Here is a 72,089-nt window from a genome sequence, read left to right as displayed (position 1 = left end):
AGAATAAATATTGTTAAAATGTCAATACTACCCAAAGCTATCTACACATTCAATGCAATCCCAATCAAAATTGCACCAGCATTCTTCTCAAAGCAAGAACAAGCAATCCTAAAATTTGTATGGAACCACAGAAGACCATGAATAGCGAAAGTAATATTGAAGAAGACCAAAGCAGGAGGCATCACAATCCCAGGCCTTAGCCTCTACTACAAAGCTGTAATCATGAAGACAGCATGGTATTGGCACAAAAACAGACACATAAACCATGGAATAGAATAGAAACCCCAGAATCCGACCCACAAAAGTATGGCCAACTAATCTTTGACCAAGCAGGAAAGAATATCCAATGGAAAAAAGACAGTCTCTTTAACAAATGGTGCTGGGAGAACAGGACAGCAACCTGCAGAAGGATGAAACTAGACCACTTTCTTACACCATTCACAAAAACAAACTCAAAATGGATAAAGGACCTGAATGTGAGATAGGAAACCATCAAAACCCTAGAGGAGAAAGCAGGGAAAAACTTCTCTGACCTCAGCCGCAGCAATTTCTTACTTGACACATCCCCAAAGGCAAGGGAATTAAAAGCAAAAAGAACTATTGGGATCTCATGAAGACAAAAAGCTTCTGCACAGCAAAGGAAACAATCAACAAAACTAAGAGGCAACCGATGGAATGGGAAAAGATATTTGCAAATGACATATCGGATAAAGGGCTAGTATCCAAAATCTATAAAGAACTCACCAAACTCCACACCTGAAAACAAATAATCCAGTGAAGAAATGGGCAGAAGACATGAATAGATGTTGTTTTAAAGAAGACATCCAGATGGCCAACAGGCACATGAAAAGATGTTGAACGTCACTCCTCATCAGGGAAATACAAATCAAAACCACACTGAGATACTACCTCACACTGGTCAGAGTGGCTAAAAAGAACAAATCAGGAGACTATAGATGCTGCAGAGGATGCGGAGAAATGGGAACCCTCTTGCACTGTTGGTGGGAATGCAAACTGGGGCAGCCTGTGCAGCCTCTCTGGAAACAGTGTGGAGGTTCCTCAAAAAATTAAAAATAGATCTACCCTATGACCCAGCAATAGCACTGCTAGGAATTTATCCACAGGATACAGGAGTGCTGATGCGTGGGGCACTTGTACCCCAATGTTTATAGCAGCACTTTCAACAATAGCCAAATTATGGAAAGAGCCTAAATGTCCATCAACTGATGAATGGATAAAGAAATTGTGGTTTATATATACAATGGAATACTATTTGGCAATGAGAAAGAATGAAATATGGCCTTTTGTAGCAACGTGGATGGAACTGGAGAGTGTTATGCTAAGTGAAATAAGTCATACAGAGAAAGACAGATACCATATGTTTTCACTCTTATGTGGATCCTGAGAAACTTAACAGCAGACCATGAGGGAGGGAAAAGGAAAACAAAAAGTTAGAGAGGGATGGAGCCAAACCATAAGAGACTCTAAAAACTGAGAATAAACTGAGGGTTGATGGGGGGTGGGAGGGAAGGGAAAGTGGGCATTGAGGAGGGCACCTGTTGGGATGAGCACTGGGTAATGTATGCAAACCAATTTGACAATAAATTTCATATTAAAAAAAATCAGTGCCTGCTTCATAAATATTTGTTGAAGGAATATTTAAAAGAATGTCTTAGGTGATATGAAGACTTTTTATAAATATATCTAGATCATAACTAGGAAAAGTTCTTACGTGATCCAAAAAATCTTTCTAGTTACCTTCTGACTCCATGTTTTTTACACAGTGAAATTAAGAATTCCAAATTGCTCCTTCTGGCATTTATCCTTATTTTGTCATAGACTAGCATTTGTGTTGTGCTCCCTAGAAATTTTAAACAGCACATAACAAATAAAAATCATGGAAACAGTATGTATGGAGATATCTGTTGCATAACAACCAATATTCCTCCTCATTACAGATCTTTCATACATGCTGGGAAGCCAAATGTCAGTATCTGACAAATTGTTGAATGTAGCAATGTGCATCTTTCCTAAGGTTTGGAAGTCAGCCTCCATACCCATGATGAAGCTTTAATTGTGGAGGTATTAGTATTCATAGGTACGTCAAGAAAAGACCGCTTTGTCATTGTGCCTATCTATTAAATTTTATATTGCTTCAATTCATCGAAACATATTTTTAAAAGCTTTTGAATTAAATAGACTTTGATCTGATATCGAAATCTCAAAATTTTGATCGTCTAGTTTTATAAGTTTAAAAATATGGAATACAAGTCAGGTACCATCCATTTACTTATTTCTTTAGATCTAAGCATGGCAGATAAACGAAATATATAACAAAATTGTTTTGAAGACCACTGGGATGTTCAGGAATTTTTTTCTAAAAATTCTATATATGTAATTATAGTATATAATATATATATATGTAGTATATACATAGTATATATGTAATTTAGTTCTAAAAAACCTATACATAGTTATATTTAAGGCAATTAATTTTATTTAAAAATATAGCCATGGTCAACTAAGAATTGTGAAGTTTTCTATAGCATGTTTCTTATCTTGTAAAAACTTAAATTAATGAACAAGATGTCTAGTTAATGTCTAGTTAATCTTGCATGTCAAAATTTATTGACAAGAGAATGTTTTAGATGCATATCTAATACTTCAGGAGGCTTTATAGTCAAGGATTTTTTTTTACTGTATACACAAACAAATACCATTTATTGCCCTACAATACGCTAACATTTACTTTCTTGTAAAATAAATCATGCACAACACATTTTTAAATATGATCCCTAATAACAAAGTTTGACAGGGTGTTTGTTTTTAATCTTTCATGGGAGGTTTAACTCCAATCTGAAATGCTATTTACATTCAGCAGTACAATCAATTCTATCACATTCTATTTTACTGGAAACAGTTTCATTGAAATGTGCTAGTGTAAATGGGTTTCAAGATGTTTATTAAATATCTCATAAGCCTCTCGGCAGTACTAGACTGTAATATAGTTTTAAAACATTTCAAAGCTGTGGGTCTACATAACATAAAGTAAAATATTTGTAATTATGGTGAAATCTCACAGAGTTAGACACTTCATTCAAAATTCCTAATAATTTAAACCCATTGCTATGATGTCTGATTTCTTCTGGCTTCTGAGTAATTTAATGAGGAAAAACAAGCAAACAAACAAAAAACTTTTAAGGCAGAAGCAATTTACACATTTAGAATCCCTGACATTGTATTTTGAATACAAATTCCTCACTATAGAATTGTTAATACAGTTGTTTATCATTGGAAGGGCTAATTGACATCACTATTACTAAAGAAGTTGAGTTAGAGGCTGTCATATATAAAGCTAACATCTAACTGAGTGATTAAGTATTTTAACAGAACAGTTCTTAACATTCCAAGAGATCTAAAACTCATAGCTCATACCCAAATATAAAGGCATTTGCTTTCAATACTTAAAATTATATTTACAGCTTATGAAATAATTAATACTGGATTTGTTTTAGTATTCAATAAATTTATATTATACAGTTAAAATAAAACTCACGTGTTGCATTGTATCAGTGCCCCACTGTTGCTATAAGAAATTATTAGAAACTTAGTGGCTTATCACAACACAAAGTTATTCTCGCTCTTACAGTTCTGGATGTCAGAAGTCCAAAATGAGTCTTTTAGAGCTTCCATCAAGGTGTTAGCAGGCTGATTCCTTCTGGAGGCATTAGGGGAGAATCCATTCCTTATTCTTTCAGCTTCTTTGGTTCCTGGCCTCTTTCACCTTCAAAGCCAGCCATTTCATCATCTGGCCTCTGTTTTCAAAACTCTCACTTTCCTGCCTCCCTCTTTCCCTTGGAAGGACTCTTGTGATTACATTGGGCCCACTTAAATCATCCAAAATAATTTCCTTATCTCAAAACACTTAATCACATCTGCAAAGTGCTTTTACCTGTAAAGTACCATATTCCCAAATTTTACCGACCGGGTCATGGAGCCATTATTCTGCTTGCCACATAAACAAAAGTGAGTTTTCTTTTAATTTTTACCAGCACATCAAAGTTTTTTTTAAAAAAAGGCTTAGCCCTTTTAATTATAGCATTGAACATATTGTTGTATTTTAGGTTAATATCTGCCCTATTTTGATACTGGTTTGTTTTTTTTTTTTTTTTTTTTCACAAACAGTTCTATTTCCTTCTGGTCATTTCAGTTAATATAAGTGAATATCATCATCCAATTGAAATAGTTATTTTGAACGGATACATGACTTTTAAAATGTTCTTCACTGTTTGTGTGCACCATTTTCATTGTTTTTGTAAGTGTGTAACATTTTTTTGTGAATCATAACCTTTCTCAAGAGAATACGCCTTAATAGTTCAACTGAGACTTCCTTCTCTTTTGAAGCCAATTCACACACTTAGCCCCCACTTCAGTTACCTCTCTCTTGTCATGTGAGGCACGTTTTTAATGGCATAAAAGAAGTCAGGTGTTATTGTTAATTTTAAAGACCTCATGAAAAATTCAGCAATTCTGTACCTTGGGTAGTGATTATTATAAACTTCACCAAAAAATTAAGTGTAGGATCTAGAGATGTTTTTTCAACACAGATATATGACAGCATAATGAACATTTTCCCACTAGAACTGCAAAGAAAAAAAATTTAAAGAAAACAGTTTATTATTGAAGGAGGGGAAAGAAAATGAAGTGGTTTATCACTAAGCACAGTCTTTGTAGACATGCTATTTAAAAAACAGTGGGAATTTTATTGCTGTCCTTGTAAGGAATGGAATGTACCTACTCTCTTCCTCCCTTGACTCTAGTTCAAGCATTATACATGGAAGAATACACAAAGGACAGCCTATAAAATTAGGATGTTTTATTGCTTCCCATGGGTCACTGATTGGAAGGCAGTAGAAGATCCTGTGCCTATGTACCATTGCCTCTATTAGAGAGAAGGAAGACTAGATAAGAAGTAGTGATTCTATTTATTGTTTATGCAAAGAATATTTGGGGTAATTTAGATTTCTATAATTCACATTGCTGAGACCAAACTTGGGCCCATGGAGAAAAAAAAAGGAAGAGAAAAATTTATTCAGAATAAAATTGGGAATCTGCACAAATCCTTCCCACAACTATACTTTTCTACCATTCAAACCATTGTCTGTGAGGAAAAAACTATTCCTAGCTTTTAAATAAGTAGTTCATATGAAAGAAAACTTTATTTTTCAGCCGGCAACATGTTCAAAATCCATTATCCCTGAGATGATACTGCCAAAAATTTTAAGAATGTAGACTTGGTTTATTAACAGAAACATGATAGATGCGGATTATAAATAATGTAAAATGTAAATAAATAATTTAACAAATCAATAATACTCTGTATTGGTCATGCCATATCTGGAATATTGTACTTAGTACTGGACAGCTTTTCAAATCAGTAGGTATAAAGAAGAGGATGAAACCTTTATAGTAAACCTTTGATGGCTCCAGAGTTCTTAACCCTTCAAAAGAAGTAATAAAGTTTCACCTTGGCCCCTGAGGGAAAGTTTCTGTTCAGAAAAACATTTGAACAGTTAGTTATTTGAGTGGGTTATGTTGTAAATAAGCAAATTAATTAATTAAAAATCTATCTTAAATTAGTATAGTTCTTAAGCTGCAATGTGTTTTAACATCAACTGTTTTCTTTCACTTCTACAACTTCCCTAAGAGAGAGACAAAGCAGCAGTTGTTCCCCTATTCTAGATAAGGAAATCAAGCTAAGAGGGATTGAGTAGTTTGTATAAAATCACACAGTAAGTGGTAGTCCATGTCTCAAATATTGACATTCTCTTTATAATTTTGTATTCTATACATGAGACACAGTAGTCTCTTGTGTGATATTATTGTGTGATTTAAATGATACACTATATATATATATATATATATATATATATATATATATATAGACACATAGCATGATATGAGACAGTATAGTGGATTCAAACAGAGACACTGGGGCACCTGGGCGGCTCAATCGGTTAAGCATCCGACTCTTGATTTCAACTCAGGTCATGATCTCATGGTTCGTGGGTTCAAGAACCACATTGGGCTCTGTGCTAACAGCATGAAGCCTGCTTGGGATTCTCTCCCTCTCTCCCCCTCTCTCTGTGCCTCCCCTGCTCAGTCTCTCTCTCTCTCTCTCTCTCTCTCTCTCTCTCTCCTTCCCTCTCTCTCAAATATAAATTCAAAAACTTTAAAATAGAAACAGAGACATTAGACACAAATTGCCTCAATTTACATCACTGTTATACCAACTTCTAGCTGTTTCACCATTTGTGAAATGTGTTAATAATACCACCCATCCTACAGGGTATTTGGAGGAATAGATAAGTTAGTACGTTGTAAAGTGATTTGCTGTAAGATCTTTATCAGTGTTAATGACCATAAAAATTTATTATTGTCTGACACATGAAAGGCACTCAATAAATGTTAACTACATTAGCTCTCCAATATCAGAGTGTTAATCCAGATGATGAATTAATATGTTTGTCATGTTGTAGAAGACATTCTAGAAATGCAGGGATTGGGGGAGAATAGGATTTTTAATAAGCAATCTCCTGAGTTCATTTGTAAATTTCTGTAAATCACTGTGATGTAGGGAATCATATGGAAGTTCTCTCCCAAATCAAATACATTCTTTTCCATAAAGTTATATTCCATATATATCTAATCTATGCCCAAGGTGTAACTGAGTGACTAAATTTGCAAACTGTCCTAGGCTTTGGTAAATAAAAAGATAGTCATAGTTACAATTATATATGCATAATTTCCTGTATCAATTTCAATACCCACCAATTTATAGGAATTTTTATCAAAAGTCTTAATTGCTGGTGAATGGACAATGTAACCTCACTGAAAAGATTTTCCTTATTCAGTTTTTATTTAATATCATTTTTAAGTTTGCAGATTATGTATTCTATACTGGTGAAAGTCAATTCTCCGTATTTGCTTTGATGCTCACAGAGAATAAAATTCACAGAAGAACTAAGTTTACGTATTTCACTACTAAAATCTAAACCAAGGTGAATTAGATGCATTTTTTTCCTCTAGGCACTGGAGCAAAAGCAGACAGTAATTTAGTCACAGTACATCTCCAGAGGAAATTACGATTTGTAAATATGTCATGATCTGAGAAAAGGTGGATCCACTATACATATTTCACAAGTATAACACTGTCTTATGTGTGTACAAATTTATAAACTAGAAACACTGTGTTCTCTGCTGGATTCATTGTCTTATCTATGGTACAAATTTATTCTTTTCAATATTAACTAGAAAATGATTACACTAGGCCAAGGGAGTATAACCATATATTATGAAATAATTCTAATAGTTCATTACCATGTTGGTGTCTTGAATGGTAAGTAAGAAATTTTTCAAATTGGTTTATAATTTTGTCAGAAAAAGGAAATTAATATTTAAGCTAATGTAAAAGAAAAAGATGCCTATAAATTATTGACAATGCAAGATCTCTGTATAAGTTTTACAAATCTATATGATGTATGAAGAAAATGTTTTCCATTTCCAAATTGTTGTTTTGTTTGCTTTGTTCTTTTTTTAAGTGTTTATTTATTTTTGAGATACGGAGTGTGTGCACAAGGAAGAGAGGAGCAGAGAGAGGAAGACAGAGGATCTGAAGTGGGCTCTACGCTGACAGCAGAAAGCCCAAAGCGGGGCTCAAACTCAGAAGCCAGGAGATGGTGACCTGAGCCAGAGTCGGCTGCTTAACTGACTGAGCCACCCAGATTCCCTTCTTTGTTCTGTTCTCTATGGCTAATCCCTTTTTCCTTTTTCTGTTTTTTTTTCCCTCACATTATTCTTCTCAATTTTCTACTGCTTATTTGTTGATTTCTTACACACATGTACATCTAGATTGATTTCCATTTTGTAGAACTTTATGTGAAGTTTATACTATATAACCTCTTTTTACCTGATGTCTTCTGATTTACGTGATTTTAAGATCCATTCATGTTATTATGTATATCAGCAGTTGGTTGCATTTTATGACTGAGTAGTACTTTGTTATAAGGATTTACCATATCTTTATATATGTACCAGTTGTAAATATTTGGGTTGCTCCCAGTTTGGAATATTATAAATAAAGCTGCTATAAATATTGGTGTATAAATGCTTAGGCAGATACATATTTTGTTTTGTTTTGATAAATGCTTTGAAGTAGAATGAAGTGAGTTATATTGTAGGTATATGTTGAATTTGACTAGACACTACTAAACTGTTCTTCAAAATAGTTGTACCATTTACAACCCAATCAACAATGTATGAGAATTTCAGGTTTCTACATTCTTACCATCTCTGAGTATTATCAATCTTCTTAGTTTTGGCCATCTAATGGGTATGTATCTAATTGTGGTTTATTTTGAATTTCCACAATGATTAATGATTTGAGTACAATGGCCATTCATAAATCTTCTTGAAGTCTTTTCTCAAATCCTTTCTCATTTTTAATTGGTTTATTATTTTCTTACTGTTGAGTTGAGAACATTCTTTATATATTGTGGATAAAAGTTCTTTCTCTAAGAGAAGTGTTGTGAATATCTTTATCCAGCCTGTGGCTCACTTTATTTTTTAATCATTTCTTTCAAAGAAAAATTGTTTTAATTTGCATGAAGTCCAGTTTATGTATATTTTTTTCTTTCATAGATTATCTTTTCGTATTCTAGCTAAGGAATCTTTGCCTATCCCAAGGTCACACAGGTATTCTCTCATGTTTTCTTCTAGAAGTTTTGTATCTTTGCCTTTTACATTTAAACATGTGATCCATTTTAAGTTAATTATTTTATGGCAGTGTGAAGTAAGATTGATCTTTATTATTTCCATAGTGATATCCTATTGTTCCAGTACTATTTCCCAAAGAGTAGTGTTCTCACTGAACAGTCTTATTTGTTATAAATCAATGACAATATATATAATAGGAGTCTAATCTAATTCTGGACTTTTTCATACTTGTAAATGTTATTTATAAATATTTGCATTCTAAATATTTAGAAATATTTATATATTTAGAAGTTATATATTTTGAAACATGTATATTTAATATGTGTATATATATACATATATATATATTCTTCTGCCAATACCAACAAAATCTAGCAAGCAATAACATAAGGTTCACAATCTCCATCAACAATAAAAAATTACTGGGCATGCAAATAAAGGAAATATGAAAAATTAATCAATACAAACAAAGCCATAAATACATAGATAATTAAATTTGAAGATAAGGATGTTAAATACGTAATATAAATACTCTCATTCTGATAAAGGAAGTAAGGAAAACAAGATCATGATGAAGTGATAAATGATACAAAAAATAGTACTTCTAGAGATAAAAATACAATGTAGTAAGTTAAATGGGATTAGCAGCAGATCAAACGGTGCAGAAGAAAATATGTTTGAACTTGAAGATATAATAATCAAAAATATCCAAATTGGAGCACTAAAATAAAAACAATTTTTTTAATGAACAGAGCATTTGGAAAATAACTACTGATCTAATAGCTACTGGAATAATTTTATTAGAGTCTCAGAAGAGAGGAGTGGGAAGGATGAAAAAAAATGCTAAGACTTTATAGCTGAAATTTTTTCTAATTTGATCAAAAATATAATTAATAAGCTCAACAAACACCAATCAGGATAATAATAAAAATGCCAAGGCATATTATAATCAAATTGTTAAAGACAAATAAAAATGGATGCATTAAGTGCAAAAGAACGAATACAAACACAACAGCCTTATTGTCAGAAACAATGCAAGCCTGACAATAATGGAGAGACATCTTCAAAGCAATTGAAGAAAAAGATTTGTCAACCTATAACTTTCTTTAGTGAAAATATATTTCAATAATGAAGGAAAAAGAATTTCTCAAGTAAAAAAATTTACACATTTTATCTCTATCAGAACTAAAATACAAGAAAATCTAAAAGTGACCAGAAGGAAATTGATACCAGATGGAAATTGGGAGCTACACATAGGAATGAAGAGCACCAGGAATGATAAACATGTATATTTTCCAACAACAATGGTGCAAAGCTAATGATCAATAATAAAACAAAGCTGGAAAATCTACAATGTAAATATTAAATATTTAATATGTAAATATTAAACAACACACTTCTGCATAAGCAATGGACCAAATAAGAAATCAAATGGGAAATCAAAATATGTCTCAAAACAAAAGAAAAAGAAAATACAAAATTCCAAAACCTATGAGATGCAGCAAAGCAGACATCAGAATGAAATTCATGCTATAAATGCTTGTATTAAGAAACAAAAGTTCAAATAAACAACATTATAACAGAAGGGACTAGAAAAAGAAGAAACTTAGCTTAAATTTAGTAGAAGAAAGAACTAACAAAGAAAAATCAGAAATAAAATAGAGACCAGAATAAACAATAATATAACATTGAAAGTAATGAACAGTTTTTTTAAAAAAAATGGCAATGCTCTAACTATATTAACTAGGAAAAAAAGAGAGAGGATTCAAAATGGAATGAGAAATGGAGGAGAAAACAATAAAACAGATAACCACAGAAATACACCGTGTGATAGCAGATTACTATAAACAATTATATAATAACAAGTCAGACAATCTAGAAAAAAAAAAAACAACAGATAACTCCTAAACACACACACACAAGTTACCAAGATTTAATGCTAAAATCTTATATCCAAGAAGTAAGAAATCTTCTTAAATCAATAACAAGAATAGCTGAATTGGGAATTAAAAATATCCCAGCAGAGAAAAGCCCAAGACCACACAGCTTCATTGGTGAATTCTACCAAACATTAAAAAAATAATAATAATTCATAACAATCTTTATCAAAATCTTACAAATAATGGAATAGTGGGAACACATTCAAAATTATTCAATGAGGCTAGTACTACCCTGATACCAAAGCAGGATAAAAACAATACAAGACAAAAAAGTCCAATATAAGTATTGTTACTCCAACATTCTTTTGACACCCATTGGCTTGATAATGTTTCTCCACCACCTCACTTTCAATCTGCAGGTATATTTAGGTGTAAAATGAGTCTCTTGTAGGCAGCATATAGATGGGTCATATTGTTTTGTCCATCTTGACACCTTATGTCTTTTGATTGGAGTATTTAGTCCATTTATATTCAAAGTAACTATTAATAGATACGTATTTATTGCCATTTTATTACTTATTTTGTCATTTGTTTCTGGAAATTTTCTCTGATCCTTTCTTGTCTTTGTCACTTTTGGTCTCTCCTTTACAGTTCCTTTTAATATTCTTGCAGGGCTTGATTAGTGGTCATGAACTCCTTTAGTTTATATTTGTCTAAGAAATGTTTTATCTCTCCTTCTATTCTGAATGATAGTCTTGCTGGACAGAGTATTCCTGGCTGCAGATTTTTGCCATTTAGCACTTTGATTATATCATGCCAGTCTCTTCTGTTTTGCCAAGCTTCTGTTGAGAAATCTTCAACTAGCCTTATGGGCTTTCCCTTGTAAGTTAATGACTTTTTTAAAATTAATTTATTTATTTTGAAAGAGAGAGAGAGCATGAGCAGGGGAAGGGGAAGGGCAGAGAGAGAGGGAGAGAGAATCCCAAGTAGGCTCCATACTATTAGCACAAACCCCAATGCAGGGCTCAAATTCAAACTGCAAGATCAAGACCTGAACTGAAACCAAGAGTTGGACGCTTAACTGACTGAGCCACCTAGGTGCCCCAGTTAATGATTTCTTTTGTCTTTCTGCTTTTAAGATATTTTTTCTTTATCACAATATTTTTCAAATTTAATTACAATATATCTAGGTGTTGGCCTGCTTTTGTTGATTTTGATGCCAGTTCTCTGTGTCTCTTCGATCTGGATGTCTGTTTCCTTCCCCGGATTAGGGTAGTTTTCAGCTATTATTTCTTTAAATAAATTCTCTTCTTTCTCTCCGTTGTTCAGCTTCACTATTTTCCATTATTTTGTCTTCTAAGTCACTAATTTGTTCCTCTGCTTCTTCCAGCCTGCTCCTTATATCAAGTCTATTTCTAATCTCATTTATGGTACTCTTCATCTCTGATCCTTTTTTAACTCTTTTATCTCTGTGGTAAGGGTCTCACTGATGTCCTCTATTCTTTTGTCAAACCCAGTGAGTATCCTTATGACTGTTGCTTTAAATTCTCCATCAGGCATATTACTTATATCTGTTTCACTTAGATCTCTGGTTATGACCTTATCTTCCTCTTTCATTTGGGATAAATTACTCCATTTTGGCATTTTGTCTAACTCTCTGCCTTCTTCTGTGTTTAAGAACAGCCAGTTAAGTCTCCAGCTGCTAAAAGTAATGGCCTTATGAAGAAGAGGTCACAAAGTGCCCAGGGCCTGGTACTTCAGGGAGTGTCTCCAGTGTGTGCTATGTGCGCTATGCTATTGTGTTCTGGCTGCTTTGTCCTTCAGGCAGTCATCTACCGAGGCCCTCCTTGACTGCTGTGGGCAGTGTTTGGTCCCTGGCCTGAACGTGGCAAGAGTTTTAATTAGTGTGCTCTGGTCTGCTTATGAAATGAGACCTGGCACCAGTCTTCTTAAATTTGTAATATTTGTTATGCCCCTTATTATGTCAGTTAACCAAGGGGATTCTTCTGTGTGTTCTTGAAGAAAAAGTGCATTCCATTTTTCTTAAATGGAATGTTTTATATATATCTTTTAGAACTATGTACTGTGAAGTGTGCTTCAAGTAAAAAAAAAAATGTTCTTGTTGAAAATAAAATAAATTTAACTGAAGGGCACCTGGGTGGCTCAGTAGGTTAAACCTCTGACCTCAGCTCAGGTCATGATCTCACAGTTTGTGAGTTCAAGTCCTGCATCAGGCTCTGTGCTGACACCTCAGAGCCTGGAGCCTTCTTCTGGTTCTGTGTCTCCCTCTCTCTGCCCCTCCCCTGCTCACACTCTGTCTTTCTCTCCCTCTCTCAAAAATGAATAAAAACATTTTAAAAAATTAAAAAAAAAACTTTAACTGAGGGTACTCATTTATTTTTTTGTATTGATTTATTTTTGTGAGAGAGCATGAGTGGGGGGAGGGGCAGAGAGAGAGTGGGGCAGCAGATTCAAAGTGGGATCTGAGCTGACAGCAGCAAGCCTGATGTGGGGCTCAAACTCAAGAATAGTAAGAACATGACCTGAGCCGAAATCGAACACTCAACCATCTGAGCTATCCAGGGGCCCTGAGGGTACCCATTTAAAATAAAACATATCAGAGGGAAGGTGGGGAGGATGGATGAAATAAGTGAAGGGGATTAAGAATATACTTTTCACCAGGAGCACTGAGTAATGATGTATCGGATTGCTGAATCACTGTATTGTACACCGGAAAGTAATATAACACTATTCGTTAGCTATACTGGAATTGAAATTAAAAACTTAATTTAAAAAATGATAAACATGTTGGTAAATATAAATCAAAGTTTTTCTTTTTTTTTAATCTCTTTAAAGAGAACTGACCATCAAGTCATTTTAGTAGTTGGCAGGAGGTCCTAGTATCTTTCCACATGGATCTGTCTGGGAGATTGCTTGACTGTCCTCACAACATGACAGCCAGTTTCCCTCAGAGTGAGTGATCCAAGAGGTAATGAGAAGAGGGAGCTGTAATGCCTCTTATGACCTCCAAAAGTCATGTATACCTTCACTTTTAGCACATTCTAGTCATTGGATGTGAGTCACAAAGTCCACACTCCAGATGAAGAGAAGGTTTTAAAGGAGGAGTGTCAAAGAATTTGGGGACAAGTTTAAAGACCATAGGTATGTCGTATGTTAAGCAAGCGAAAATAATAAATATTATTTTTATCACACAGAATTCAAGGTATCCATTTTTGTCAAAAGAAAACTACTTTGCCTTTAAGAAATTATCTTTCACTCATCAGCTAAATACGGTGGGAGTGTCAGCCCCCCAACCAGCCCTCCAGTCCCTCCCTAACCCAGAGCACAAGCATGTGATCCAGAGGCCCGTGAACAATATCAAAACAACACCCTTGTTTTTGTGCATTCAGTATCTGTTTTTCCTGGTGAAGTATTCCTCCATCTCAAGACATACAAAGATCAGTTTGAGAGCAGGGACAAAAATACTGCTGGGTAATCACAGACTTCTGTGCATCTTGTTAGACACGGGTCTACTAGAGTGAAGTAGTAAAGAAAATGGATTCTGACTGAGATCCCTTTGGGTTGGGAACCTGGCCCTGCCACCACAGAGTTATGTGACCTTCTGAAAGTTACTTAAACTTCTCTGTGTTACATTTTCCTCACATCCAAAATTGAGATTAAAAAAATAGTATCTACCCTTCATGGGTTATTATGAATATCAAATGAATTAAGACATATCATAAGCTATGTTATACATTTATATTTACCTTTATATGTATAATTATACTTATTTACATGTAGTCACCGGGAGAATCTGAATCTGTGGCTGCAAACATCCATTTTCCTAGCCATGTAAAAGGAGATCTGTAGAATGAAACCAAAACAAAGATAGAATAAAAATTAAAAGGTGGTGCCAATATCATTGTTTGAGCCCCTGAATCCAGCCGTGCCTGAATCCATAGATGCACTCTGCTGCTTAGAAGGCCAATAAGTTCCCTTCATTTTTGCCTAAGTTAAATTTGCATTTGAAAGAGTCTTGAGAAATAGATTATGTAAAGCTAATAGCACTGTGTTTACCACATATTAAGTTGCCAGGAATGCTGACCTACACTGTCCCTGTAGTACATGTAATTTAAATGGGGAAAAACACTGAATATTGTAATAAGTTTTGAGTGTTGAGTAAGTGGTCATTGTAGTGTCTAGGTAAATGAGCTAAAAGGGAGTTAATTAATTATTAAATTCTGATTTATTGGGTCATAGACTGAGAAGACTTTATCTCTGCCCTGAAACAGCAAGAGCAGTTCCAGATGAAGTGAGGCCTGGGTCAATTGCCAAAAAAAAAAAAAGAAATTAAAAATAATAACTTTTAAAACATATATAAAAAAGGGTACAGACAGTAATAAGTGGATGCTGGTATAGGGAAATTACAAAAATTTTTACCTTCTTTAAAATTTTCCCTAGAAGTAGTATGGCACTTGTGTCTTACCATTTCAAAACTCTAATGAATTATGTGAACCAACTCCCTATCTACCAGCTCCCCAACAATCATATGTCAGCTTTATACCAAAATATTCCTAACATTATTTTGCTGCACAAAAGAAATTTAATTGAATATCTAATAGCTTACATTTAAAGTGCCATTTGTTTTATTATTTATGATGATATGAATTATAACTTTCTATCAAATATGTAGTTATTTGCCCTTTGAAATCGTGTCTGAATATGTATATTGTATATGAGAGTATATAAGCAGATACATACACTCATATAGATAGTCTCTAAGCAAATAATTTTTTTATGTTATATATTCCTTGCTAAAGCATGTTTAAAAAGTGATACAACAGTCAGTCTTTTGATAATTTATTATAAAGAGAAAAAGCTAGCAAAGCAATTTAATAATTACCTTCAATTCAAAACAATAAAAGCATTATTCCCTTTCTGGTGCTCAAAAGGAAATGCAAATGTTCTTTTTAATTCAAATAATGGACATTAAATAACAAGAAAAATAATATGTATGCTATATTTTCTAGACCTAGACAAAAATCACTTATCATAATATTAGTATCAAAATGTTCTTAGTTAAATTTCTAACCAGAAACTGAGAAGTGGTCACAAACATTAACAATGAGGGACATAAAATTTAATTAGACAGGATTTGCAGTGACAATAAGAAATGCCTATGAGTCCATTGCATCTTATTCAAATAAGTCATATGTCATATGACCATAAACGTTGAAATACAAAGTGTTCAACATATCTAAAAAATAAGGGATATTTCAAAATATTGATGTTTGAAATTTGGCAAATAATTGATTTAATTTTTTATTATTTACTGAATTATTCACATTGGCAATGCCCATGCCACAATTGCATCAACATTACCTGTCAAAACTACACACACAATCACATAATATATTGATAGCAGGTTGATTTTGAAATGTAAAATTAGAATTTGCAGATGTAGCCTGGTGCTGGAGTGTCACATTCCCCAGAACTTCATGGAAAATTGAAAACATTTTAACAATTTTTGTGAATTGAGATTACTTGCCGATTTTCACCACATATGCTAATTATTCTTTAAACATTCATGCCAGGGGACATGTTCTACAATTCTAAGCCACATAAGTTAGCAGGTTTATCTTGGCCATAACTGTAAAATTTGGAATTTGGAAAGTATAATGAGCAACAGGGATTTAAAGGGGAGAGAAAGAGAATGACCCCTTTCTTCTGAGCTTGAAGAAGGCATATCATGCAGAAGAGAACGGGAGATGACCACAGTGAGAACTGACTTGTATTCATACCACATGCTAATATTTTAGATTTCACTGCTATTTTCTCTCAGTGCAAATAGTTCACACTCTTGGCTTCATGTCGAGCAACGCACCTGGTAGTAGGAAGAAGATCTTGAGGCAGATGATCTGCTACACTGCTCATAGCACCTGCTCTGTGGGGAAGCTGTGCTCATTTTGAACTCTGCTGTGGATGAGAAGACAGACCAATAACCTGTGGTAAGTTGAAACACACACGAAATTAACCTTGATAGGCCAATAATGGAGAAACCAATCAAAAGACAACATATTAGCCAGTACACTAACTCTGATTGATTTGCCATGCTTTTCTCTAACAAGGCATTTATGGTTCGAGTTAAAGTAACTGGCTTGCTCTCTTTCTTCTAAAATTCACATGGTTATAAAGCTAGTCTCTTTTCAAAAGTATTTTGTATTTTTTCCAAATGTCACTTTGATAGTCTTCTATGAAAATAGAAAAAAATCCTTATGTTTCTTCCTAGTTCTTCATAATCATTTAATCTTTGAATGTCACTATAATCATTATTATTAAAAATAATCATCATATTAATGGTAATAGCCTCCTGATATTGCTGGGGTTTTTTATATTAACATTGTTATTATTTTCTCCCAACATATCCTGGAATAATTATCTTATTCTTTAATAGGCTAACAAATGGGGAATCAGAGTATGATAATAAGATAATAAAGGAATGGCAGTGACCATTTTTCTGTTTTTAATGATACATTAATTGAATTTTTATTTTTTCATGTTTAATTTACTTATTTGGAAGAGCAAGAGAGCATGCAAATGGAAAACCTCATAAGCAATATCTACAGCAAAGCAAGGCAGCAAGGTATCCCTATAAATTTCAAAATATAACTGATTGAGAACCAACACTCAATGACCGTAAGACCCATATTATATCAGCATCTGTACATGAGGAAGCAGAAGAAAGCAATACTTTGACTGATGGAACTAAGAAAAGAAAAACCTCCAAATATGCAACATAACCAAACCACACTGCCATTTGAAAGCAGTAGCTGAAACTGATTGTGTTCTTGCCAAAACCTTTATGAGATGAGTTGAGGGGTCCACAGTAAAATAATCTAAAAAGGCCAGAGCAGTTTGGCCCCTGGGAAATCTCAAAAGTGACCAGTTAGGTCTCCTAAGCTAAGGAGAAACTGCCTGGAGTGAAATAAAAATTGAGCAGAACAATTATAATAGAGATGAAAGAAATAAAAACTTTCAGAGAAAGATGAAGCAGGAAACAAAACCAGGAAGTCTTAGAAAACAAGCTTCTATACTTTTAGTGTTGGATGAAAATAAAAAAAGAAGGAACTGAAAGAAGTTTAGGAACTCTTCCAGAACCAACCATCCTACTAAAGTTCAGAAAAAAATTGGGGCACCGGAGTGGCTCAGTCAATTAAACATCAGACTCTTGATGTGGGTTCAGGTCATGATCTCACAATTCATGAGAGTGAGCCGCGTCAGGATCTGTGCTAACAGCATGAAGCCTGCTTGAGATTCTTTTTCTCCCTCTCTCTCTGCCCCTCACCTGCTCACATTCTCTGTCTCTCAAAATAAACAAACAAATAAATAAATAAATAAATAAACAAACAAACATTTTAAAAAATAAATAAAGTTCAGAAAAAAATAATTTCACATCAAATTAAGAAGCAAGAAGTATCGGGATGCCTGGGTGGCTCAGTTGGTTAAGCCTCCAACTTCAGCTCAGGTCATGATCTCACTGTTGGTGAATTCAAGCCCCGCATTGGACTCTGTGCTGACAGCTCAGATCCTGGAGGCTGCTTCGGATTCTGTGTCTCCCTCTCGATCTGCCCCTCCCATGATGATGCTTTCCAAAAAGTGATACTTAATAAAAGGATATCTAAGTCTGTCCCCTAACTTTCTATAACATGGAAATAAGGACAGTATTATATCTAGTGTTTGATCTTTAATGTGAAGATTACATAGAGGGCAATTTTATATTTAGGTCTTTTTTAACCAATAATAAAAAACACTAAAATTTGCCCCAAAACTTAGGTTTTCACTGTGAGATTACTAGTTTATACTTTCTTTTCATAAAAGCAGGATTTCCTTTACATTTTTTTCCTCTGAAAATAAGATTTTTCTATTTAAATAAAATTAAAATTATCTATGTTCCAAGTTTAGAAATTACTTATCAGAATAAATGGAGTCCAGAATTTGGTCGTAAGCAATTACCTTATGTATTAGGTATATGTACCAAGTCAAGATGTAGAAATAAAGGGCAAAACTTCAAATGGGAAATCTGAATTTCTACCAGAAAGATGAGACAAGAGTACCTTTCTTTGCCTTAGTTTCTTCGCCAGAAAATGTTTTTCTTAAACTATGGGGTTAACATATCCTATAGGCTTACATTAAACAAAAATGTATATCAAGCATAAAAGAGTGACAGATGTATTTAAACAAAAGGAATAATTTAAAATTTCACACCATTTTTTCATTTCCTTTTTAATATTTGAAATAAAAATGAAAAGAGGGAAGACTTTATAATTATTCTTTTGTTCAATACCTTTCTTAGCATATGTTAATTATTCTTTTCACAAAAATCTACTTATATTCTGATTAAAATTCCATTATTGTCATGTATGTCAGAACAGGCCATAATAATAAACCTTGTTCTTTTCTAGTATATACATATTAAATTAGCTAACCAGATTTAACTGTCTTTTTGCAAATAAATAGGGAATGCTGAAATTGAAGGGGAAAGCCCTCTAAACAATTGAGATGTTTTCCCTTACTTTAAGTTTGTAAGTACCAAAGGTCTGTTTCTTCTTTCACTACCTGATATGTCTCCAAAACTCCATTCTTTATTTTGAGTAATCACACCAAAATGGCAATTCAATGGTGTTGCATTTGGAAAGTTTAAGGGACATTGGTTTAAAAAATGTTCCCTGTCTTTGTTACTAATGTCAGTGTGTCTGGATTGCCAAAAGAGTTTTTTAAAAAGCTGACAATCTAACAACGTAATTATTTTCATTGTCATTTCAATAAAGAATTCATCCAGTCATCTGACTTTGAGCAATTCATGTGGCTTTAGCTGTAAGATAGGGACCTTCTCTTTTAAGAAATAAATTGAGGGGCTCATCCATCAAATCTCTAATCACTTCTTTTCTTTTAGAGCACTTTAAACACTATATGGGCTGTGATGCTGGGAAGCTAGAAGCCGAGCATCTCTTTTTATTTCATTATTTCCAGTGAGCCCTCAGAAAATCAATAGTATTTATTTTAAGATAAAGCTTTGGCTTTTTGTACCTTAGCTCTGCATTATTTTAAAATAGGCTATTTGTTAATATACAGGATGTAATATAATTGGCACATTCACGTCAAAAAAGGAAATGTGTCCTGTTCCTAATGTAAATGATTCTGATACATTTGAAAAAGAATGTTAATTTTCTTTGTAGGATATTTGGGTTTTGTTTTGTTTTGTTTTGTTTTGCTATGATCTTTACCTTAAGGTAATAGTAAGCCCGTGGGTTGGGCATGTAAATAAGTGTGATTTTTTTTAAAAAAGAAACATCTTGGCAAGATATTGGAGCTACAACAGAGACATTGACAGTTACAACTGCCAATGTCTTTCCCTGACATTGAACAAGAATAAAACAGATGCTTCAATGTACCATGTAGCATTGTTCTGCTTCTTTAAAATTGCAGTCTAATAGCTATCTAATTATTCATTCATTTTTCTGTTCATAAAATAATATCAATATTTTTCTCCCCCTACATACTAATTTTTTTAATATAGAAAGAACCCAAGATTAAAATGGACAATAAAAGTATTTTACATATTTCTCCTAATATAAGCAGTTTATTTTACAAGAGGAATGATATGGCAGGCCGATATTTTATTTCAGCATAAATATTAACCAGTATTCCTTTGTTAAAATGTGTTTTTCGAACTGGGAAATAAAACGTATGGGAAATGGCAAAGGAACTGAGTTTAGCCAACCTGCAAATTAGACATTTGAAACATATAATTTAATAATTTTCAAATATACAAACTGTCTAAACACAGGGAATACTAGACAACCACACCCATCTCTACCGGAGGACAAGACCAAATGAAGTGGGCTCAAAATGTAGCACGAACATTTTAAGTTGGAAATGCAACTATTGAAGGGATTGGGCTGGCCTTTGCAGAGGGTTCTTTTTATGAGTTACAACTGGATCCCTCATCTCAATTATTTCTTTCTTTTGACTGTGACTTCTAGATAATATTGAGAATCTACTCACCAAGAGATGACATTTACTGTGCAGTCATATGTGGAAACAGTCATTCAAGGACCTGTTTCTTTTTATTGGCAACTTACCCTTATCACCTGATACAGACTATTATACACAGTAATGCACAGTTAACTATTGGCTACTGAATAAATAAGTGAGGAAATGAATCCAAGTATGGTGTTCTATAAAATATAGGGCTAAAGGAGGGCAGGGTATCACAGTAGTTAAGAGCATGGCATCTGGAGCTGCAGTTAGGAATAAAATCCTGGCCCCTCCATTTACCAAGTGTATGACCTTGGGCAAGTAATTTTATCTCCCTATGCCTCAATTTCCTCACCTGTAAAATGGGATATCAATAATTAGGTAAAAAGTTAAATATTTAGGTTCAGACACTGAAAGGAAGCATTAAAAAAACAAATAGAAATGAGTTAGTCACAGTGAACTTGTGAGAAGTACATGTTAAGATAATAACATTAAAATATATGGCACAGTGGCATAAGATTCTAGCCAGCTTCAACATAATTAGTTCACCTATAACCAATTTCTCATTTGATCCTCAGTTGTCATTTGACATTTTATAGCCTTAATTTCCCATCTATGTGAAAGAATCTACTAATAGGGGCCCCTGGGTGGCTCAGTTGGTTGAGTGTATGACTCCTGACTTCGGTTCAGGTCATAATCTCATGGTTTGTGGGTTTGAGCCCCATGTTGGGCTCCACACTGACAGCACAGAGTCTGCTTGAGATTTTCTCTCTCCCTTTCTGTCTGCCTCTCTCTCTGTCTTTTTCCCTCTTTGAAAATAAATAAACTTAATTTATTAAAAAAAAATCTACTAATAGGTAACCCTACTATACTTCTATAGTATCTCTTATGTATCAATTATTTAAGCACATTTTCATCTATTTTTCAGGGTTTTTTTTTAAAGAAAACTTGCAACATTTAAACTGAGGAGCAAAAGCAACACTTGGAAACAAGCTATCCACCAGAACCAAATCCTCACAGATTGGTCAGAGGTCAGGACAGTGATTTTTCTTCAGTGACAGCAAGACCACGGGCTAAGCCATTGCATGTCTCTGGAAGGCAGTGTCTGGCAGGAACCTGACAGAGGATCTGTCGAGAAGAGCAGATGGGCAAGAAAATGCTTCACAAGGAGGACTCCTCTGTGCTTTCCACACATATCCACACTACCTCAGCGCACCCTCCCTACTACCATCAGACCAACATGGTGCTAGCAGCACAGTCATACCTGACACGCGGTTTCAGAAAAAAAAAAAAAAAGCTTCAGTAGTCAAGTCATTAAAAGGACCCGTGAAATATCTCTCATTCTCGGGAATATAGAAAATTACAGTTGTGTGTCTTTCCTTCTTTTCCTATTAAAAAAAAAGGTGAACCAGGTGCATGGCTATGAAAATTCCAAAATAATAGTTTGAAAGATACAGGAATCCTGAAGTAATTTATCTGCATGTTTTGAAACATTCTCCTAGAGCCAAAATATTGCAATGCACACAGAGACACAGCAGGAAACTGATCATTACTGACTGTATCAGCAACATTTTCAAATTAGGAACTTTAAGAACTTTGTATGATTTTAATAGCAGTTAATAAAAATCCAACCAAGATATATACTAGCCTACTGACTTTTCTTTGGTAACAATTTGTCATTTAAGTGACTATTAATAAATTTAAACGATGTCAAATTTTTTCATGAATATCTTAGGATGGCAGATATATATCAAGGTCAACCTATTTGCCCTGCTTCCAGGTAGATTCGAATATAACTTTTTATTGACTTCTCATCATGGTGACTTTCTACTAACTTATTTTTTAATCGTTTTTTCATTGAAAAATAAAATGAAATTAAAATCCCAGAGTAAACATTACTTCCCATTTTGAGATTTATGTTTCAGATAACAAAATTTCTAATTTCCATCAAGAAAATGTTGGTTAAGTATACTTTCAGAAACTTATGGGCACTATCTTCCTATCTTTTCCTTTGTAAAAATAAACTCTACCATAATTTGAGTAAAAATCTGCATCAGTTTATTGCTTCAGAACTTATTCTATTTCTACTATCAAGATCAACTAGACTGACTTTGGACAATTGAGTTCAACATTCTCTGCTGAGCATAATTCAACTATGGATAAGGAGAATTCAACTATGGTCTTAGAAAAAAAAAAAGCCAAGTAAAGGATTTTGATTTCTTATGATAAAAATGTGCTTTAAAAAAAATGATGTTGGGGCGCCTGGGTGGCGCAGTCGGTTAAGCGTCCGACTTCAGCCAGGTCACGATCTCGTGGTCCGTGAGTTCGAGCCCCGCGTCGGGCTCTGGGCTGATGGCTCAGAGCCTGGAGCCTGTTTCCGATTCTGTGTCTCCCTCTCTCTCTGCCCCTCGCCCGTTCATGTTCTGTCTCTCTCTGTCCCAAAAATAAATAAACGTTGAAAAAAAAATTTTAAAATAAATAAATAAATAAATAAATAAATAAATGATGTTTTAGTTTCCTTCTTTTATAGTTAACCCAGGCTCTACTTAAATCTATTACAGTCCTCTGCCTGATCATTATACTAAGAATTTTTTCCCTTCAAATATTTCCTGCAAAGCTATTTCTGAATCCATTTCAACCACAGAGAAGGAATCACACTAAAGTTGCTGCTGAGTAAAAGAAAAGGGAAATGCAAGCATAGAGTAACCACTTACTGAGCTTTTAATACGGGCCACTCAGCTGAGTGTTTCTTTGTAAACCACATAGAAAAACTCAATCTGTTTTAGAAAACGTGGAGGTAAATTACATGAAATTAGGAGATAAAATAATGGGAAATAATCAATTATTATTCTTTTTAAGTAAACAACAAAGAAAGCCATCAAGGTCGCCTCTTTATTTAAGGTTATGTATTATCTATTATTGAATTTATTTGAACTCTTTTGATTATAAACTGATTTTGCTTTCAGAGATGCACAATCACTGGAGAAGATGTTCATCTCTGAAAACAAATAATAAAAAGATGGTAACACTGAAAATTGTCCTTCAGGATACCGTTACATCTCAGAAGGGCACAATCAAATTGCACTATTGGCTGCAGTCTCTGTCCATGTATACGTTGCTACTCTTCTTCCTGAGGGGGAAATATTTGTTAAATGCTACATCTGAATCAAAGAGATCTTTTTCAGATTCGGAAAGAATAACTTGGTATATTTGCATATATTCTTTGCAATATATTTGTTATTGATAATTAACAGCTCCTGATATCCTACTGGGACCTGACAGAACACTTAATCATGGGCAGCTCTAACGCGGCATATGAAGTGTGCAGTATGGGCTGGGATCTGACAGACCCACCAACTCAGAAACTTGGGCATGTCCAGGAATAAGTCATTATAAATTGGAAATGGTACATCTATTACTGAGCACAAGAAAGACAACAGAATAGAAATAGACTACATTGTTTCATGGTCCATTTATTCTATCACTGTTTTACCAGCACTGCTCCCTCGGGGCACATTTATAGCCTCACAAATTGTGGTTCTTTATGATCAGCTGACAAATGTAGAAAAATCTGAATTTGATTTGTGAATAAGTCAGCTTAGGATGTGTGTACATGAGTTCAAGCCTACCAATGTCCCGAAAAATATTAAGAGAAATCTTTTCAGTGTGCGCTGTATCTGCTCATTGACTTTGTGTGGAAAGGGAAGAATGCCAACGTTAGGATATATAAAGGCATATGGGTAATGGGAAATGGCTTGGCTGGTTGGACAAAGGCCTAGAAGCATTTGAAGAATGAGGTTAAGAAAGTCTGGGCAAAAGGCTTAAGGATGAATATATGGGACTGGACATCAATGAGATCTTTGAATTACATGTTGACATCCTCCAGGAAAGTTTGCACCCAGAAAAGGCCTGATTCAACAATCAAGTAGAGAGAATAACTTGCTAATTGACTTTAGTCAGCCACTACCATCAGACTTCAGAGTACTGGCAAATGGATACATCAAATGAGTAGACATAGGTCTGTCACTATGGTGTCTCATTCACCAAGGCTGATCTAGCTACTATTAACACCGAATGTTCAAGGTGCCAGCAAGAAATATTAAAGCTGAGCCTCCAGGGGTGCCAGGGTAGCTCAGTCGGTTAAGTGTTCCACTCTTAATTTTGGCTCAGGTCATGATCCCACAGTTCATGAGTCAAAGCTCTACGTCAAGCTCCACACTGATGGTGCAGAGTCTGCTTGGGATTCTTTCTCCTTCTCTCTCTGCCCCTCCTCTGCTCACTCTCTCATTCTCTCTCTCTCTCTCTCTCTCTCTCTCGCTCTCTCTCAAAATAAATAAATAAACTTAAAACAAAACAAAACAAAAAGCTCCAATATGACACACCAAACCTTGCAAATTCCTGAGAGGTGCTCTGTGGAAAATTGACTACATTGGACCCCTTCAAACTTGGAAGGAGCAACAATTCATATTCACTGGAATTGACATATATTTTTGCCTTTCTTATTCGTAGCATCTCATCCAGCAGAGTTCGTGTTTGACCCAACACTATATCACTAATTGGTATAATGCAAGAGTCTGGGAACCAAGAGGAGACAGTAGGAGTGGTCTTATTTAATATTGCTCTAAATTACCCATTTCTGTGAATTTGTACTTCCTCTGGTTGTGACTCATGATTCTGAAGATTTAGAAGTCTTGGATCACAGAAAGGAGAGAATACTTCTACTAGATGATATGTTAATATATTATTCAATTTTAAACTAGAACTGCCACCCAGTTGCCTACCATAAGAGGGGTAATTGATTCTTCACTCAAGTCTTTTTCTCAGAGCTTGCTTTGCTGGGAAACTGGCCTGCTACAATCCCCTTCTCAGTGAGGCTTTCCTGACTACTATATTTAAAGCTATACCTCCAATACTTTCCATTCCTCTCCTCTACTTGGTTTTGTCCTTAATACCATCTAACCAAGCTATTTATTATAGATAGGTGTTTTGTTTATTAAAACATGTGGGTAGAGTGTTACCCATTTTTTCATTCCTGTATCCCCAAATCTCTGATTCAGCTAACAGTTGCCACAAAAACTAACTCAAAACTCAATGATTTCAAATAATAATGTTATCCACTTGCAATTATGTAGTCAGTGCCATGACTACATACTACATGCCAGCATCCACTAGGGCAGTCATTAGATATGTCATCATTCAGTCTTTTGATTTGCTATTGTCTAGTAAAATTCTTTGGATCTATTTCATCTGTAATTTTTTATCTATTCTTTAATACATACTTTATAGAAAAAATACTATGTTCATAATTCACTAAATTATGCCTCTAATTTTAACCTTTGACCAAAAATGTGCTACCTTTGATGATACCTAAAGCATAGAATATGAAATCTCATTTCCCAGAAGTTTCTTCTTTATCTACTAGTCACCAAACAAACTGCATGGACTTTGAAAAAGGATCACAAGACTTCACTGTTAACTATTTAATACCCATAGTCCCTATATTGTGATTTTAGGAAACTACTTCTGAAAGAAACTTTTAAGAATGCTTTTTCATTTTATCTCAATGCGCAAAGATTTTATTTATGAACATTTTCATATATTTATATACAAATAGTATTTCTTTGATGTTTCATTTTTGAAGGCAAAGAAGACATGTTTGCCTCAGGCATTTCATTCCCATTATGAGCTTTATGGAAACAGACATTCTATTGTAGTACTTTTAAAAAATTCTGGTAAAGAAGCACATGGTAAGCCTGCTCCTGTTTATAGAATTCTGATGTAGAAAAGCATTAGAAAATGCATTAGAAAATTAACATGAAAGATTTATGGACCAATAGATTTTTTAATGAGATACGTTAAAATTTTGAGATATATTGATTATTAAACCAAGAATAATATGTGAAATATTTATAAAAGTAGTCTGCTAAAAAAAAAAGCTGATTTGTATCTTTAAGGAAATATAATTTAGGACAATTAAAACATTTATATCCACAAACATATGCCATACATGTATGTATCCACCTACATACATCAGTACACATATATGTACAAAGGCTATATGGGTTACACTTTTCAGATAAAAAATGTCTTGGTTTTCAAAGTTAATTTATTATCATCATGAACTTGATATTCATTATCCACAAGTTTGCATATAATAATGATGTGTCATTTTTTTATTAAATAAACATTACTTACATTTTAATTAAATATAATATAACTTGCATACATTGTTCCTTAATAAAATGTCACTTTTTCACTTTAATTGAAATTATATAACTATCCTTATTCAATCTATAGAAAGCTTAATATTATAGAAATATAAATATATAACAAACATAAGTTTTTCCAAAAGGTTAGAACATACACAGGAGAAAAATAGTAATAAACAATGGATATTAAAAAGATAGAAGCAGTAATGGAAATGAATGGAAAAATAAAATCTGTGGGATTAGAATTGAACATGTTATGCACACACACAAAATGTTTGATCCTATGATATCAAAGATATTTAGGGAAGTATCAACAAAGAAAATATATTCAAGAAGAATGAGAAAAAGAAAGGAAGGCAGTGAGGAAAACTACCCTGTGAAATGATAACTTTTTATTTTCATAAAGCATTTAGCACGGACACTGAAGCTGAGAAACAGGTATCTTAAAGGCATGTATATGATATGAGAGAGAGAGACAGACTGACAGAGAAAGAAAGAGGGAAACGCCCTCTAACTTCAGAAATTACTCTTAGCCTCACTAATGAATGACATGGGTGCCTCTCCATAGATATGCTAGTAAAACCCCACACTAATTTTCTAGTGTGTAAAAGTAACTCATTGTCTAAAAAATCTTTGATATGGCAGAACGACATCAGAATTGTTGTGATAAAAAAGAGAGACTTTCCCCCAAATCCAAGACTTTAACAGTCCTAAAGTCAATGCAAGTTAATATCTCAAAAAAATTTGCTATCTATGTAATTATTTATAAAATACATACTTTGTATATACATACAAGCCAAAATCACAAATTTTCATTTACAGCACTATACATTTTTCATAAGAGGATATAGAAAACTCAAATTCTCCTATGGTTATTAGCTTAAAATTTGTTTCAAAAAAAAATATTAAACTTCAACATTCTAACCTAGTTAAAATTTATTATGGTATTAAAATGTTTCTATTTTGTAAATATCTACTTATTTGATTGCCTTAGATTTTAAAGCTACATGCATGTTCATAGCTATAATTTTTTGCCATAATACTAAAAACATTGTTATATGAAATTGATTTTTTTATTTTGCAAAGACATTGATGAAAAAATGAACATAACTCAAGCAAGTATCTTGGTATTTAGATATAATTCATTTTCCTGATTATTTGACTTTACATAAATACAAATATCAATATTTACATATACATATAAGTCTATAGTATGTTTTGTGTATTCATGTAAGGCATCATTAAAATAACAGATCTTTTTAAGTATGGTAAATAATGTCACAAAAGATGAGAATAAAATTTCATTATGTATGTCTTTAAAATCCCAAAGTATTTGAAAAAATGTTATATTTTTAGCTAGTGATAGAAAAATTTCCAGATGGTAAAAATGTGAATGATAAAAATAGGCAAATTGAAATTAGAACTGTGATGGATTAATTTCCTTTTGGTTGTCCTTATGTTGTTTATATCCATGCCAAGTACATGAGCCAATAGTTTCAAACAACACAGTCAGTAAAGAAAAGGAAAGGAAAAATTTTTAAGTAGTTTTCAATAACATTTGCAATTTGAAAATCAAAATAACTATCCACACACACACAAAATCTTAGTTTCTTTACAATGTTTGGTTTCAAAATGTTTGCCTTCAACTTTAAAAACCCTCCCACATACTTTTGGATGTAAGAGCATATTAGATGATTACTAGAAATACTGTGGCCAAAGGTAGAAATTTAGCTTGCCTGTGAAAACAAAACTTTCCTAAATTGTCATATGAACAAGACAATCAAAACATTCCCAATTGTAATAGGCTATTTTTTCTTGAAAATAAAAATGAATTGACCAAACACTCAGGAAACAAAGTAGAAAGGAATCAAGAAAAGCATAATTTGACCGAAGAAAGGTTAATTTTTCAATTGTCTCCTCTTAATATCTAACATTATTTATTATCAATAAATGATAAGATTTCACAATAGCCCAAGAACGGTACTAGCAATGTTCAGTAGCAATGTTTTTGGTTTGAAAAAACAACAGTGAAAGCTGATTTTTTTAATCCCCCCCCAAACTCCCACAAGAAATGTCTTGCAGGCAGTTATTTAGCTAAAGGCCACCTGTGGAAAAGCGCTGGCATGTGCTGGATCCTTTTTCTCCTAAAGGAAAATGGCATGAGATATCACATTGACTATGCTTGCAGTAAAACATAGATTAATGGAAATGCTCTCAAATGGAATTTTGGAAGTCTTATGCAATCTGGCTGCAGAAAATCTCTTCCTGGTGTTCAATTTTTGTTATCGATAACCATTTTATTCTAATATTTACCAAATGTTTCAAAATGCCTACATATATACCAAGACTAAGGGTTCTGTGATTAAATACCTGTGACAAATGCTGAAATAAACACACTAAACCCATGTGTTTGGCATAGGGATCCTCAGACATACTAATATGCTAATGAGCAACACGGATCTCCAGGGGGACATTACTGCCTGTGGCTGTTCCAATATAGAAGCTAACTCATACATCTGCTAGAATCTTCTTGTCCTTCAATTCCTAGGTGACATTGCCATAAAATTTGAACTCTCATTCTTTGGATTTTGAAAGTATTTTGCCTACCACTGAATTTTTGCAAACTCCCTGAAGGATTTGAGACAGGTTGAAGAAAGGAAAAGTTTTAGTCCTGAAGTTTATTTAATTTTGTAAGCAATTTCTAAGAAAAAATAGTATAAAAGTACAAATACATAAGGCATAAAAATTAATATTAATATTCACTTGAGAGCAAAGAAGAAATCACAATCAACGGTGCATACTTCTAAAGCTGAAAAATTCCACAAACACCGCAATGTCCAGAAAAAATATTTTTATTAATTGAAACAATTTTATTATACTTTTATAATTATACTTTTTATAATTTTACTTTTATAATTATACTTTTATAATTTTATTATACTTTTAGCTTTTATCATAATTTTAGCTATACAATTTTTTACTTTCTTTATGACAACAGTTTTGTAATAACTTTTCTGTAGGGAAAACAAATCCCTCTCCTATCACAAGAGATTAAAATTTGGTTTTTATTTTTTAAAATTTAGAAAAATTACTTTCTTGCTTTTTTAAGTTTATTTAATTGAGAGAAAGAGAATGCCTGTGAAAACAGGCTGTCAGCACGGAGCCCGGCGCAGGCATCTGATACAGGGTTCGGGTAAATCATGACCCGAGCTAAAATCAAGAGTCAAAGGCTTAACCGACTGAGCCACCCAGGTGCCCCGAAAATTACTTTCAATTTAACAAATTGTTCTTGATGATGCCATGTAAGAATTTACTACAGTTGCCCAATTTGGGGAATTTTCTACCAAATTTCTTTTTCTTATTTAATATTTTTAATGTTTATTTATTTTTGAGACAGAGCATGAGCAGGGGAGGAGTGGAGAGAGAGGAAGACACAAATCTGAAGCAGGCTCCAGGCTCTAGGCTGTTGCAAAGAGCCCACTGCAGGGCTCAAACTCACAAACCATGAGATCATAAGCTGAGCCCAAGTCAGATGCTAAACCAACTGAGCCACCCAGATGCTCCCAAATTTCTTTTCTATATGGACTGTAATATTGTAGTGTGTATTCAATTTGTCTTGTGTATTGACCAATATTAACTATTCTTTGAATTGATGGTGCTCATTCACCACTTTCTCTCCAATGTCTGTTGAAGTCACATATTACAGTTATGGATATCATCATTAATGATCTCTATTTACTGTACTATATATTTTAGTATTTAGTTTTACTTAGGCTCTCAATTTTGCCATCTAGTATTTAACAAATGGATTGTTTTGTATTTGAATTTACAAATGCAAGTACCCTTTACTAACAACTTTTAGAAAAAGAACTTCAGATAATTCAGAAGGGAAAAAATGCTTTCTTGCTGTTGCAGAAAGAATGCCAGTTGGGATTATAACATGAGACAAGAGAATCTGTATTGATAAGATACCAAATTAAGAATAGTGACAAGAATATCAATGTATTCCTTTCTGATACTAAACATAGAATAAAAATGTTTACATTTTTAAACTTTAGCCATTCTTGTCTATTTTCTGTTATCATAACAAATGTATTTGTAATTTATTTCCAAAATAAATAAATTTTCCCATGACCCTGACATTTTAATGCTGATTGTTAGAGCTTATAGAACATAATCTTTAATATCAAATGGCCTTGTTGTCAACTGGTTATTTTGTGTAATAATATTCAAATTGGAATCTCTGGTTGATGAAGACATAAATATTGAATGCTTTTTTTTCTCAGTGAATCTTAAAAATTTCATTTGCCTAGTTCCCTTTTGTGAATAAAGGGGAATATAAATGGCTCTGCTGGATTTCTCATATTAATGAAATATATGTAAGAGTGTTTCCCATTTTCATTCATAGGTTTTAGTTTGTTATATCATCCTATAATTTTTAGTTATTTTATTTAGAATGTTTTCATTGATACTACTGACAACACAAATGAGACTAGCCTGTATTTTTCTTTTTGATGTTTTAATTGTTAGGTTTGGTATCCGTGTATAAAATTTTCCATAAAAGTAACTTGCAAATTTTATTTTTGAAACATGATGAAAAGCTTAAATAGCATTGGAATTATCTACACATTATGGCATAAATAGAACTTGCAGCCTCACTCTTGCTTTTGCTTGGTTGGGAAGAGGAGGTGATGCTAAATCTTTAATGAGTCTGATTCTTCTAAATTGCTGTATTGAGTTCATCTCTCCTAAAATTAATTTGATTAAATTATTTTTTTTTTGAAAATGATTTCTTTCACCCAGTTTTCAAGTTTCAATAGAGAGGAGTAAATTATTCATGGTAGTTCCTGGTCAGGAAAACAGAAGCCACTCTAGGTATTCAAATAGAGGACATTTAATGCAGGGAATTGGTTGTATAAGTGATGGAAAAGCTGAATGGCTAAACAGAAAACAGTAAGGAACCCTAAAGGAAGCAATAGTAAGAAGGTGCTACCCTAGATGGACAGAGGAAACAGGTAATGTAACCACAGCTCAGAAACCAGGCTGTCAAGTGAGAACAAGAACCCAGCAGGAGAGGCCTGAGGGAAGCTGGGACCATGACAGGGAGGGACTGTCCAGTGAAAGCTAGAATCCCAGACAAAATGTAGATGGCTTCTAAGGCATTATCTAATGTGGGAGTCAAAAAATACCCTGGATTTTCCCTGGTGCTTTCCCTAACCTATTCGCAGAAGACAGAGAGCCAGGGAGGTGGGAAAATATAGTTCCCACTGATATGGAGCAGAACAAGGAAATCCAGGGAATGGATCTGAGAGTAATCATGACAGGAAGTTTTAATTTTCTTTGATATTTCTCCATAGTCTTTTCTTAATTTACATGTAAATATACATAGATTATATTTCATATCATTTTTAAGATAGGCTAACTGATGATCAATTTCATTACTTTTTTCAAAGATGCAGACATTGCCCCTTTCTAGCCGTAGGGTATACCAGATGCTGGAAAAGCTACTGTTTCAGAAATTTTGGATGCAACATGTGATCACATTATGTGCATAGCTGCCAGCACAGTCAGCCAGCACCACTCTCCAAATGCATACAGTATTTGGTAACTATTGACCCTAGATGGAAAATTCTACATAATATTGCATGGGAACAAGGCACTCACTTTAGAGCAAAGGAGTCCTAACGGTGGGCACATTCCCATTAGACTCACTGCCCTTATCACATGCTGCACCACTCAGAAACTGCTAGCCTGATAGAACAGTCAAAAGGCCTTTTGAAGGTACAACTGAGGCACCAGTTTGGAAACAATACCCTGAGAGGTTGGGGCCCATCCTCAATGATCCCTATATCACACTACATCAGCAACTTATATGTCGCTGTGTCCCCAGCAGGTATAATACATGAAACAGGGAACCATAGGATAGATATTGACATTCCATTCTTACTATAAACTCACATTATCCTCTTTGGAAAATTTGTTCTTCTTGTCCCCTCAACTTTAGGACATACGTGGTATATGCTATATAAGTATTCACTGTTATTTTTATGTTATGTTAATAGTAAATTATTATTTGATATTGTATGAAGACAAATTCAGAGGAATTGTCTTTCCTCATAGCCAAGAAGGTACTCTTGAATAAAAGGTCCATATCAAAACCCCATAATATAATAAAATGTACCTATATAAAACATATATACTCACATGTAATAATCAAAACATAATAATATATGAGTTATATTTTAGATTTACTGACCAACTGTTCACAATTGTCCATTTTTTACCCTCTGCATCGTTTTGACTGAGTGTTTGTGTCTGTATAATATGAATTTTTATCCCTAATGTCTTAAAAATCACCTGAAATTTTCTTTGACTTTAATTATTTTGATTTTTCTTACAAATCCAGTTGACAGATTGATACTCTTACTATCTAAAACACATTCTGCTTGTGAATTATAATTTATCACAAGATTAGTAATGATCATTTGACAAGCAATTGTTGTAATGAAGACACAAGTACACTTAGTAGCCATAACAGTATCATCAGGAGTTAAGGACAATGCACACATTGGAAGATATGTCATAGGTCAAATAGCTACTGTCATCTGCTCTAACCTGGAAATAGGAGAATCTCTAGTATATAACCTGAATAAGAAGATGCATTTTCAAGAACATGACATGCTAAAAAATAGAATCTCAAAAACCCACCCAGAGTGGAAATGAACAAATAAATTGCCATGAGAATTATCTTTATCAATGCTCATTATTACAGTGAAGGCTTTGTTCAAAAATAGAAAGTATGTGGGAGGTTATAAAGGAAAATGTTTCACTAAATCTTAAGACTGTGTAAAGTTTATAAAAATTACAGCAATTGCCTAATATAAAGAAGGTGGAGGAGGAAGCGAGGAAGATGAAAAGAACAGGAAGAGGAAGAAGCGAAGCAGAAGAACGGCAGCATCAGCAGCAAGAGCAGCAACTTTGTCCTTCAAAGGACCATTGGAAAGTATCAATGCCAATTTAAAAATATTCCCCATTGTTTACACCTTGACACAAGCCTTGACACACACCTTGACCCACTGTTTACACCTTGACATAAAACAGGTCCGTATTTTATTTTATTTTTTAGATATATTCATTGTCAAGTTAGCTAACATACAGTGTATATAGTGTGCTCTTAGCTTCGGGAGTAGATTCCCATAATTCATCACTTACATACAACACCCAGTGCTCATCCCAACAAGTGCCCTCCTCAATGTCCATCACCTGTTTTCCCCTCTCCCCCCACCACCTCCACAACCCTCTATCTGTTCTCTGTATTCAAGAGTCTCTAATGGGCTTGCCTCCCTCTCTCTTTGAAACTATTTTTCCCCTTCCTTTCCCCCATGGTCTTCTGTTAAGTTTCTCAAATTCAGATCCATATTTTAAATAAAAATATAATCCCAATTCTGGTGTGCCACTGATTGACATGAAAAGAGTCCATAGACTCTTAAGAAATGAAAATTTTTAAAAATGTAATTGGCCTTCTAGTAAGCTTATAATTATACTTGGACTTTTATCTAAATGACTTCTTTAACATGTTCTGTACCAAATATTTTACCTACCAGAAACTCATAACCCTAGCAGCATCTGGATAGCTCAGTCAGTTGAACATATGACTCTAGATTTTAGGCTCAGGTCATGGTCTCTGGGTTGTGGGATCAAGCCCCACATTGGGTTCCACACTGAGCATTGAGCCTGCTTGGGATTCCCTCTCTTCCTCTCTCTCTCTGTCCCTACCCCACTTATTCTCTCTCACTTATCTCTAAAACAAATCCATAACCCCAGATTAACCATGAGAAAATATAAAATACAAATTCTCAAAATATACCTGACCAGTACTCTTCAAAATTGTCAAGGTCATGAGAAACAAAAAGGCTGAGAAACTGTAAAGATTGGAAGAGATAAGGAGGAGACATTGTGATTAAATGCAATGTAATATCCTGGATTAGGTCTTGGAACAGAAAAATATCATAACTGAAAAAGCACAAATAAAGCCTATACTTTAATTAACAGCACTGTACCAATGTTAATTTTCTAGTTTTGACAAATGATTATATAAAATACTACCGTTCAGGAAAACTAGGTGAAGGGTATATGAGAACACTCTACTCTCCTTGCAACTTTCTGTAGATCTGAAATTATTCCAAAATAAAAATTTGTTAAATACATATAACCCAATTACACATTAAGTGGCTACCTTTGTGACACATTTCTAAGTACCCTTTATCTTACACACATATCACATCCACTGGATAGTAAAAATAAATAACATTTGTGCACAGGAATAGTTTTGATTATCTAAAACCCATCTTAAATTTAACTGAAACTGGTATGCCCATGTTAATATTATAAACAAGATAAACATTTCTTGAGTTTATGATTTTTAAATTGTATAATAATAATAATTAACCAGTAACCCTGCATATCTGGCATTATTCTAAGCACTTTATCCACTGATGTATTTAACAAATATTTGACAAATTCCTACAATTTGCCTAATATTGTTCTAAACAATACATACACTAATAAAGCAAAAAAAAAAAATGCCCTCTGTTACATAACTCACTAACAAGGAGAGAAGCAGGAAATCAATTACACAACAAATATATAATATCATGCAATGGTAAATAGAATCAGGAAAAGTAAATTGGGGGAGGGGAGAATAGCTAGTTTAGACAAACAGCTGCTCAATGGAGGTGACACATGAGGAGATCTGAGTGAAGTGAAGCAAACACAGAATGTTTTAGAGAAAAATTCCAAGAGAAATGAACAAGTTAAAAAAAAAAAACAAGATAGGAGCATGCTGGAAAAAATCATAAAAACAACAATACCTGTAATAATCTATAGTTAAATAAACAAATCACTAATTAAACATAATAATTAGAGCTATAAAAGTTAGCACTAAAATAATTAATTATGGAAAATGCTTGCAGATACCTCCAGGGAGTCAGGTTTTTACTAAGGAAGGGAGGGATGAGAGGTTTCTTGTTTCACAATAAGACTTCCCGAAATATTTGATGCTTTACCATGTGCGTATACTTTATTACTTTGCTAAAGGTTAAAATAATTATATCTAACTCTAAGACTTCAGTCAGTACTCCCGTACTTCTGCATTATAATTATCAGTTTTATACCCAGTAGGGATAGGGCTATGCTTGTGTAAAATACGAACTAAGAATTGAAAAGCCCTGCTATTAAATTTGCAAAGTAGGATATAAATGTTTTCCTTTCTGTTCTGTCTTCTCTACGAGCAACTTCTCAATCATGAATATGCTCAGCACCTACATCTGCTTTCTGTTCTTCAAATTCACTTAACCTCATTTTCTAAAATCTGAAATAATTTGTAAATTTCTGTCTAAAATTCTCAGTCCTCATCAGAACAAACACTTAAGGTAACTTCAATTCTCAAGCATACTGCCTGGTTGAGAGTTTAAGACAAGTTTCTGAACGTATTGTGAATGTATCCAAATGCATGTTTTCTTTCCTCTGTGTCAGCATTTTACAGAGGTCTCTTAAAGAGTTCTAGGGGATATCAGTTTGTAATCACCCATGGAAAATAAGAATAGGAAATATAATAATAAGTTCCAAAAGCATTTAGCATAAGTTCCTTTGTATTATTTCCTATATAATACATGAGTTGCACATGTATTATTTCCTATGCAAATCTTTTGCAAATAGTACTTTGGAGAAATTTGTCATAGGAATTGAAGATACTGGGTGAGGTTGCCATAAATACTAAAATCTATAGAGCATGCGTTTATTGTTTTTGTTCTCTGTCAAGGGATGGCATCATCAAACTGTAGCATAATGTTTAAATACTACCTTTCTTAATAAATGAGAACACATCTTTCTTAGATACGCTCAGATATTAATAGTAATATACTTAAATCTTTGATTTTTTTCAATAGTATATATGAATAAGTTGAACTATTTAAGTAAGCACAAGAGTAAATTAAGTAAGATAACTTTACATTAAATCAAGGATCAAAGGATTGAAGACAGCTTCTGTTTTTCTAAATATTCCTTTACCCTTTAAAATATTTTTTTTCATAATCACTCCCTTTTTTCTCTTTCCTAAAGCACATAACAAAAATTGTATATTATGCTTCCAGATGTTCATGATCAAACTGAATGTCTTCAATTTAGAAATCCACATTAGCTTCTGTTAATTGTTAAAGTAAAACAATCAAATAGCTGAGGAAGAAATTGATAATAACTGGCAAATCTTAGCAAATCTAGTGTTTTCATTCAGTCATACCAAAAAGAAAACTTCATTCACAACCATTTGGTACATAATAAAGGATTGTATTTCTTTTGTTTTAACACTGGTATTTGTAAAAGTATGTTCACCTAATGTAAAAATTACTGAAATTTAGTATTTATACTACATATTATTCTTTAACAAGGTGAAACTTAAATATAAATGGATATAGCACATAACTGGCGATGAAGCAATGTCACTTCTAGGAAATTCACAAAGTAATGTGAAATTATTTAAAGAATTGCCTAAAATATGAAAATGTTATTTAATGAAGATATTCATTTATTCATGAAGGATATACTACATATGTCAACTATGTGCCCAAGCACTATATGATGCACCAGTGAGTCAAAGTTAATGGAGCAAACCTCAGTGCTCACAATCTATAGCTGGAAATAATAAGAATGCCTTCCCAGAGGAGAGATGGTCTAAAGTGAGCTTTTGAGAAGTAAGTGCTTCAAGGCAAAGGATGCACCAAAACATGACTCCCGAGGCAAAATCTCACGGCTGTTTCAGAGATGTCATGAAGAAGGACTTGGGTAAGCTTTAGAAGAAAACTCTGGAAACCATGAATGGAAAACTGACCAAGAGCCTTACATGCTCTGCAAAATTGTTTGAAAATTATAGATAGAAACTGGAATTGAATTGAATTTTTTTAGAAAGAATTTTATATTCTGGAGATTTCTAGGCTTGAGGAAACTCTTACCTATGTACACAAGTAAGTTATCAATTTAAGGTATTTCTTTTTATAAGCAAATCAATTATTCCTCTTTAAAAAAAACTGCTAATTCTGCCTCTTCCTGTGTTTCTCAATTATTACATCTGCAATGTAAACTGACATGTAAATGTATGCACTTATCTTTAAAATTAGAATAGTTAGCACTCCGAAAGTCATTCCCACTTCACCTGCCCCTTCCTAAACATAATGACCAGAAATTTAAATTGCATCAAAGGAAAATAGAGGGGGGTGCCTGGGTGACTCAGTCAGTTGAGCATCCAACTTCTGTTCAGGTCATGATCTCACAGTTCATGAGTTTAAGCCCCATGTGGGGCTCTGTGCTGACAGTTCAGAACCTGGAGCCTGCTTGGGATTCATTCTCTCTCTCTCTCTCTCTCTCTCTCTCTCTCTCTCTCTCTCCTCTCAAAAATAAACAAATATTAATAAAAGGAAAATACAGAACTTTGTAATTTTCTAGCTACCTTCCCTTTCTTTAAAGATCTGGTGGGATGCCTGGGTGGCTCAGTTGGTTAGGAATCCAAATCTTGATCTCATGGTAATGATCTCATGGTTCTTGAGATTGAGCCTCGCCTCTGTGCTGACCACTTGCTTGGGATTCCTCTCTGTCTCTCCTTCTCTTCTCTCTGCCCCTCCCCTGCCCTGGCGTGCTCACTCACTCTCTCCCTCTTTCAAAATAAATAAATAAAATTAAAAAAAAAATAAAGATCCGGAAACTGAGACCAAAAGAAGACAACTTTCCCAAGTCTTATAGCTTTGCCCTAGAATGCAATCCTTCTTAAAAAGGCAGAATTTTACGGTGTGTAAATTATTCCTCAATAAACTTGACTTCCAAAAAAAATAAGCACTGTGTTATGGGCAATCATACAACTGGGGGGAAATATTACAGAAAAAAAATGTGCACAGAAATGATGAATAGACTAAGTACTTTAATTTGTGTAACATTCTGACATTACCTTTTGTTATTTCTTTTCTTTTTTTTTACTATGTGTAGTTCTTACAGAAACCCATGCAAGTAGGAAGAGAATATTATCTCATATTTACATGTAGTGATAATTGAAACTCAGAAGAATTAAAAATCTCGCCTTATGTAACGTAGCCAGGAGCAGAACATGATCTAAACCCTGGTCTTTTAAATCTAGTTCACAGCATTTTCAAACATATCTTCTGTCCTCTACCCCACTCACCATCTTTCCCATACAAACTGACAAAATACAGTAAAAAATTCCCTTTCTAAAACTTCACAAACCACACAAACTCAGTGAAATAGACCAGATACATCCTACATATCCTCTACTTTTTTTTAATTTATACAAATAAGGATAACAATATCCCCCTCATGAGGATTTGTATGATGAGGGATAATGAGATTATTATGCACATGCTAGTCCCAGACAATGACTGTCATATAATAGACACGCAATAGACATTAGGTCCATTCTGCCCTTGTTATAGCCTAGTATTAGTCTACTTCTCAAACTGGGTTATCTCTACAGGTAGGAAGTGGTACACTAGATGATGTAGAGTTGACAATGATGCTCTGGGTGCTTCGATTTTACTCACAATTTAGGTGGATATTACATAATTTAAGTGATCAATAAGTGTACCTTGGTTAAACTCAGACAAGAGAGAAAATAAAAAATAAAGCTGACGTAAATTTTTAGGATTTCAAAGGAATTCTATTCTTCTGGATTACTTTGGGCAATGCCTATATTTGTTCTACCATGCCATGACTGGCATTTTACTGGAAAGGTATGAGAAGCAAGCAAGAGAAAATTTTAAGACAAACTATATATACCCACTTTCAAAACTCTTTAGCAGGATTTTATAAATCTAAGCATATGCCTATCCTCAACCCAGCTATTCCACTCTTGGGTATATGCCTAGCAGAAATATATATATATATATATATATATATATATATATATATATATATATATATGAAACTACACAATCAAATGTTTATAGCAATACTCTTTGCTAGATCTCTAAACTTGAAACTACTTAAAATGCCTGAAAGAGTAGAACTGATAAATTATGGTTATTCACAGCAATACACAACAGTGAGAATCAATGATCCAAAATCATATGCAGCACAGAATGAATTTCACAGACATAACATTAAATGACAGTGACTAGAAATAAGAGTACACACAGTATAACTCAACTTCCATAAAGATCAAAAACAAGCAAAACTATGTCAACAGATTTCAGGAGAACAGTTACTGTTGGGGAGATGAAGTAATCAAAAATGGATCAAGGGGTTATTGGATATTTATAATATTCTATTTCTTATTCTGTTGCTAGTGACACAGGTTATTCAGTTTGAGAAAATTCCTCGGACAGCACACTTACAATAAATGCTCTTTCCAATGTGCATATTATAGTTTAATAAAAGGTTTTTTTAATTACAGAGATATAAAAAGGATCTATCAAAGTTTCACAGATATCTTTCCTTATGTTTAGAGATGGTGACTGAAGATAGTCCTATTTTTTCATAGAAATGGGATAAACAACTTTATTGTATTGGGAATTTCCAATACTAAAAACATGTATTTTTTTAATGTTTATTTATTTTTGAGAGAGAGAGAGTGCACAGCTGGGAAGGGGCAGAGAAAGAGGGGAGACACAGAATTCAAAGCAGACTCAAGGCTCTGAGCTGTCAGCAAAGAGCTAGATGCGGGGCTCGAACTCACAAACTGTGAGACCATGACTTGGGCTGAAGTCAAATGTTTAACCAACTGAGCCACCCAGGAGCCCCAAAACATGGATCTTTATTCCATATTGGATTCTAAAGTTTTACTCTAAAAATGTAAATGTACTTGAAATGAGTTTGAAATATCTATAGAAAAACTAAAACTTTTTATGGCATTTTAATGGTATTTTTATGTATATTTTAAAGAACTACATTATATGCTATTTCAGTGAAAAATAATTTTACAGAAACAGACATATTTAATAATCTACAAAGCTATATTTCAAGAACTCTACTTTTGTCCATTTGTATGAACACACTAGAAAGTGCTTAAAGGCAGGAGCTTTGCCTCACTTATTTTGCCCTTTCTACTACCTAGTACAGATTGTGATACATGGTAGGTGCCAGATGCATGTTTCTAAATCAAGGATTAACATGGTAATAGAGGAGTTAAGATGCAGGGAAGATAGTTTCTCTCTCTCTCTCTCTCTCTCTCTCTCTCTTCTTTTTCTTCTAATCACACTGTAGTCCATCTTCCCCAGGTGACACACCATGAGGATGTTCAAGTAGCCCTCTAAAGAATGTTTCATGGTGAGTGTTATGCTAAGTGAAATAAGCCATACAGGGAAAGGCAGATACCATATGGTTTCACTCTTATGTGGATCCTGAGAAACTTAACAGAAACCCATGGGGGAGGGAAAGGAAAAAAAAAGGTTAGAGTGGAAGAGAGCCAAAGCATAAGAGACTCCTAAAAACTGAGAACAAACTGAGAGTTGATGGGGGGTGGGAGGGAGGGGAAGGTGGGTGATGGGTATTGAGGAGGGCACCTTTTGGAATGAGTACTGGGTGTTGTATGGAAACCAAATTGAAAATAAACTTCATATATTGAAAAAAAAAAAAAGAATGTCTCATGGTAAACAACTGAGGCCTTTTGCCAACAGTCAATATCAGTGAAACAGTTATGTGAGAAAACCACAGTGGAGGTATGCCCACCATCCTCAATTAAGTGACTACATCCTGACCAATATCCTAGTTGAAACCACACTTAAGATCCTAAACTAGAATGGCTTGGGCAAGCTACTCCTGAATTCCTGATCAACAAAAAAGTGAGATGGTTAACATTTTTTGTTCTAAATCAGATGTTTAAGGTAATTGATAATAGATAATTCACTAAATTTTGCTGATTATGAATAATGCTATAATTCACTAGACAATTAACTAAATTTTGTAGATTATGAATAACACTATAAAACATAGTCTTTGTGTGGACATTTTATTCATTTCTCTAGTCTAGGAGTGAGATCTCTGGATTGTATGGTTTATATATATGGTTGTATAATGCTGCATTTTCACAGGCAGCATGAAAGATCCAATGGTCCTGTGACTTTTCAGCAATTGGTATTCTCAGTTGTTGTTGTTTGGGTTTTCTGTTATTGCTCGCTTGTTTTAGCTATTCTAATGGGTAGGGAGTGGTATCTCATTGGAGTTTAATGTGTACTTCCTTACGGAGCATCTTTTCCCATGCTTATTTGCCAGTCATTTTTCTTCTATGGGTTTAATGTCTGTACAAGTCCTTTAGCACTCTGTAATGGATTGCTTTCTAATTTTTGAATTTGGGGAGTTCTTGTTATATACCAAAGTAAAATCCTTAACAGGAATATATTTACAATTATTTTATTCCAGCCTCTAGGTAGTCGTTTCATTTGTTAAATGTCTTTTGAAGAGAGCTTTTTAATCCTGATGCAGCAAAATTCATTGTTTTATGATTCATTCTTTTTGTGTCCTAAGATAACTTTGTCTAACTCAAGGAATTCCTTCTGTTTTCTTCTGGAAATTTAGAGTTCTACATTTTAGTTTTAGGTCTATGATCATTTCCATACCTATGGCCCAGAGATCATCTTCTGCTGAAGTTGAAGAACATCACTCTGACATCTCACATTAGAAGTGCTACTCATCAAGCCAGATGACAGATGACAGAAAATTTGTTTGAAAGCATCCTGGATTCTCTCAGTGTCCTTCCCTTTCCTAAAGAAGTGCACCTAAATGATGTTATATGGGCTGAGAATCTGGTGGCATGAAACACAGCAGGTTAAGGGGGTGGGGGGGAGTCTTCTAAGTAAATAATAAAATAAAATAAAATATAAAATCAGATGATCATTCCCAACAAAAAGTCTGCTGGGATTTTGACTAGGGTTGCTGTAATTCTACAGATAAATTTGCAAAAACAAGTTAATGTTATTGCTTCTTCTGGTCCATAAACATGGTATATTTCTTCCTTTATTTAGCTCTTAAGTTTATCTTCCTTATTTAGTTTATCTTCCTTATTTAGCTCTTAAGTTTATCTTTTTACAGTTTTAGATATCTAAGACCGGCATATCTGTTGCCAAAGTATTTCACACTTTTGATGCTGTTGTAAGTTTTGTTCTTTCAATTTCCACTTACTCTAGAATTTAGAATTAGATTGTTTTATATATTGATGCTAGCACTGAGATGAGCTAAACAATGTCATCATTTCAACTAGGTTTTTTTTCTTGCCTTATTATAATGCCTAGCTACACTAGTGCAATCGAAATCGTGAGGGTAGTTATTGCTTAGTTACCAAAGTTAGGAAACTATTAAATATAATGCTTCCTGGTTTTCAAAAATGGTTGAAGAAGTTCTACACACATAAATTTGACAACTTAAATGTATTGAAGAAATTCCTTGAAAATCATCATCTGTCCAGTCTCAGCAAGATGAAATACATAACCTGAACAGCACTAAAACTAGTAAGGAATCATTAAAAACCTCCCCCCCGACCGACCTTGGCAAAAAGATACCTTCAGGCTATGATACTTCAATGGAAAATTTCACCAAACATGAAAGAGGAACTATGACCAACTCTAAACTATCTCTTCCTAAAAAGAAAAGACAGAGGAACACTTTACAATTTATTTTATGAGAGGAATATTTCCCTGGTGCCTAAATAGACAAAAGACAGTACATAAAGAAGAAAAAAAGCAAAGCAAAAAAAAAAAAAGAAAGAAAAAAAACACTACACAACAATATTCCTCATGAACGTAGACATTAATTCAAAAATATAAAACCAGGTAAAATCTACCAATAAAGTGGGTTTTCTCCTGGGAAGTCAAGACTGATGATATACTAAAAAAATCAACTCATATAGTCTACTATATTCTCAACATAAATAAGATCAATCCCATGATCATATTAAATGATGAAAAACATTTTATAAAATTCACACCCATTTCATGATAACTCTCAGCAAACTAAAAATACAAGAGAAATTTCTCAATCTGATAAAAGGCATCAGCAAAACCTGTATGTCACATTTGTTTAAAAAATGGACTTATAACTCATCTTATGACCAAAATAAATTCCAAATGAATCAGAGATGAGATGAAAAAAGAAATATCTATACAAACATTAACAACAAAGCATAGATAAATAATTTGTGGTGTCAAATTCAAAAGCAATAAGAAACAAGATAAATGTGATGATATTTTTAAAAGTTACAGCAAGAAACATCAAAAGTAAAGTCAAAATACAAATGACAAACTAGAAGACAATATTTATAATTTATATCTAAGACAAATGGTTCTTAAAATTCAGATAAAAATAGCAAAAACACATGAGTAGCCAACCCTCAGGGGAAAAAATATGTACACAATCCTTAAACATATGAAATACACAATGCTTCACTCATAACAAGAGAAATGTGAATGAAAATCGCTGGCAGCATCATTGATTGCCTATCAGAATGGCAACTCATGTTGGCAAGGCAGTCTCCTCACACACTCAGAGGAATTTGACAATACTCAATAAATGACATTTGCATTTGAACCACATATCCAAATTCCAGGATCCTTCTAGGAACCTTCTAGGAACCTAAAAATTCCCCTAAAGTGTGTATGTGTCTTCTAAAATACAATACTTCGAGTGTATAAATTTACTGATAGCAAAATTTATAAACAAGAAAACTGCCCAACCACAGAAGATGAATAAATTATAGTATATCTATATGAAAGAGTACTCTGCAGCAGAAAAAGGATGAAAAATATTTCTATAAACTGATATGTAGTTGTCACCTAGATAGTTTAATTGAACAAAATCAATGACCTTTAAAATACCTTAACAGGGGTGCCTGGGTGGCTCAGTTGGTTAAGCGTCTGACTTCCAGCTCAGGTTGTGATTTCATGGTTTGTGAGTTCGATCCCCACACTGTTAGTGCAGAGCCTGCTTGGGATTCTCTCTTTCCTCCTCTCTTTCTGCCCCTCCCCTGCTCATGCTCTCTCTCTCTCTCAAAATAAATAAATAAACTTTACTTTAAAAAATTAATGAATCAGATAAAATACCTTAAAAAAAAATAAGGAAACAATAACAATTAGATAAAGCAACAATGGCAAAATCTGGATTATTTTAAAATCTCTATGTCCATACTATTCTTGTTTCATTAAATATTTTTAACATTAGTCATGCCAAAATTTTTTAAAACGTGGAAGTTAAAAAAATCATATACAACAGTTTTGTTCACTCTGGAATTTTCCTTGAATTTATGTAAGATCAGATCTGCAGTTTCAAGCAGAAGAATCATGATGGGTTATCCATTGTTTCTTCCTTAACATTTCAAATGGAAAAGAAAGTACTGGAAGATGAATACTTTGATACCTAACCAGATTTTAACTGTTTTCATTGTAGGGTGACAGAGAATCACTCAACTGGAAAGCAGGTTTTACAATTTTTTCACTCAGGGGAATCTCTAGAGACCACCAGGTATTACTCCCTCAAGAACATGAGACTGAGCATATCCACCCTTAAGAATGACAGCATTTGCTGACCCTGATAATGTGCTTTCTATTAGCCTGCTGTTGCCCAAGCATTAAAAACATTCTGTTGTGCAGTTCTCTTTTTAAAAAATTCACTAACCTTACTTCTTTGTAAAAGGCATCTGATTTTAAAAGCACAGGTAGATGGACTTACTGAGTTTTATTCTCTTGATGGAAACTCAACACCAAACATTGGGCAAAGTCATCTGTCAAAAAGAAAAAAAAATAGACCTTCACCCCCAATTTAAGCAAAACCTGTAGCTTTGGTTTAATTTTGTAAATATAAAGAATTTAAACACTGAGAAAATGGAAACATATCTTGAAATTTACTATCTGAAAGAGAAAATCCTCTAAAATTTTCAGAATTGGAGTTTATTTTCCTTTCAGTTCCATGACCCAAGAAAGGGATGTTCAAATGTTTTGTCTGTACTGACATCATGCTATATGAATACCCTCAGATTTCCTTCATTTTCTCTCAATCCTTAAATATGTTCTTTAATATTTAAGCTTTCACCTGTCTTGCTTCATCTGACACAAATTGTGATTCTACTGGATTGAAGAGAAAATTCCTTTGTAGCTTACACCATCATATATTTTATGACTTTGCATGCATTTCTCAAGTGGAAAGTGTCACTAACTTAAGTCCTTCCAGCATAAGTCTATCTTCCCCACCCTGTCTCCATCATGGCCTCACATGATTTCATCACTCTCTGGCCTTCTTTTAGTTGGCTGTCTGTAGTGTTAGATTGTGAATTGCATGAAGACAAGTAATCTCTTTTTTTTTCATTATCTACACCATCCACAAGGTACTTAATATTTTAAATACATAAGTAAATGAATGGCTGAAGTAGATACCTTAATTAAATGACTCATAGAAACATCTACAGGGTGAGGTGTTTGCTACAGCCCACAGAACACAGCCTACAGAACACAGCATGCCTGGGACCCATCCTTGACCCCTGTTCCTCTCTTATTTTGCCATTCAGGGCAGGTCTGTGTCAGCAGGACTCATATAAAAAAGGTGGAAACAGAAAGGGGGGCACATTTGCTTCTGAAATCTCCCTTTTAGTCTATGCTGGGTGCGGCTGGTCTTCTGTCATTGTCAGTTTCCTTTCATGACATTCCTTACCTCCTACTCTTTTCCACCTAACTTGAAAAGGAAAGTTGTTTACTTCGAAATGAAGTTGAATACTACTGCCTATCAATAAAACTGTTTGTGAAGCAAACAGAACTTGAGGCATCATTCAAAAGGTAATAAACATCCTGAAGTGCTATAAACTCCATGAGAGAGCAATTTGAGAGCTAGCCATAATAGTAATAATTAACATTTATTGAGCACTTAATATGTGCCAGATATTTTGCTAGGCAGTTTACACTTAACCCGCTAGCAGTTTTTTGAGATAAGCATTATTACCTTTTACAGATGAGGAAGCAGTCACATAGCATTCAAAATAGGTCTATCTGACATCAAAATACATTCACTTAAGCATGCAGCTGGAGGCACAAAAAGTAATCACGGAAAAGAGGCACTGCTTTGACCAAATAACATAGCACTGTGGCATCCTTTTGATCCTAAGACATTCAAACTGATGGAGGGACATGGATTTATAGTTAAATATTTCTACACCACTGGAGTTGTTCTAAAGTTGGGGCTGGGTGGCGCTATAGGCCTTGGAACCCAGCACTGTGATTATGTCCCTTAAAAGAAAAAAAAAAAAAAAATCCATGCAAACAACTGAAGGAAGTCCAATGCTGTTCTCTACAGTATTCAGTTACCTCTCAGATTTATTGCCAATAATACCATCCATTTATTTTTTTTCAATTTTTTTTAATGTTTATTTATTTTTGAGACAGAGAGAGACAGAGCATGAATGGGGGAGGGGCAGAGAGAGAGGGAGACACAGAATCGGAAGCAGGCTCCGGGCTCCGAGCCATCAGCCCAGAGCCTGATGCGGGGCTCGAACTTACCAACCGTGAGATGGTGACCTGAGCTGAAGTCGGACACTCAACCGACTGAGCCACCCAGGCACCCCAACCATCCATTTATTAATTAATACCTTTTGTGTTATCAGTTATAATTATTTATTGATCATTAAGGTTAGCACTAAGTTCAAAAATTCTTTCACTTAACACACTTGAACAACTAAAATACTTAACTAGAAATATCTGGTATCTTCCAGTAGTTTATTAGTCCTGGTACCATATGATTATAATCTTAACATGGAATAGTCTGTTCTTTAAAGCAAATCTTAAATCCTAAAAAAGAAACAAAACAACAAAAGCCAAAAGAACTATATCATCTGTCTTTTCATATTTTTAGCTGATTTAAATTAATATGGCTATCAGGCTTATTGACGTCTATAATGCTTTTCTTCTAAGATTCTCTAAAATGTTCTGAATCAATTTTAAAAACGCTAAGCCTGTCATCCTCCACCTAAGCTCTTCATTACTTTTCAAGTCAATATCTTCTCTTTAAATTCCTTTTGACTCTCCTCTCCTTCGGCATCTTTTCTGACCATTCTCTAAGCTCTTTTAAAACCTCCTTTATACCAGCATAGCAAGTCACATTCCCCCTCCCTCATCTTCCACTGTGTTGTCTTAGGGTGATAAAAGAGAATGAAAAACAAAGGCTTTCTTAACGTTGTTATGATTTACGTTTCTTAATTAAGTGATATATCCCAGTGGCAGTGAGAACAGGGTATTTGGAGAGGGCAGGGAGACACATTTGGATCTGAAAGTACCAAGCTGAAATAAACATAATGATGGCAATTGAACTACAGTGCTGACTTGGGAGGGATTACAAGAGCCGAAACATTCACAGAATAGAGTCTGGCACATAGTGCCATTAAAAAGTATTTCACACTCATCATACACATAGCAATGACAAAGCATTCAGTGGAGTTACTACAAATATTCAACAAGAGATATTTGTCTTCATTCCTCACTAATAATTATCAAAATATATTCTTAGGGGCCCAACTGATCCAACAGAAACACAAATATGTATTCATTCATTTTGCAATTGGATAAAGGAACTAAAGGACGTTAGATTAAAGTAAGCACGCAACCTACCCACATACATCCTAACTATGGATGTAGAAATTAATTCTATTGATCACTAAGTTTATCTGAGTATATAAAAGTAAAACAAAATGAGACTTAAGTAAATTATAATTAATGAATATATAAAGAGGTATTAAGTTAATTTATCATTTTATTCACATGATACACTGGGTGACATATCGAGCGCATTTCCAGAACTTATATGTATTTCTGATATTAGGTTCACTTAAAGGCAGAACATTCACTACTAGGTGAATAGACCTTTAATGTATATGAAAGTGAAACTTCAAATTTCTTTAGCTATATAAGTTGTAGAACTGAAATGCACCAACTTCTTTAAAACAAAGAACTCTGTCATAAAATATTAGTGACAAAAATGTAATTTAAAAAACCAAATACAATCAGGAAACATGTGCTTATGGGCAATGCATAATCTTAAAAAGAATTTAAAATAACTCTAAAGTTATTGATTTTTGTCCCTTCATTTCATAAAAACTACAAATTCAATTTCATGATATACAAAAGAAAAATGTTTCAAAATAGTACAACCTAAAGGAGTTTTTGTGTTTGTGGATTTCAATAATAGAATAAATCTCTCTTTTTAAGATGTCACTTTAGAAGTTTTTTCTTAAACTTCCAAATGTGTATATTTTCAATTACTTTAATAATAACTCTTCGTTGGCCTTCTAGGAATTCTTACCACTGCATTTTGATGTATTGTATTAATAATGTTCTGATGTATGTTTTGGTTTAAATAGGTATTGTTAAAGGTGACCTTTTGGTTTGATTGTTTAGCTGACTTTAGTGCTAATAAGATAAAGAATGAGGTGCCTAATGAACCTCGCGTATGGAAATAATGATAGATGGCTTATTTGGAATTCTACAGACGTGACACTGCCAAGCCCGCTGAGGAGTCTCTGGAACCTAACTAATTTTAGAGAGAGGTTTTATTGATTACACAGAGACAGGGCACATTGTAATCATTTTTACAGCAAGGTATTGCCTGAGGTACCAAAATCCATTAAGCAAGGATTATAAACTTTGTTTTAAACTGGATCCTAAATTGTTTCTTGATGTATAGTCAACAACAGCTCGGTAAGATCAATCACAGTTACTAAGGCATATTAAAATCAACTTGTTTAATTTTAATTGCTCATATGCCTGACCCTCTGAGGTGCAGCTGTTCATGAAGCTCGATTACGTTTTTTCCCAGATAGGAGTTTCATTTCAGTTTACATTATAATCATTTCTTTCCGAAGGCCACCACATAATCTACTTTTTACCATTCTACTTTTAATTTACTTTTCCTATCCTTAAAAAGGTACAGGAAATGATGCCTCGCTATGACATTTTGGGTCATTCTGTACATCGTTTCATCCTTATAGGAAATAAGATGTTTCAATATAATTATTTGAGTTGAATGTTAAAATATGTTGTATATAACTGTACACAGACACATTTGCAAAAGTTTCATGTGGATATATTCTTACAGAATCTTAATAGTTTAACTAGACTAGCTTCTACCTGGGAGTCAAAATATTTAGTTTGTTTAATGGCATGTAAGTTGTCTTGTTTTAAATGGGTACTTTATATATTTGATGTATTGCATAGCTAGAGTATGAATACAAGTACATCTTAAATATTTATTAAAATGTAAAAGATTGTAAATCAACATCCTTATTCTACGGCATATGAGAAAAAAAGGAAAAGAAGGTAAACATGTGAGCATGGCTTACCTGGGAATAAAGTGACTTTAACAATCAGAAGGCCTGACATCAAGATCTAGAGTCCCATTAAATAATTATATAACCAACAACCTAGTTAATTTCTTTGGGCCTCCATTTCTACATCTGTAAAATAAAAATAAAATAGAAATAAAATAAAGATATGGAAATTTGAATCTCACTATGCAATACATCTGACAATGTTTTAGAAATTTAAATGTTCAGTATTATTGTACATGTGTACATATATACATAGACTGATACATATATATGATCTATTCAATTTGTCAAAGGTCAAGAAATATACAAGTAACTGTAATCAGGGAAGAGGTGACAGAAAAGAGTCCAGTGCAGTGGGGAATTAATCTAATTTTGAAATTATGCGTTTTATGTTAAATGAGTTCATGCATTTTTAAAGTTATAAGTTCAAAATAACTAGACAAACACTTAAAATTTCAGGCTTGTTAGGTTATAGTGAGCTAAACACTAAGATTGCATTAGTTAAAATGCATCCATTGCATGTGTATATAGTCGATCTTCTAGTAATTTAACTTTTCTTTAACTCTCTAGCTTCAACTCAATAAAAATATTTAAAAATTAACTTCAATGTTTTGAATTTCAGATGAAGTTGAATATCACGGTGACATATCCTTAAACACAAATTGAGTGAGAAAATTACTAGCGTTATCGTATTTAGTAATATGTGTATCACTTCATTTCTTAAATACCAAAATGTGTTTACTAATGCATCAATTATAATTGAGTCACTGATTATTCTAATCAAATTGTTTAAGGTACAGGAATGAAATGTCAACGTTAAATTTCAGTTTTCCCTTGGTTTAGTCTTAAATGCATTATAAGTTAACACAAATAAAACACTTTGTCAATTTCCTAAGGGAAAGAAAGAAGTATAGCATGACATGGTGTATCAGTTTTGTTGGCTGACTGATAACTCTCCACCCCAGAATGTATCATGGATATTACATCATGCTGCTTGGTGTGGCTGGGAAGGCAAAATCCAGCTGACAACAGAATAACATTCCCTCCATTGACTAGTCTGTTCTCTTTAGCTTCCTGGATACTTTCCCCTCTATCCCCTGCTCTCTCTCTTAAATTCATCACCCTTAAAAAATTTTACCCTTCCTCCAGATTTCTTTTATTTTTTCCTCTGTCTCCTAAGAATCACCTACAATTTCTATTATCATCACTTTGAAGATGATCCTTAAATTTTTATTGGTAACCTAGACTTCCTATCTAAGCTTTAAAATCATTTATCAAATTACTTCCTCAATGGCTACTAAGACATCCAAAAAGGCAGAGACGACATTTCGACTTGTCATAGTATCTCTAACACTTAGCATAGTGCCTGGCACATAGTAGGTAGACATGAAATAAATGGAAAATGAAGGAATGAATGAATGCACATTTTATAAGGATTAATGTGATGTCTACATTAGATGAAGAAGACACTATGAGAGATTCTGATTTAGTTTGAGGCCTCTGGCAATCATTCCAAACAAAATGATGAGGCTGTGCAATAGAGCGCTGAGTGTAGGACTAGAACAAAAGTTACCTAAAGAGCCATTATTTAGAAGAAAGGCCTTACATGCCTATCTTGCAGTTTATGCCGTTACCTCAATCTGGAGAGCCCTTCTCCTATCAAAATTATTCCAATTCTAGAAAGAGGCTTAAAGTTCACTTATTCCATTAAATCTAAGCTACTTATCAGATCCCACATTATTTTTCTTCTCTCAGCTCTTATAATAAATGAATAATTACACACAACCCCCTGCCACACACACACACACACACACACACACACACAGTGGAAATAGCATTAGCTTCAGAGAAGAGTAGACACATGTAAAATTTTAACACTGTCAATCACTACTTCTGTGGCTACAGGCAATCTTTTTAAGGCTTCTGAGACTCACTATTTTCTTATCCTACAAGATTATTATCAAGATTAAAATTAATAAAATAATACATAAAATTCATTTTGCACAAAATACATAGAATTTTCATTTCTATTGTATTTAAAATAAAGTTCATACACACTGGCACGTAGTTTTTGTCTCTGAATACTTCAGGTTTGTCCCTTAACCAGAGTGAGACATTTAACAAAGATCATATGGATCTTTGTAGCCTCCACGGCACACACTTTATACTTGATATATTCTTGATCATTATTTGAAATTTTTGCACCTAACTCCATTTTATAAATATTTTTTCTATAGTATTTGATTTGAAAATGTTCAAAGTTATGCCCCTCAGGCATGTAGGTGTTTAAAGCTTTAGGGTAATAGAAATAATAATGCATTAATCTGGGTCTACCAAAATCTTGCTTTTTCTGGGTGTATCTATTATGCTTGAGAAAATATTCAAATTCCACACAGTGAAGACTAATTTTTGAGGTTCTAATAAATTTATTAGTTATAAAACCTGAGGTTTTTTCAGGGTTTTTTTTCAGCTATAGGCAAATAAAATGTTGACATTATCAGTATCCGTGTACTTAGGTTCTTACATATACTTCTTTTTTTTTTAATATGAAATTCATCGTCAAATTGGTTTCCATACAACATCCAGTGCTCATCCCAACAGATGCCCTCCTCAATACCCATCACCCACCCCCCCTCCCTCCCACCTCCCATCAACCCTCCGTTTGTTCTCAGTTTTTAAGAATCTCTTATGTTTTGGCTCCCTCCCTCTCTAACTTCTTTTTTTTTTCCTTCCCCTCCCCCATGGTCTTCTGGTAAGTTTCTCAGGATCCACATAAGAAAGAAAACATATGGTATCTGTCTTTCTCTGTATGGCTTATTTCACTTAGCGTAACACTCTCCAGTTCCATCCACATTGCTACAAAGGGCCATATTTCATTCTTTCTCATTGCCACATAGTATTTGAGGATGTGGAGAAATGGGAACCCTCTTGCACTGTTGGTGGGAATGCAAACTGGTGCAGCTGCTCTGGAAAACAGTGTGGAGGGTCCTCAAAAAATTAAAAATAGATCTACCCTATGACCCAGCAATAGCACAGCTAGGAATTTACCCAAGGGATACAGGAGTGCTGATGCATAGGGGCACTTGTACCCCAATGTTTATAGCAGCACTTTCAACAATTATGGAAAGAGCCTAAGTGTCCATCAACTGATGAATGGATAAAGAAATTGTGGTTTATATACACAATGGAATCTTACATATACTTCTATAACCATTATGCCATAGCTACATAATTCAACCCAAAACTATTAAACATCAAATCAAGGGCTTAAGTTGATGATAAAAGTGATTGAGTTTTGCTAAAAGGCATAAATGGTAATATAATCTAAATATATATATTTTTCAAAGTTCCTATGTATTTAGTATTTCAATAAAATATTCACACATAATTCTAAGAATTTTAAGTATTTCATATAACACTTTAAAGGACAGAAACCAGTATAAAGTACTTTTGTATTTTGCTATAAATGGTCTTTAGAAACCTGAAAGTTTCTGAGTTTTCCTGGTGGCCTGTTACTAATATTCATCCCCCTATTATTCTATAACTCACTCAGGCATACAGGGTAAGGCTTCTAGCGAGTTGGAACCACATGTTTCACTGCATTTTGTCAGATTACTCTTTGCCAACATCAACAAGGAAATTTATGCAGACAGTCTCAATAGATTCACCAAGTTAACAAACAGACAAGTAAGGATAAAAATTGATAAATTACAGTCACCTTTTCTTACAAATGCCAGACTTTATATGTTATTTAGATATGTTGAAGTTGAAAAATTTAAAAATCTATCGTGTGAAGCAAACATTCTGTGGTGTTTGCTATTTAGACTTTCGTAGAGAAATCATCCAAGTGAAAAATTGGACCATCTTGTTACTGTCACACGATTTCCTATTAGCTACTAACCTGCATTGCCTTAAATTGAACATGTGGCACACTGCTGTATATTTCATGTCACATTTCTCTCAGAAGGTCAGCTTTTTCTGAACGTCCACTGGTATTTGTTGAAAGCAAGTTCCAAAGAGAACCGTGAGTTTGAGAACTTGGGCCAAAATAAAAATATGGCAGAAGGACATTTGCTCCTTGATGATCTAGTTCTGGACACATGTACCACACTTCTGGGATCCAAAGCTCAGTCATTACCTAGCAGCCAATGACAAGGCCCAAACTCAAAATACTAGCAAATACAGGGAAGATATCACATGATTCTGTATGGAATTAATTGGTAATATTTTTTAAGTGTACAACAGCCTTGGTAAAAAATAGAAAATTTAAGATGCTATATAAATATTGTTGGTTCGTTCAAAAGCAAAAACATTGGAATTATCAATTAGCACAGTAGACAAGGAGCTTAAGTTTTAGCTATATAGCTAATGTTGCATTTTTAGAATGGTCATTAGTCACTCATGCTGGTAGAGGGAGGTAAAAATTTCCAAGAAACATTCTGTTTTAAGTGTTACTAAACAGCATTTTCAGATTGTTTTATTAATCACCAAGCATTGTATTAAGCACCTGTGAATTGCAAGAAGCTGTGTTCTGTGCCCAACAGCAAGTCACATAGACACTGAGCGTGAACATGGACACTGACCGTGACCATGGACACAAAAGTATACCAGGGAAATAAGTTTGAAAACTTTTAGTGATATTACAAAAGAAAAAACATTTAGTGTTTTAGAAGGAAATAACAGAGAAGCATAACAAACTTGTTATCCTTTGCCAATTAAATCAGCTATAATACATTTTATTCTTATTTTTGGTTTTACATGTAACCTAGGAAGGAATGCGTATGTATCGGTCAGAAAATGGCACACTGGGTTGGTCAGGCAAAACATCCAAATCAAATCTGGCAATTAATATACTGGAAGTTGTTGCATGTCAATTATGAAGTATGAGGACATATTAAGTGAAAATGTCGATAGGAAATTGGGGGGGGGGGTTCATGGTAAGGCTCAAAACAGAGGTTGAAAATAGGGATGTATATTTAAAAATCATCCATGAATAAATAGACGATGAAGCCACTGGTGATTTATATGGAAAGAATAGAAATAAAAGGGCAAACTGAGGATAATTCTCATGTAAATACTAAAAAAGGAAAAGGAGCCATACTTCAACATAGTGTTTTCAGATAAGAGTCCCTGATACCTAATGTGCTTCTACTGAATATATTGTAACTTTGAGATACTACTACCCTAATTCAGTTAACCATCAAAGTTTAAAAGTGGTTAAATACCAGTTTAAAAAACATCTATTTCATAATAATGCTATTTATTACAACTGCGAAAAATAAATTCTACCACATTACTGCTTAGTAAACATCTCTGAACCAAATTTACAGCAAAATATGCACATCGACATATACTATGTATTTAGAGAAATAGCATGATAACATTGGAAAATTTTCAAGACTTGGTCCATCTGGCTCCACAGCTTATTGCTTTTTCTGTATCAAACTATCAATGGCCAAGTTATTTGGAGAACATGAATATCAGAAGTGAAGATAAGCTGTATAAAAAGAACAGAAAGATAGAAGATAACTGCATTGATGATTGTCAACAGCTCTACTAATAATCTAGCTTTGCAATCAATTATGAAATAGAGTTAACTGGCTTAACTCTGGATTAATCTGATGTGTACATCAGATGACGAAGATGCTATGGGTGTTGTTTTATGGTAGAATCATAGCTGAATCACTTCCATGTACTCAGTCCAGATCTATCTAAAAATCACACGATGGATTTGCCAAAACTGGCAGAAACAAGTTAACTATTATTCTATAACAAGGTAATTTTTTAATATTCCTCTTCTTGATCATTATTATAACCTTAAATACTATTATGGCATAATAATACTAGTATTTAAGGTACGTTTTTCCCTTTCTTTGGAATTTCACGTTTTCTAAGGCCTGTATATTTTAACAAACCATTGGTTTTAATATTATTTTTTCTGGTTATAAGCCTTCTACCCTCATCCATAGATTTTTTTTTAAAAAATCATGTCTTGCATTGATAAAACCTAAGAGTGGCCAGGGACATTGAATTTTTCTACTTAATTTAGAACCTGACTTGGTTGTTTCAAATCAAAATCTAGCCTGAAGCACATTTTCAATGAATGAGCAAAGTTATGGAGGGGGTTAGGGGTGGGGAGTTATCCGCATTCTCAGTGGCTCAGTATTATAACATTAAATGAAGTGGCAAAAATGTGGCTTTAATAAGTTTAAATGAAAAGTTTTAAAATATTATTATTTTGATGGGTAAAGGAATAAGCGAAAGGTTTCAAAACTAATAATTCTCAGAATACACTTTTAATAAGTAGAATACAAAAAGACAAACATTTAATAATTATGATGGAAGAAAAATAACTTTTCAAAAAGGTCATTCTAAGTACAGTTCACGTTTTCTTGACAGCCCTTTGAAAAAATATAAGTGGTACTTATTTGTGGAAGAATCGTGGTCTCCTGAATTTTGATGCTCACAATCATTGCTGTGGGTTTTATATATTATGAGTCACTTTGATTGCTCTCATTATATCCTCTTAAGCTTTGATTCTGCCAGATTCTATCTGCAAATGGGCTGCCCCCAAAACAATGGCACCATTAATTGCTAAGTGAGCTGAAAAACAATGAGACCTGCAGGCTCTTGTACAAATGGACAGTCAGAGCCATCGGCCTAATCAGATACGGTTGTGCTCACTTGTGGACTAGTTGGACTCCTCAGAAATGTTGCCCACATCTGTCACTTTCTCACTTCTCACAGTAAGCACATGTCAAGCTTTATCATTCTACAGTCTTGTTTTCTAAGAAATCTCTGTGCATATATGTGAGCAAGAATCATATTGGTTTGACATAGTCCTTCACAGGGAGCTCAATTAGAAGCCAGACTCAGAGAAAAACATAAAAAATACATGAGTATAAGAAAGGTTCAATATTTGTGTGAGTTAAAAGGAATAATACAGTAGTAAAATCTAAAAATCTTTCAAAAGTCATGCATAGATCTTGTTAACACTGTAATTTCTGATCTAAGTCAATACACCACCATTTCAGAACTCTATACACCCATAATCTCCCATCTAATGCAAGAAAACACACTAATCACATTTAATTTTAAATCAAAATCAAAAATTAAAAAAATATATTTGTGTAAGGGTTTCAATAATTATAAAGAATTGGCACCCCAGCTTTGGAATTAACAGAAACGAAAAAATCATTGCATTGAATTCTTAAATAACAACTATTATAATTATTTCCCTCATTCTCTGAGACAGGAATATAAATATTTGATAATATAAACAGCAAAATAGTCTCATTTGTGCACATGATTTAAAACTTACATGTAATTTTGATTTCAAACTAGGTGGTTTTCGGATCCTCTCCTTGGACTTGACTAGTTCAGTTGTTCAGAGAAAAAATATTAGAAACTTATCAGTTACTGGGATGCCCGACTGGCTCAGTCAGTAGAGCATGCAACTCTTGATCTCAGAGTTGTGAGTTCAAGCCCCACACTGGGTGTAGAGCTTACTTGAAAGAAAGAAAGAAAGAAAGAAAGAAAGAAAGAAAGAAAGAAAGAAAGAAAGAAAGAGAAAGAAAGAAAGAAAAAATGGAAGGAAGGAAGGAAGGAAGGAAGGAAGGAAGGAAGGAAGGAAGGAAGGAAGGAAGGAAATTACTACTCTTTTTTTGTCGTTTTCTATTGCTATTTACCTTTAAGTGCTTGTTATTTTTGCCTTACAAACTAAAATTATAAAAGCACAGAGGACTTGTTTTAAGAATAATAAATCACCTACATAAAAGGTAACCAAATACAGATGCATGTCTATTTAACAAATATTTGTTGCACATCTAGCTAAAGTCAGGTCCAGTGCTAGCCTGGAGACCCCAAGAGTAAATGAGAAAGTACAACTACAGCCACAGATCTGAGTCAGCTTGTTGAATATACATAAGTGTCTGCAAGTAGTTAGTCTATACTTTCTTTGTCTATTCTAACCTGTTCTTCTGAAACAAAGATGTAATCTATGAGAAGGGCATAGGCTTAAAATCTGGGAAACTTGGATTTAGGAAATTAGGACTCATCCCTGAAACTATTCAGCAGTTATAATTTAGGAGAGTCACTTAAACTTTGTGTCTTTGTTTCCTTATTTTCTTGTCATGTGTTTTTCTTCATAGCTCCCTGCCTTTGCATAAGTTCATCATTATAGGGACACTGGTAGTGTGTCTTATTGTCCTTAGTTTTCCTGTAGCTTAGTAAAATGTAGTAAGAGTTCAATTCAAATTCTTTCAACCTAACTAAACTTATAGGTAAAATAAGAATTTTCACCAAACTACTAAAATTTCTTTAATATACAGACACGGTTATAGGCAGTATTGATTTTAGCCCAAACTTTATGGAAATAAAATGAATAGCTATTAAGTCTGGAATTTGTTTTATATGCAGGGATTGCTCTATGTTCTTCAATGCAATTATCTCATTTAATATTTTCAAATGTACTGTGTAGTTACTTAGCTGTAGTTAGGAGTAGTTACTTAGCTGTAAAGATTCACCCAAACAATCCAGGACAAATCTTTAGTATATCTATGTTCTTACTATGAATGTAAAGTCTTCACCATCATACAAGTTCACTATCAGTTAAGTCACTATCTGTGTCTTTGTCCTTTTTTTCTTAACTTTTTTATTAGAATCACCAAACAAAGCACACAAAAACAGAGAGATATGTATATGCAACCATCACCAACCTCTTTCCCTCTCTCCACTGATTTATTTTAAAGTAAATCCCAGACACTGTAACATTCCACTCTAAGTACCCTCAAAATATTATCACACATAAAAATAAAAATAAAAATAATTTCATATCATCTAATACATATCTAATAAGTTTCAAATTTCCCCAATTGTCTCATAATTGTTTTAATAATTGGCTTGTTCAAATCAGGATTCAAACAAGACATACAATTTCTTCTTTCAATATATTTCTTGTAATATCTAGCATACCTGTCAGTTTTTCAAACTTTCTACTCCACTACTTGTTTTGTTAATAACTAATTATTTTCCCATTTACTTATTTCATGCTTCTAAAAACACATTTATCCTAATGCAAGAATGACCAGTTTTACTCTGATAATTTGGCTATATTGCTACACAGCTGGAATCAAATATATTTGGGCTGGAACCATGTCCTGTCACTATTAAATAAAATAACAATGTGCTATTTGATCATCATTATTAATTATCACTAAAAGAGTTATAGATATTATATGCACAGTGGTCAATAATTTATTTTCCTAGAGCAATCCAAATAATCTGTCAATATAGAACTATTCATTCAGAGTTAGTATTTTTGTTTCAATAAAATATTTGTAACAAAGGCTTTAAATGCTTAAGGTGAAAATATTCTTTTAATTGATCTAGCCAGATTGGAGACAACTATAATTATTATTTTGCCATACTCGATTTTCTTGCTTATATAAGAAATAGAGAGGTATGGAATGAAGATACAGAGAGACTAATAGGAGTTATGGGGGCAAACTCTAGATTCAGGTAGAACTAATCCAAACCCCATTTCTGGTTTCATAGCTTTTTGATCTACAAATCTCAATCTTTCTGAGCATGTTTCCTCACTGAAAATAAATTAAAATAGTCTATATTGTTCAGAAGCTTAAAGAAATGTTGTGTGGCCATTAGGAATGCTAGTTCATTCATTATACAGCACACATTTGTCTATGCTTAATTATTTACTAAGTGGACAACTTATTAATGCCTTAAGAGTATGAGCTGTAAAGTGGTATTAATAATAAGGTATAAATGGGTATCTTATTGAAAATTTGAGAGAGCCTGTGGCATCTTGAAAATATATTTTAAAAAACCAACCACAACAAACCTTTCACTAAAGGCATTTCTGGTTTGAAATATCTGATCATACTCCTGTCACCAAATTTAAAATATTGTGATAGATAGCCATGGCTTCAATTATATTGTAGGTTCAACAATGAAAAAATAGTCAATATATATATATGTATGTCACCTAACAATACAAAGAGTTCCTCTTGCTGACTCTGTTCACTTTGTTTATACTTATTTTTTTAACCAAACTATTGACCCATTTGACTTGCATAAATGTAAGTTAAAGACAATTATCTACAATTTAAGGACACTTCTGCTACTATGTGAGATGACTACATATTACTGCGATCTTAACTAGTGGATATAAAAATAATTCTCTTCAGCCTTGCAGCTGTCTAGATGCAAATAAAACATTTGAGATTTTGTACAACCTATACTCATTTGCAGACTTAAATGTGTCATTTTTAGTCCCTCCAGGAAGAGATAACCAAAAACCTACCCAAAACATGCTGCCTTCAATTTTTACTAAAATGTAAGGAGAGTCAAAGGGTTCTCTTTGGTTCAGAAATAGTTCATTTTATAATCCACAAGAATAGTCTTTCTGCCTGATGTAACTACCTTGATTATTAGAAAAATATTGTATCAGAAATTTGACACAAAATGGACGTTTTAGGATCTACATAACTGCTTCTGTATTAAATTACTTTTACGTAACATCCAAGTAGAGTAACGGAAAATATTACCATAAGTAATTGATTATTTAAAATAATTTTAGGTGTGGTCCAGAAGAATAAAAACAGTTTACTACTATAAAGAGAACCTTACAGCAAGACACTTTAAATACACTCAATTTTTTAATACAACTTCAAAAAGCAATTCAGAATCCTAGAAAAGAGAATTTATGGAACCCTAGGGAGGAGACCCAGATATGACGCCTCTGGTTTCCACCTGGACAGTTCCATTAACACGTTTGAAACACAAGAGCCTCCTGGGACTCAGTGCAGCGTTTTGTCTCACTGACTTTATCCTTTCCATCTGACAGTCACCCTTTGAGATCCAGGCCTGGACTGTGTCCAAGCTACAACACATTAGTTATGTTAACTGTGATATAATAAAGAATGTGCTTTAAATAAATTGAACTGTGTATTATAAGCAAACAAATATAATGAATCCAAAAGATTTAGAAAATAAATGAAAATGGTAAAGCTTAATGGCTCAAAATTAAAGCAAGCAGTGTCCCAAGCAAGTGTGTACGTGTATATGACTGAGCTGGGCAAGTGGCTTATGCAGAAGGGAGAAAATGTCAGGCGTGGTAGAGGAAGTGAAGAGAAAAGACTGCTTCATGGAATTAGCCAAATCAGTGAGAAGCCTGCCTAGATAGAAGGGAAAGCAGATGGTACACAGTGGCTACACTAACAACAGCAATACAGATTCTAAAAGTCAAACTCCTACTGTCCGGTTTTTGCTTTCTTGATTCAGTCCAAACTACCCATTTTTTGCTGTCACTGAGACACACGCATACAGTCTTTGGAAAAGTTTACAGTACTTCCCATTCACAATTTAAAAAACTGGGAATTTTCATTATAAAATATTCTTCCAATTATAAACCTAACATTTATTTTCAAAAGCATTCACAACTTTTAGTAAATAATGGTATGTGAAATTTAGGGTTTCCTAAAGTTCGCTTGACTTACTATAAATTGTTATGTGTTCTCAAAGCTTTCATTCTGGGATTAACTCACAGCGTGGCTTGTTTTAAACCTTATCCTTATGTGAATGAAAAATCAGAACTTTTTAAACCTTCTCTAAAAGGAATATAGTTATTCTCTCTTTGGCCCTGGTTTACATAACTAAATACTATTGCAAAATATTCAAAACTATTGTTTTGAATTTTCCCATTGTGTTTTTCCACAGAGATTCCTCTTTTCTCAAACATCTCTGATAACTCAAATCTCACTGAAGTATAGAAAAATACAGTAATAGATGTGCAGTACAGCATTAATGTGTACTTAAAGAGTTTACACTTGTATATAATATGAATTTATACTTGTCTTTGCTATGTTTCTGTTCATCCAATCCATATATGACTCAAATTATAGATCTACTCTGAAGGAAAGGTGGAAAATCAGTAAGAGTTGACAATTCTATACTGTCATTGCAGGTGGTAAAGCGATAAGTAAAATTAGAGGGTTTTAAGATCCTAGTATCAGGAAAGAGATAATAATAATTTAAAGTAGATAGTATTAAGCCAAGAATACTTGTTGTAACCTCTAAAATAATCACTAAAAGAATAGTAAGAAATGTATGACTAACAAGCTAGTTTGGGTGTAGAGGTAAGGGGGAGGAGGAAGACTAAATAATCTAAGGCTTGCATTTGGTTAATTCAAAGAAAACAAGAAAAAAAAAGAATAATAGATGACATATGGGACAAGTAGGAAAACAGTTATTTAGAAATTTAACTAGAAATATATAAATCAGCAATTTTATTAATAAAAAATGGACTAAGTATTCCAAAAGAATGTGAGAGATTATTAAAAAAATAAGCTACTTATGAAAGGTATATATTAAATATAAAGCTACATAAAGTTTGAAAGTAAAAGTAAAAATTCAAACAAAAAGAAATTTTTTATAGTTATAGACTTTAAGGCAATACATATTATTAGAGAATAACTGGTACTTCAAAATGTTGATAAGCTGGTAAATCCACTTGAAAGAGAAAATTCAAAATCGTTATCGATCTAATGGTTTTGTTTCAAAACATATTCATCAAAGGTTAACAAACTAAAAGGAAAAATTGATTAATCCCTAATTATAGTGAGAAATAACATTTCTCCAAGTGATCAAATAAACTGATAAAAAATCAGTAACTGCATAAAAGAATGACAATGAACAAATCTGGCCCAAGTGATTGGTATAGATTACCACACACCATAATGAACGAATGCATTTTCTTTTCAAATAAACATTTATCAAAAGGAACCATATGTTAAGTCATAAAGGAAGGCTTAACAAATTGCAAAAGATTTAAATTATTTACAGTACGATCTCTGACCATAGCAGAAATACAATATAAGAAAATTCCCAACTTCTAAAAAAAACAGTCAAAGAAGAAATCAGAATGAAAAGTATGAAATGTTTTCCACTAATTGATAATGACAAAAAGATATGCAAAAGCCTAGGAATACAGTTAAATTTGTGCTTAGAGGAAAATTTATAATCTTAAACATATATATTGTACACACAAAAAATGAAAATCAATTATCTATGTATTTGTCTTTAGAAATTAGAAAATAAATAGCAAATTAAACTAAAAGAAAATAACAAAGTAAATAAAGTAAAAGCAGAAGAAAACAAAGGTAGGTAGGTAAATTTACTGTAGGTAAAAGTCAGTAAAACCACAAATTTATTCTTTAAAAAGACAAAAAATGTTGACAAATATATGGCAAGACTGAGAAAGGAAAAAAAAAGGAAGAGAAGGCAGAACTTATCAACATTGGAAATGAAAATGAGGACATAATTACAGAGGCTACAAACTTTAAAAATATAAGAAAAAAATATACATACAAGTATATACCAATAAATTTTAAAATTTACATGATCTGGAAAAATTTCTAGGAAAATATTTTATCAAAATTTTACAAAAGAAGTTTTAAAATTTAAGTATTCCTATTACTGTTATATCTTTATTTGTCTTTTTATAAGGAAATGTCCTGCCCCAAATTAACTTACCCAGAATTTTTTTCCAAATATTTAAGTAAAATCCTACTCAAAGTCTTCCAGAAAATAGAAAAAGGAGTAATTCCCAAATCATTTTATGGAGTCAGCATAACCTTGCTACAAAAACCTGGTAAAGATATTGTAAGAAAGATAATATACAGACAAATATCTTCATGAATAAGGATGAGGAAGAAACCCTGAACAAAAACATTAGCAAATCAAAGCCAGCCATATAAAATGAATTAAAATTTTATACTTACAGAGAGTTTTCTATGACTGAGCAATTGATAGCCACTAAAGATATAGGAAGAATGATATTTTTTTAATTATGGTTGATCACAATCCAAAATATATTTCAAGTATAATATGATGATTTACACTTATAAATTAAGTAATAGAAACTTTCAAAATAAAATGTGAGCAAATATGGTTAATATTCTGGCCATAATATGCAATATATTTCCTGATGTAGGTTTCCTCACAAGGTTTTCTTGTGACCTTAATAAATCAAATATATGTAATAAAAGATTTCTCAAATATGTTCCTCAGAATTCTGGTACATTTTAAGAGGAAAACACACTAGAGTTTCCCAAATTTGTTTGATCTTGAAATCACCATCTCCCTTTTTCTGGCATGAAGCAGTACTCTTCGAGTAATTTTACTTTAAGTAAACTTTAAGTAAACTTGACAATTCAAAGAACCTTTGAGGTTGGTATGCCATGTATTATACAAATGAGGAAACTAAGGCTCAAAAAAGTAAGACTTGCCTAAAGTCACTTGGTAGACAAGTGGAACAAAATACACACATTTCACTTTCAATGTTTTATGAAGTCCATATAGAAGACTAAGCTGCTATTTTATTCATTTAGATTGTGCCAATGTTGTCACATCTTTACAAAAAAAAAATTAGTCATATATCAGCAACTTGGGAATTATATTTTAAAAACTCATCCCTCATTACAATATACATGCAAAACATGAAAGGTAAGAGGTAACTAACAAACATTTATCCCTCTTCTTAGTCCTACTTTCTGTCTTAAAACATCAGATCATTGGCAATGATACTGAATATAGCAAGTTCTCTGATCCCAGTTTTCCTTATCTATCTGAATCTTCCTAGATCAATTTCCTTTTACTCTTTGACATTGTACATTTGTCTTGCCAATTTCCAACCCTGGGTCAGCCCATCTGCTCATTTCCTTTGTTCCGTTTCCCAGGCTGCTAAGAATATATTACATTGAAATCAATATCGTTATGCAACTTTCTCGCTCTGTTTTTAGAAATACATTTTACACTTGTTGTCCCAATCCACTTGTTGTCCCAGTTCTTTAATCAACCACTAGTAGATTTCAAATCCCAGTTTGTAAGCCCAGCAGATGTCCTTGTTTCATTCTGTAAGGAAATAGAAACCATCAGGAGCAAATATTTTCAAACATCCTCTCCACCTCAAAATTTACTTTAAAAAATCACTTATTATCAATTCTATGTGCTCTTTTCTCCAAGAAAATCATGCTTTTCCCCAATAATTAATTATCTACCAATTATTGTCTGCCTACTCAACTCTTCTTGGAAGAGTCATCTGTATTTGCAGCCTCCTCTTTCTCACTTGCACTCATTCTTCTATTTATTCTAACCTACTTTTTCTCTGATGACTCCACTAAAAATGTTCTTGAAAAAAATCTCCTATTGTCTCACAGTTGTCAAGTCCAATGACTTCTTAAAAGTCCTCATCTTTCTTGATCCCACAGTCCCAATGTTCTAAAACTGACGATCCTATCTGTAAAATTTCCTGATCTTTTATCTTCTATTTCACCTTTGTACAGCTTCACTAAATCTCTGATTATGCTTCATCTTCTTTAACAGCAAGTTGCCCTTTATTGCTACTTAAATACTTATATTTCTCAAGGTTCTATTGCTATCCATATTCTCTTCCATCTATCTTCTCATGCAGAGTAATCTAATGATTCACATGAATTCAACTATTAATTATACAGTCTGAAGTCTACATCTTTGGTCCTGGCCAGTCTTCTGAATATCAGAGACATGTTTCCAAATGACTGCTTTATCAAACTTATCTCACTATCCCTCCAACTTAGTCCATTCAAAACTGAGTTCCTCATTTTCCCTCCAAAGCCTACTTTTCCACCTGTCTTCCCATACAATAATGAATCCTCATTTACTCAGTTACCATAGCCAAAAATCTACAATTCACAATTCTTTCTAAGCTTCTAATATTAAATAAATCTTTTGAGTCTTATTTTCCTTAATTACTTCCTTAAGTATTTCATCCTATTTCCATTATCCAAATTAAAAAAAAACTCATTATCACAACGATTTTTCGAGTCTGATGATATCCTTTGTCCATTTTCTCTCAAAGTAAAAATCCCCTTCACCTTGCTATCGGGTTCTTTCAGTAAATTTTTTATTATTTTCATCTTCTATTGAAAAAAATCTTACACATTTCTCCACTATCTACAGTATATAGATGAAAATCATCACTATAGAATTCAAGGCCATTTGATTTTTACTTTATTTTATTTTAAATAGGCTTCCACACACAATCTGGGGCTCTACCTCATGACCCCAATATCAAGAGTCACATGCTCTACAACTAAACCAGCCAGGCACCTCAATTCAAGACCATTTGTAACATAGCCCCAAATACCTGCGTAGATGCTCTTCCAATTACTGCCTTCATTCATTCTATGTTCTGTCACACAAAGTAATTAAGTTACTTTATCAGTCATCACCATACATCCGGGACTATTTGCAAAAAACACAATGTGATTTTAAAAATTATTCTTTGCTTTTAAATTTTTACTTTTTTATACCTTTCTTCTAGTCCTAGCTAACATGCATGCAGAGTTAAGACACAATGAAAATGCACCAAACTCTTTCAGAGCAAAACCTGCTCATCTCTTCTTTCTTTACTCAGCACAATCACTTTACTTTTCATCTAAAATTACACAGCCTTTAGTGAGACTTTTTATGTTATACATAGTTGTGAAATAATGAAAATAAAACAGTATGTCATCTGGAAAATCAGAGGTATCTTATTTCAACCCCATATCTTTTTTTTTTCTTTTTAACTATGAAATATTGGCGAGGTCATTTATCATCTAAAATTTAGTTTCTTCATCTGTCAAAAATATATCACAGGGACGTTGGAAAGATTAAAAAAGGTATAGTGCCTACAACATTAATTGTTTGATTTAATTTCATTCACTTTAATAAAAACAAAAATAACAATAATACGAGAGTAACATCTATTAGGTACATACTTTTATGTGCTTTACATGTATTGACTCATTGAATTCTCACAATACCACTAGTTGATTATTACAATAATTTTCCCATTTTATATATAAGGGATCAAATCCTTAAAAAGGTTAATTAATCTGACCAGTGTCACAGCTATAGTGTATAGGAGAGCCCGATTTCAACCTAGACAGTCTGGTTCCAGGTCTCCATCCGGCTAGTAAAGGCAAACTTGAAACATCCTTTGATATTTGTGCTGTTTGTTTAAACTCTCTCCCTTTCTTCACTGCTATCAGCTCCAGTTCTGGCCCCATCCCTGCCCAGATTCTCCCAGATGGCTTTTCCTACCTTTGACCTCTGACTTTCTTGTTTAGACTTAGTCCTTCTAGTATTTGAACATCAGCTTTGCCCAAAAGGTCCAGTGTTTAGCTTTTGCATTTCCAGCACTCCCAACATCTCCCCACCACCAATACCACTAGTTCCTCACCAGACCAATGCCCTATATTTCTTACAACCCAATTGCGGTCATGTGGCCAGTATTTCCATAGGTCAATGCCCTTCAAACGATAAAGTATTATGATAGTACTTCAGAACTATTGTATTGAGAACCAAATGATTCTCATTTCTCTTAAATAAGGAAAACTAAATCTAAGAGAAATTTAATTTAATTTAGGTCTTCAAATTCCAAGTGTGTGTCTTAAATGAAAATAATTGGTATTTGGTAAGAGAGTTTTATAATTGCTGGCAAACATGATATTCTTTTAACAAGTCTCACAGAGTTCCATTCTTCCTCATCTTTTGACTATGATCCTCCACATACCATATCCATTGTTTCTATACTTAAATCTTTGTACCCAGCTCTCTCCCAGCCTTTTATATTATCTTCCTGAAAATATTCCAATGAAGAAGCTGACAATCTTAATACTATGCTACTGGCCTTGAAGCATTTTTTCTTTCTTTCTTTCTTTCTTTCTTTCTTTCTTTCTTTCTTTCTTTCTTCTTCCTTCCTTCCTTCCTTCCTTCCTTCCTTCCTTCCTTCCTTTCCTTCTTTCTTCCTTTCTTTTTTAATTATTTGTTATAATAAATCTATAAGGTAAACTGAAATTTTTCTTAATCTCAACTAATTCTGGTTATAAGAGAGTTTCTCTTGTAGGAAGAGCTATAAATCATTAGACACACAAATAGATAAAATTAAATGGATGTAGAAGACATACAATATATTTCTTTACCTTTATTTGCTATGAACAAGTTTTCAGCAGAAATCATTAATCCAAGTAATTCAAATAGCAAAACTGAATGGGTTGTAAGTTAAAATATTTATTAAGCTTTAAAGACAGATAGAAAGCAATTTCTTTTGGAGATGTGTAGAGGAAGAAATATTGGGATCTACAAAAGGAATCTAAGAGGTAGAAATGCCAGCATGCCTAGAAAGCTCTTCCTTTCGTACCTAAACCCTGAGCTCAGATGTCTTGAAGATTGCATACCCTGAGGCAAAACAAACAAGGAAGAATGATTAGTTAATTTTTATGGGGATATTAGTGATGTATATATTGCTTACGATTCTGCTTTAATGTCTAAGAAGAAAAGGTAAGACATTTTGTGGCTCACTGACCTAAAATTGATTCTAAGAATTGAATGATCACAAAGATGAAAGATATATCTAGAGATATACAGCTTACCAGACACTAGCAGTTGGCACTTGACAGGTACTGACTATATGAAGAAGAAAGTTACTTATTCTATTTTATCTATGTATGCCATAGGAGAATATATTTGTGCAGTAAGATGTGGTATTAATTACAGCAAATTTCTACGAAATAGCTATAGGATTTAGAGAAGTCAAAAGCATTTAACATGATCTTCTTTAGCTGCAAATATATAAGGACCAAATATCAGAAATCAAGTGTGAAATAAATGACCACTGGGCCCAGAGTAGTAAACTCTCACAAACTCTACTTTTCACCTGTATTGTTAACACCGTGCAACAGTAAGACTATCAGCCTGCAGAGAAAATTAATAGCTGGACCTATGCTAGGGCAAGGAAAAATGCTTATAACTGGGCCAAAATACTCACATAAACTCCCTTATTCCATATTTAATCAGTGTCATTTTCCAGCATAAGAAATTTTCATCTTTATTTACAGCTTCTACCTTGGGGAGCAGAATGTTCATAATCTGTTTCACTTGGAATGCTTTCAAAATGCTGTTTAAAAAAAATGAGGCTTTTTCAACATATTTCCTATAACAAGACATAGTCTTCCCTCTGGTAATAAAACATTTTCTCAGAGGGCCCACTACAATCCAACAATCAAAGTAGACTGTAAGTGGACATTCAAAATAAGGAAACTTATCCCATGGAGAAGATATAAAGAAAGTCTATTAAGACTTTCTTCTATTCTCAGTCCATCAGTGGGCCAAGCAGTTTCTTTTATCAAATTAGCTAATTGTTGCCTTGGGGAAATAGGTAATTGGAACCATAGAGTATGAGTTAAAAGTTGGGAGATGGGATCCAGGACAACAGCACAACCCTCGGACAACTGAGAGTATCACAAGGCAAGACTTAGAGAACAGACATCTGGAATAGGGGCTGGATGGAGTCCTTTAAATCCAAAGGTCTTTTGCTTGAGTCACAGAGAATTATGATTGGAAGTCAGAAAAACATTCTTGCTGGCCTGGAAGAAAGAAAACATTCACAGTGTCAACTTCAGGTAGTCTCTAGGAGCTAAGAGAGGACCCCAGCTGACAGCCAGAAAGAAAAGGGGAACCTCAATTCTACAACCACAAGGAATTGAACTCTGCCAACAGCAAGAATGAGCTTGGCAATGAATTTATCTCCGGAGCCTAGAGATAAAAACTTAGCCGTGTGAGAACTTGATTTCAGCAGCATGAGAACCTAGGCAGATAACCCAGCAACTCTGTGTCCAGACTTTCAACTTACAGAATTGTGGAGCTAATAAATTAAATAGGTGTTGTTCTAAGCTGCTACATTTTTGATAATTTATTACAAAGCAATAGACACTAATATAGTTAGGAAAGTGATGGTGAAACATTAAGAAGCAACTATAAAGAATAGAAAGGCCACTCAGGCTGGCATCGTACTTCAGGAGTAAAAGGAGTATCTTATTAAGACTTAAACCTTCTGCAAACATGATATTTCAATTTGGCAATTTGGGAGCAGATGACATAAATAAGGCAGAATATAGAAGCAGATGTAACTGAGTTCCTGCAGTTGACTTTTTCTATGGTGTTATTCCAGATACCAAGAACAAACTTTTTTTTTTTTTTTTTAAATCACTGGCTTGGCTTTTGTTCCCTGTGGCTGAAGAAAGACATTCTATAGAACCGTTCTCACACTTTGATGCACATTACAATCACTGGGGAGTTTTTGAATACTTGCAGTGATTAGGCCACTCCCCATTCCAGTTATATCAGAATCCCTGGGGGGTGGGACCCAGATATAAATACATTCTTTTAAACTGCCCAGGAGTTTCCACCCAATGAGAAGCCCAGTGTTTGAGAACCAGTGGTATAAAGCTCATAACCCAAAAAGTGAAGACTTTATATTCAAATCCCATTTGGAGAAAAATTCAACTAAAAACTAATGGATTTTCACTCAGAAAATAATGGCAGCTAATATCTGACAAGTACTTACTATCTACCTGTCCGAGTTAAGCATTTTCCAAGTAAAGAAAAGTCCTATGAGGTAGATATTATTTCCATTACCCCCATTTTACATATCAGAAAACTGAGGAACAAACAAATGAATAACTTGCTCACAGTCAGTGAATTAGTCCATCAGAACGTGAACAGCAGCTGACTGACCCCAGAGTTCCCATGCTAAATCTCCTCTCCACTATGCTTATATTTAATGACAACTATCTGGGCTATTATGTCCCCGCTTACCAATGCAGAAAAAAATCAAATAGCATTTTCTGCAGTTCTCTTGCCTCTGACATTTTCTACCCCAATATGCAGAACAAAACAATTTAGGCTTTTTTTTTTCAAAAACATGGAGTGCTTGGGGCGCCTGGGTGGCGCAGTCGGTTAAGCGTCCGACTTCAGCCAGGTCACGATCTCGCGGTCCGTGAGTTCGAGCCCCGCGTCAGGCTCTGGGTTGATGGCTCAGAGCCTGGAGCCTGTTTCCGATTCTGTGTCTCCCTCTCTCTCTGCCCCTCCCCCGTTCATGCTCTGTCTCTCTCTATCCCAAAAATAAATAAACGTTGAAAAAAAAAATTAAAAAAAAAAAACATGGAGTGCTAAATAAACCTCCCTGATTCTTTAATTTTTATTTGATTCAAAGAGGCTATTAAATAATAGAATTCACTTAGGGCCTATAATTAGAGAAGCATCTTTCCTTTTCCGGGGTGAGTCCAAATGTAATATAAGATATCCAAACAATATTAAATACATTCCTCAGAAAGTGATATAAGAAGCCTTTGGTGCTTATGACGTGAGAGAGAGTATAAATAAGTTAACACTTCACTGAGTATTGGATGCTTGATGAAAGATGGCCCTCATGTGCCTCCACCTTTGAGGAAATCTGTGAGAGAAAGCATCTTCTTCAAGAAGCACTTTTCATTTTGTTACACAATAACTAGATAGAAACACTTTGAAGAGAAATTTGTACCCACAAAATCTCCATTAGAAATGTGCTAATTTCTGAATTTAATTAATTTGTCCAACAGATATTTATGAGCACCTTCTAGGTACAAGGCTCAATGTTAAATGAAGATATTAATAAACTGAAACAATATCCTTCAAAGAGATATAACCTATAGAAGAAATTTAAACGATTGCTTCTAATCAGGAATAAAGAAAGGTCTATGCATATTTTTTTAAGTCATTTGCACATACTGGAAAACCATCACTGTGCTCAATCTTGAGTGGAACTCCGTAAGAATCTATTCTGGCCTTTCATTAGTATTTACTTTTGGTTAAGTATAATTTAAAAACATTCTTTGTAACATTCAGTTCCACCAATAAAGCATATGTCACAAATACAGAGGATTATAGAGAGAAATAGCCATAAAGTTTTGCTTCCATATG

General features: G+C 33.6%; 1 long non-coding RNA gene across 1 annotated transcript; it reads right to left on the bottom strand.

Annotated features, from left to right (window-relative positions):
• Window positions 1-13,420: 13,420 nt before the first annotated feature.
• Window positions 13,421-50,410, bottom strand: LOC123385230. Its single transcript, XR_006597425.1, has 4 exons — window positions 50,259-50,410; window positions 45,614-45,665; window positions 16,540-16,658; window positions 13,421-14,519 (listed from the first exon to the last, which is right to left on the bottom strand). It is a non-coding gene; the product is annotated as an uncharacterized LOC123385230 (long non-coding RNA).
• Between the last annotated feature and the right edge of the window lie 21,679 nt (window positions 50,411-72,089).

The sequence above is a fragment of the Felis catus genome, chromosome B1 (genome assembly GCF_018350175.1).
Source record: "Felis catus isolate Fca126 chromosome B1, F.catus_Fca126_mat1.0, whole genome shotgun sequence".
Lineage (NCBI taxonomy): Eukaryota > Metazoa > Chordata > Mammalia > Carnivora > Felidae > Felis > Felis catus.
This window is presented reverse-complemented; position numbering and strand designations above follow the sequence as displayed.